This window comes from Lissotriton vulgaris, chromosome 12, assembly GCF_964263255.1.
Source record: "Lissotriton vulgaris chromosome 12, aLisVul1.2, whole genome shotgun sequence".
Taxonomy (NCBI): domain Eukaryota; kingdom Metazoa; phylum Chordata; class Amphibia; order Caudata; family Salamandridae; genus Lissotriton; species Lissotriton vulgaris.
The window spans coordinates 795942538-796014626 of NC_141700.1; the positions used below are offsets into that span (position 1 = coordinate 795942538).

Here is a 72089-nt window from a genome sequence, read left to right on the forward strand (position 1 = left end):
ATTTTCTTTTATGTAACGTATGTGATCCTAAGTCCTTATGTATCTCAACTGGTTCTTATGTAAAGCGCTCTGACACCTATGGGTAATGTTCGTGCTATATAACAACGCATTAAATAAAATAAAATAAAAGTTCAATAAAACATTGCCGTTACTAAATCAAATGTCTTGTTATTTCGGCTTAATTGCCTTCATTTACCACAAAAACATTAGTAAAAAAAAGTATTACACGGTCTAATGTGAACGCTCGCCACATGGCACTCTGCTGAATCCCTAGCCTTTGACACGTCTGGCCCGCAGCTGGGACCGAACCCCGCCCGCTCCGTGACCGCCGAGCTCCGTGTGTGGCGTCACGGGGGTGGCCCCTCGCTTCCCGCCGCCCCCCTCAACGGCTCCTCCTGCTTTAGGACAGTGACTGATGACGCAGAACCCTCAGTAATCAAAACACGTTACATGACGTCACCCGTACAAAGTTTCTGCCGTCAACTGTAGCCGTGAAGGCACGTGCTTCGCTCCGTCCAATCGCTGGGTCTGAGCTGTCGGCCAATCGGCGCGCGGGAAGGAGGGGGCGCTGCTGCTCTTCCGGTGTCCGAGGAGCTGGTGACTGACGCGAGCGATGGCCAACGGCTGGCTGGAGGCGAGTGACAGACAGCCAATGGAGGGCGGGGGCGGGGGACGGGTTGTTGTGTTGCTGTTTCTGTGCCCGGAGCACGGCTGCAGAGAGTGGGAGCCGAGGGACCGGAGCCCGGGCGGCAGGTGCCAGCAGGTACGGGGCGGGCCGGGGCGGGGAGGGGCTGCTAGGCCCGAGCAAGGCCGGTGCCTACGTCACCGACGCGTCAGAATACAATGTAGGCAATTGTTATGCGTCACTGCCAGTGACGTCACGCAGAGTGCTGGCATCACAGCACACCTCGGTGCTGATGACGTAAGGCATGAGTCACGGTCCTCCTTACGTCATACAGATGACACTACCTCTCAGTACTGAAGACTTTCTGATACAGCGCATTTATTACCCAAATGAGTTAGGGGGTTTTACACCAAAACAGATTTACAATCCCCTACAACCTTTGAAGCAAAATCACATTTGACTAGCATTAGAACTTCTATTTAATGCAGGAGACCTGATTGCTAGCAGTCCATCTGGTCACCTGATTGCTTGGGGTAGGGCTTCCATGGGTGATAGGTCACCTGATTGCTTGGGGTAGGGCTTCCATGGGTGACAGGTCACCTGATTGCTTGGGGTAGGGCTCCCATGGGTGATAGGTCACCTTTTTGCTTGGGGTAGGGCTTCCATGGGTGATAGGTCACCTGATTGCTTGGGGTAGGGCTTCCATGGGTGATAGGTCACCTGATTGCTTGGGGTGGGGCTTCCATGGATCATAAGTCACCTGATTGCTTGGGGTAGGGCTTCCATGGGTGATAGGTCACCTGATTGCTTGGAGTAGGGCTTCAATGGACCATAAGTCACCTGATTGCTTGGGGTAGGGCTTCCATGGGTGATAGGTCACCTGATTGCTTGGGGTAGGGCTCCCATGGGTGATAGGTCACCTTTTTGCTTGGGGTAGGGCTTCCATGGGTGATAGGTCACCTGATTGCTTGGGGTAGGGCTTCCATGGGTGATATGTCACCTGGTTGCTTGGGGTAGGGCTCCCATGGGTGGTAGGTCACCTGATTGCTTGGGGTAGGGCTTCCACGGATCATAAGTCACCTGATTGCGTGGGGTAGGGCTCCCATGGGTGATAGGTCACCTGATTGCTTGGGGTAGGGCTTCCATGGGTAATAGGTCACCTGATTGCTTGGAGACAGCAATACTCTCGCACACAAACACAAGGTATAACACTGGTAGTCATGTAATGGTACACATAAAACATATGTGGCCAAAAAGTAGACAGATGCAGTTTTTCGGATATATTCTTAACGTGGGTTGTTTAATTGGGTCCACAGACAGCCGACACGTGTTTCGTCGTGTGGGAATGAATCACAACGACTCTTCAGGGCTTGTGGCACAACCTAAATGCATGTAGGTCTGGAGGATAAAGATTTGCTTTAGGTAGGAATCATTGGTTCTTAATGGTATTCGTACGTATATCAGTTACAGAGTCAAGTATTCCTTAAAAACTCTAAGTGTGGTCGTCTGTCGATTTCGAGCAAACAGGGTAAGCGGTTTCTCTATTAATTGACGCTTAATACGTGTGGGTATTAAGTCGGTTCCGGGAGGGGATCCATCTTCCGTAAGCCTACAGCAGGTATCAATTGAAATCTTGGCGTTTCTTCAGATACGTGGCATCCCTCCTCCTGTAATTCCCGGTCGCCGTTTTCCGAACAACGGTCATGCATGTAAGTTGTGCCACAAGCCCTGAAGAGTCGTTGTGATTCATTCCCACACGACGAAACACGTGTCGGCTGGTTGTGGACCCAATTAAACAACCCACGTTAAGAATATATCCGAAAAACTGCATCTGTCTACTTTTTGGCCACATATGTTTTATGTTTACCATTACATGACTACCAGTGTTATACCTTGTGTTTGTGTGCGAGAGTATTGCTGTCTTTATGTACTGTGAGAGTCCTTGCAGACTTTCCAATTGAACGGTTAAGGGCTCTTCCCGTTCACTCTTACGCACCATACCTTCACCTAACCATTGAGACACTCTCAACGTACATACTAGGTAGAGCGCCCTACTTATCTGAGATTCCCCCCAAAAAACCCCGGCAGCTGCATCCACCTTATTGCTTGGGGTAGGGCTCCCATGGGTGATAGGTCACCTGATTGCTTGGGGTAGGGCTCCCATGGGTGATAGGTCACCTGATTGCTTAGGGTAGGGCTTCCATGGGTGATAGGTCACCTGATTGCTGGGGTAGGGCTTCCATGGGTGATAGGTCACCTGATTGCTGGGGTAGGGCTTCCATGGGTGATAGGTCACCTGATTGCTTTGGGTAGGGCTTCCATGGGTGATAGGTCACCTGATTGCTTAGGGTAGGGCTTCCATGGGTGATAGGTCACCTGATTGCTGGGGTAGGGCTTCCATGGGTGATAGGTCACCTGATTGCTGGGGTAGGGCTTCCATGGGTGATAGGTCACCTGATTGCTTGGGGTAGGGCTTCCATGGGTGATATGTCACCTGGTTGCTTGGGGTAGGGCTCCCATGGGTGGTAGGTCACCTGATTGCTTGGGGTAGGGCTTCCACGGATCATAAGTCACCTGATTGCGTGGGGTAGGGCTCCCATGGGTGATAGGTCACCTGATTGCTTGGGGTAGGGCTTCCATGGGTAATAGGTCACCTGATTGCTTGGAGACAGCAATACTCTCGCACACAAACACAAGGTATAACACTGGTAGTCATGTAATGGTACACATAAAACATATGTGGCCAAAAAGTAGACAGATGAAGTTTTTCGGATATATTCTTAACGTGGGTTGTTTAATTGGGTCCACAGACAGCCGACACGTGTTTCGTCGTGTGGGAATGAATCACAACGACTCTTCAGGGCTTGTGGCACAACCTAAATGCATGTAGGTCCGGAGGATAAAGATTTGCTTTAGGTAGGAATCATTGGTTCTTAATGGTATTCGTACGTATATCAGTTACAGAGTCAAGTATTCCTTAAAAACTCTAAGTGTGGTCGTCTGTCGATTTCGAGCACACAGGGTAAGCGGGTTCTCTATTAATTGACGCTTAATACGTGTGGGTATTAAGTCGGTTCCGGGAGGGGATCCATCTTCCGTAAGCCTACAGCAGGTATCAATTGAAATCTTGGCGTTTCTTCAGATACGTGGCATCCCTCCTCCTGTAATTCCCGGTCGCCGTTTTCCGAACAACGGTCATGCATGTAAGTTGTGCCACAAGCCCTGAAGAGTCGTTGTGATTCATTCCCACACGACGAAACACGTGTCGGCTGGTTGTGGACCCAATTAAACAACCCACGTTAAGAATATATCCGAAAAACTGCATCTGTCTACTTTTTGGCCACATATGTTTTATGTTTACCATTACATGACTACCAGTGTTATACCTTGTGTTTGTGTGCGAGAGTATTGCTGTCTTTATGTACTGTGAGAGTCCTTGCAGACTTTCCAATTGAACGGTTAAGGGCTCTTCCCGTTCACTCTTACGCACCATACCTTCACCTAACCATTGAGACACTCTCAACGTACATACTAGGTAGAGCGCCCTACTTATCTGAGATTCCCCCCAAAAAACCCCGGCAGCTGCATCCACCTTATTGCTTGGGGTAGGGCTCCCATGGGTGATAGGTCACCTGATTGCTTGGGGTAGGGCTCCCATGGGTGATAGGTCACCTGATTGCTTAGGGTAGGGCTTCCATGGGTGATAGGTCACCTGATTGCTGGGGTAGGGCTTCCATGGGTGATAGGTCACCTGATTGCTGGGGTAGGGCTTCCATGGGTGATAGGTCACCTGATTGCTTTGGGTAGGGCTTCCATGGGTGATAGGTCACCTGATTGCTTAGGGTAGGGCTTCCATGGGTGATAGGTCACCTGATTGCTGGGGTAGGGCTTCCATGGGTGATAGGTCACCTGATTGCTGGGGTAGGGCTTCCATGGGTGATAGGTCACCTGATTGCTTGGGGTAGGGCTTCCATGGGTGATATGTCACCTGGTTGCTTGGGGTAGGGCTCCCATGGGTGGTAGGTCACCTGATTGCTTGGGGTAGGGCTTCCACGGATCATAAGTCACCTGATTGCGTGGGGTAGGGCTCCCATGGGTGATAGGTCACCTGATTGCTTGGGGTAGGGCTTCCATGGGTAATAGGTCACCTGATTGCTTGGAGACAGCAATACTCTCGCACACAAACACAAGGTATAACACTGGTAGTCATGTAATGGTACACATAAAACATATGTGGCCAAAAAGTAGACAGATGAAGTTTTTCGGATATATTCTTAACGTGGGTTGTTTAATTGGGTCCACAGACAGCCGACACGTGTTTCGTCGTGTGGGAATGAATCACAACGACTCTTCAGGGCTTGTGGCACAACCTAAATGCATGTAGGTCCGGAGGATAAAGATTTGCTTTAGGTAGGAATCATTGGTTCTTAATGGTATTCGTACGTATATCAGTTACAGAGTCAAGTATTCCTTAAAAACTCTAAGTGTGGTCGTCTGTCGATTTCGAGCACACAGGGTAAGCGGGTTCTCTATTAATTGACGCTTAATACGTGTGGGTATTAAGTCGGTTCCGGGAGGGGATCCATCTTCCGTAAGCCTACAGCAGGTATCAATTGAAATCTTGGCGTTTCTTCAGATACGTGGCATCCCTCCTCCTGTAATTCCCGGTCGCCGTTTTCCGAACAACGGTCATGCATGTAAGTTGTGCCACAAGCCCTGAAGAGTCGTTGTGATTCATTCCCACACGACGAAACACGTGTCGGCTGGTTGTGGACCCAATTAAACAACCCACGTTAAGAATATATCCGAAAAACTGCATCTGTCTACTTTTTGGCCACATATGTTTTATGTTTACCATTACATGACTACCAGTGTTATACCTTGTGTTTGTGTGCGAGAGTATTGCTGTCTTTATGTACTGTGAGAGTCCTTGCAGACTTTCCAATTGAACGGTTAAGGGCTCTTCCCGTTCACTCTTACGCACCATACCTTCACCTAACCATTGAGACACTCTCAACGTACATACTAGGTAGAGCGCCCTACTTATCTGAGATTCCCCCCAAAAAACCCCGGCAGCTGCATCCACCTTATTGCTTGGGGTAGGGCTCCCATGGGTGATAGGTCACCTGATTGCTTAGGGTAGGGCTTCCATGGGTGATAGGTCACCTGATTGCTGGGGTAGGGCTTCCATGGGTGATAGGTCACCTGATTGCTGGGGTAGGGCTTCCATGGGTGATAGGTCACCTGATTGCTTTGGGTAGGGCTTCCATGGGTGATAGGTCACCTGATTGCTTGGGGTAGGGCTCCCATGGGTGATAGGTCACCTGATTGCTTGGGGTAGGGCTTCCATGGGTGATAGGTCACCCGATTGCTTGGGGTAGGGCTTCCATGGGTGATATGTCACCCGATTGCTTGGGGTAGGGCTTCCATGGGTGATATGTCACCTGATTGCTTGGGGTAGGGCTCCCATGGGTGATATGTCACCTGATTGCTTGGGGTAGGGCTCCCATGGGTGGTAGGTCACCTGATTGCTTGGGGTAGGGCTTCCATGGGTAATAGGTCACCTGATTGCTTGGAGACAGCAATACTCTCGCACGCAAACACAAGGTATAACACTGGTAGTCATGTAATGGTACACATAAAACATATGTGGCCAAAAAGTAGACAGATGCAGTTTTCGGATATATTCTTAACGTGGGTTGTTTAATTGGGTCCACAGCCAGCCAGCCGACACGTGTTTCGTCGTGTGGGAATGAATCACAACGACTCTTCAGGGCTTGTGGCACAACCTACATGCATGACCGTTGCGTTTTTGTCGCCGGCGAATGAAAAAGATGGGCGGGCCCTCAATTCCGCCTCTGTAAGCTTCGGAATCCGTATTGATTCCAAGAAGCCCGCACATGGTGAGAGCATCGCAATCACGCTGCTAATGCCAGGCGAGACCTAAAAAAGTACCTGCAGGACTAACTTGATCTGCCAGCCTATCTCAAAACGTAAATCATACACCTACCCCTCCGCTCAATACACTGCTAACTGCTGCTTCCTGTGACACAATAGGTTGTGGCCGCCTCACCCCCTCTGCCCCATGTAACCTATTCACACATCTTGTCTGGACCACACTCCTTGTGGGTGCTCCACCTGACTGCCCACCCCCCTTCACACACACAACATGACTCCCCACACACTTGGTGCAGACTCCTGAGCTTGTTTGCTTTGCTATTACATTAGGACTTGTTGTTTCTGTGTTTGTTATTGACGTTTTCACCAAGGGCACATGTGTGCCACCAGCTACATCGTTCAGCAAGGAGATATCGTGTGTACCACATGATACTGCAATATTATGTCTGAAGCAATATCTGATGCTGTTGTTTAACTGTATGCAACAAATCTAATAAACACATTAAAAAAGGCAGTAAAGGTGCAATTTGGTCGCCCTGCAGGGGGGCTCAGCTGTTATGATGTCTGTAAAATATGAAGCCAATAGGGACATTATATTCAAGTAATTAACTAACTTTTTAACAATGTTAGTGTGAGAAGTTGGCCTGATATGTAGTGCTCACTATTCTAGTGATCACTGTGTATCATTCCAAACGACCCTTATTGATGATTGGTTGTAAGTCAACCTTTCGACCAGCTATCCTAGTAGCATGGACAAGAGCAGTCTTTAGGCTAAACTCTAGAGGGCGTGTTAAGCCAGCTGTTATACCATCACATATACCCCTTGAACACCAAGTGAAAGGACACCACACAAGTTGTTATGAAAATAAAAGGATATTTATTATAACACAACAGCCCTGGACTCTTTATGAGGACAGGGCGCTAAGTACAATACAAAGCTCTTAAAGAAATACTGAAAGTCGCACAATTTACACAAATGCCCGAGGGGCACGAAAAACCATATACTCTAAAAGTGGAATGCGAAATTACTAGCAGGTAAGTACTACTCTAATAGGCTTTAGGATCGCTAGGACTGGACTACTGAACCTTCAGATTACGAGCAGGAGGCCTAGGGAGATCGGGTGCAGAGTGTGCACTCTCACGCGGGATGCGGGACAAAGTCTATGGATGCTAGATTTCGTAAAGTTAGTGTTATCGGACGAATCCGACTAGGTAGAGCTGAAACGAAAAAGGATCTGGACCTTTGGATAGTTAAGCTATGCTGGAGCACCGAAATGCTCAGGTTACCTAGCCCAGGGGCTGCGGCTGCATAGGTCTGGAAAGACGTCGGGAATCCTTGTTTGCAGTCTATGGAGCCTGAAAGAAGAAGTTGCTGGCAGGCGACCAGTGATGAAGTTCGATGGGATCCAAGCCTGGATCGGTGATGGAGGATACCTGTAAGCAGAGGGGACCAAGTTCTGAATCACTAGCCAGTGATTAGATGGGCACCAGGATGGCACCGGACGAAGTCACCTCGACCAGGTGAGTGGGCGACGCTGGGCTCTGCAGTCTCTTGGACCAGGAGGCGTTGTCGGCGACCAGGATGGAGGTGCGAGCTGTCCCACGAAGGTATCTGCTGTCGACGTCGCTGGACCCAGGATTGGGGCAACAAGTCTTGGCAAATGCAAGCCCACGCGGTGGACTTAAAATGGCGTCTGGAGTGGACCAGTAGGGTCCGGGGTGCTCCTCTGTTGGAGGGGAGCAAGGGCCAGTCTGGAGCAACCAGACCAGCGGTGTTGTCGTCGTGGTGCGTTGTCAAGAGGGCTACAAGCCAGCAGGCAAGTAGCCGGACAACGCGGTGAGCAGCAAAGAGCAGAAGGGCCCCACGCAGATCTCGTGGATGCTGGGGGGCTGGACTTCGGTGCTGGAGCTGCTCAGGGTTAGGGCTTCTCAAACCCCAAAGCACTCACTCGAGGATCCCTCGGCGGTCGTGCTGGATAAGCGTCGTGCAGTTCTGAAAATGGGCGGTCCCTCGAGGTCTCGTCACACCCACGGATCTCAGCTGAGCTGACGATGAAGGTAGAGGTCAGAGGTGCCAGGGAAGCCGGGTCTCGTCGTGCTGGTCGGTCGGATTCCTGAGGAAGGACGTGCAGCAAACCGCAGTGTTCTTAGTTGGTGCCCGCAGATGCAGGGTGACTACTCCTTAGCCGCAAGGGAGAAATCTTGAGAAGAAGTCTTGAGTTCCTTCCGTAGAAAGTAGTTTCAGGATTCAAAGATGATCTAATTTGGAAGGGTCCCCGCTCCCACCTTTATACTAAAGAAAGGGGCTGGTACGGGACTAGGTCCTGCCCATGGGTGGGACCAGGAAGGGGGGTGGTTACACCCCTCTCCCATGCCGGACTTTCCCCAGCTCAGGGGATGGTGTGCCCCTGGAACCGGTTCAGACTGGCAGATGCATAGTGAGCACCGGGGTGCCACTTGCAGTCACCTTCCTATTCAGCCCTGCCTACCTAGGATACACAAAACCCTGTCTGGGTCTGTGCTAGCACCGCCCCTGACAGGAAACCCTTTGTCCAAGCTCTCCTCGCTGGAAGGACTCCCAGCAGCAGGAGGTCAGACTTGTGTCTGTGGTGGCAGCATCCATTTTGTGATGCTGAGGCTCGAGTTAACTTTAACCGGGGTTCACAGTTACATACATGTCGTATCCCTCTAGAAGGGTGGAATGCTAACCCCGTCGCCAGAATTGGCGAGGGGTTAGTATTCCAATTCGTATGACACCTTACTCGACACGTTTTGATAAAGCGATACCAAAGATAGCAAATAACCGCGAGGATTATAATGCACTTAAGAGTCTATGGTACGCGTTATCATAGAACAGCTATTAGGACTTGGTTCCGCAAGCTGCAGACGGGCTCAGCTCATGCCAGAGCACCATCTCACATAATTCCAAGCACTCTGCCTTCAGGATTGTTAAGGCCTGCCATAGGAGTGACTGATAGGAATACATGTGTCCATTTTAGGGTTAGATATAGGTATACTATATCTACAGCAACGGGTGATTACACCGCTTTGCCCCAGCTGTCGTGCAGCCAGTTGTGTCAGATTTAGTTGGCCAGCCAGGGGTGGCATAATACATGCTGCAGCCCCTGGTAGGCCCTGGGTACACCTATGCCCTGAGTTACAGGGTCTGATAAGGTGGCCCAGTATCAATTGGTCAATGCACCTAAGGTACACGTGTCAATTTAGTGAGAGAACAGCAAGGCTGTGGGTCTGATTAGCAGGCCCACAGCCAGAGAAGTCGTAAACCAGTGAAGCAAAAAGCAAAAATCTGGGGTGATCATATGATTGCAGACCCTACTCTCCTACAGTTAGTATCTGGTTTATCATTTAAAAAAAGAAGGTCACAGAGGGTACATTGGTTGCACAGATTTAGTATTAAAAATACAGATCTTTCCTGCTTATTTTACCATTTTAGTTAGCGCTCAAAGGAGTAGACAAGCTTTCCTCTGAACATCAGGGGCTTTACTTTCTCCGCCATTGGTCTAGAAACTACCAAGGCACTAGAAGAACTGATTTCATTAAGGAAAGTTAAAGAGCCCATAAAAAGTTCAGCAAATAGGACTCACGCACTGACAGTCCCACTCAGAGACCCACGCACTCACAGACATATATCCACTCACAGATCCACACGCACACTGTTGTACCCACTCACTAATACCCTCAGGCACCAACTCATAGACCGATTCAGAGATTCACACACCCACTAACAGACCCATTCACACTCTTAAGCTCTCCGACACAGTCCACATAGAGAACCATGCACCCACGTTGAGATCTACTGTAATGCTCATGCACCCACTTACAGATGTTCTCAGACTCATGCACCCACTCTGACACAATCAGACTCATGCACCCACTCACCAATGTACTCGGAGACCTGTGCAACCTCTCACAGATGCACCTAGAGAGTCACACACCCACTCACAGACTCAGTCAGATACTCACCCACACTGTCCTAGACCCAATGAAACGTTTGCTTACAATGACAGATCCACTCATGCACTCGCACAGAGACTCAGTCTTATTCTCATGCACTCACTCAAAGATCCATACAGACGCTTGCACACTCACTCACAGATCCATTGGTATTCTGATGTAGTCACTCAGAGACCCACTCAGGCACACTAACACCCACTCAGAGACCCACTGAGAGACTCATGTGTCCAGTCACAGACCATGTCAGAGACTCAGACACCCACTCAGTCAGTGAAGCACCCACCCATAAACGTCCACTCACAGACCCACTAAGAGACTCACACACCCACTCAGATACTTATACACCCATTCACACACCCACTCAGTCATTGACACCACTCACAATCCCATAGCGCCATTCACAGAGTCACTGAAAGACGCATAAAGCCACTCATAAACACTCTTACAGAGAGATACAGTAACTAATACACCCAGTCACGGATCTATACAGCCACTCACACACCCATTCTCAAATTTTACAGGTTATGATTTGTGAAGTTTAAACATTTTTTTTTAATTTGCTGGAAAAAAACAAAGCTTTCAGGGACATTGAGGTAGGAAGCAAAATATTTAAAAAACAAAGAAATTCACTGAAATAGACAAAGGTTACAGGGACATTATAGTTGGCTTCTCATTTCACTCATACAAAAATCAGAGAAATACAGCAGTTATGGCTATGTATGGGGCTATCAGTAATGTAATTTGGGATGTCATCAGTGATGTCACTGACCACGCCATGAGTGATGTAATATGGGAGGTTATAAGCAAGCAGTGGATTGCTGGGCTGTAAGTTACAGTTAGCTGAGGAAACTATAACTGCTGAATTTCTCTGGTTTTGTAAGAGTGAAATGTGAGGCTAATTATAACGCCCCTAAAAACCAAATACAAAATCTTTTTATTCTTAAAGAAGCACATTTGTTTCCTCTATAACACAGTCATCGGCTCTTGGCAAGGATTGTGTTGTTCGTTCTTGGTCCTCCTGTGCTAGACTAATAATGGTGAATTTATTATTTTGTTCTTGTTGATGATGGAAAGTCTGATCCATGCACAGCTCGCATTAAGATACCCAGGGGAGGTGAGCCAGATGTGGGTACCACACCTACCTGCGAGCGCTCGTGCCATCAGGATCACCATCACTTGCTGAATTTAGACCACAAACATCAACTACACCAGGCAGCTGACGAGGTTGAGACGTAGGGCAGAAGACCTGTACCCCCACTGTGATGCACCTTGCAGAGTCAACTGTAAAGGGCTAAGATACTTTGTTGTTCTCTAGACCTCCCTCTTAACCCCCCCCCCCCCCCCTTGCAACAAATCTGTTGTTACAACCCAACAGCACACCATGGACCCCCTCAAAGAAGACCCTCTGGGTGTAAATCCGCACAGCCGCAGTCATGAAATCGATGGGTGCGCACTGTATATAAACAATGAAACATTACACTTACCTGACCGCTTGAGAATCAGAGAAAGAGGATGCAAAGTATATCAAATCTTTCTGCACCAATTTAATGAAACCGCGTTCCCCAATTACATCTGTGCCTGAAAGATGCTTCCACAAAATGTCAAAGCATTTTCCTACAAAACCTCTGGATTTAACTCTTATTCATGGATCTTCTTTACTGATGGGCTTCACATTGTTTTCTTATGAGACATGTGTAGCTGAATTCGGACTGTTGTTTGCTTCAGCATGTCCAGTACCTTTTGATTGACATGGGGAAAGACCTCCTTGTTGTTCCTGGGCCAGATATACAATGGAAAATTGCACGTGTAAACGGGTTTACGACCCTTTTGTGCATGCAAAAATCCTCTGGGTCATGTACTAACACTATTTTGCGAGTCGCAAATAATTTGCGACTCGCAAAATAACATGGTCGTACATCTGCCCCCCTGTGTCATAATTTGTTGCATCTTGGTACTGATTTGCTGTTGGAGATTAACTTTGCCTACCATATCGGATGGCAAGACAAGAATACCAACCTGACCTCTTAATTTTGATTAGCTCAGAACCTTTGAACTCTGTATGGTTAACTCCACATTTGAGGTGTGAAGCATCTGCAGTATCATCTTTCCAAGGACCTACCTTCAAAATAATGATCCTTTCTGGTTGTCCCCGGCAAAGGATCACCGAAACAGGAAGGAAGGCTTGTATTTGTTGATAGACAGTCTAAGGTCCTGAGGTGAAAAACACTCAACCCTTTAAGAAACAGTGAAACAGGAGCGATTTAAAGAGTCCAAACAGACAAGGAGACGAGAACACTGACTCTTGAGAACAGGCTCGGTATTTGTTCCAGCAGAATACTACAAGAAACACAGCCTAGCACTCGGGGGCTGTCAGCGGCATTTCATTAACATCATTTAGAGCCCAATGTAAGTTTTGGCAGATGTAGTATTCTTCGTCAGCCTGGCGGAGGGCTTGATGTACGCCAGGCTGAGGGTACTCTGCCAGCTAAATTTAGAAATGACAGGCAAAGTGGAAGTTATTTAATAAGTATTGGCAGGAATAATCATCACGGTAATTCCTGTCAATGCCTTTTTAAGTTTGACGTCCTGCTCCGTCAATATGTCAGAGATGTATGTCAAACTTTTTTAATTTCAAACCAAAAATCCCAAATTGTTATTTTCCGCTGTGAAAATTAAAAGGAATGCTTGATTAAGGATTGAGCAGTTTTCATTGCCCTTACTGCCAGGGTTTTCCTGGTGGTGACGGGCAGTGAAACTGGCCTGTATATCCTTCCATCTAAATTAGGAGGGCAGACATAGACATCAGCCTCTGGCGGCCCTTATTCCATTGAAGGGGATTAACCATGGCCGAGATAAAGTAGTCTCCACTTTGGATCATCAAAGGTCCGCCGACTTCTAAATCTACCGGGAGACCATTATGTTGGCAGGAAGGATACTCCGTTGCCATGGCACCAGAGTATTCTTATCACCAACATCGAAATCGGGCCCATCGTCCTCCAGACCGTGATGATGCTAATCTAACAGGACCTCGTTCCAGTTTTGTATAAATATTTCCCATGTGGATCACATGGATCCATTTTCAGCTCTCAAGCGAGAAAGACGTGCCAATAAATACAGCCTTGATTATGGCCCTCTGTGTCAAACCATCCTCTGTCGTTAGCCCTTGTGTTGGAGTCCAAACATTCTCCTCCTCCCTCTTCATCTCTCATGCCAAATATTCATTTTCCCTTTGACCATCATAGTGTTTTGATTGAGCATCCTCTGGCTTCCATTTCCAAAATAGAACTGAGGGTGCCGGGCACCAAGAGTTCCTGAGTTGTCTTTTTGAAGTGTGGGTGTAGGGGTTGTAAAGTTCAATCAGTCATGCCTTACAAGCAGATCAAGCAGATAACATTCAGTGCTTTAGCTATTCCTGCTCAGCCTTGCCCAGATACACAGGGTGAAGATATTCACTCATTGCACCTGATTTGAGTGATAGCACTAAACACTCCCAGGTTCACGTATGCAGTGAAAAGATGGACAGTGCCTTTTACTGAATGTTCTTTGGTTTTGTTCCTCTGTTAGGATGGTTCAATTGACTCCTTTCCTGAGCCCATGGGACCAATGATTGCAGATGCTCCCACTGAGTAGAACCAGATGCGCCGTGGGGTTCTCCAGACCCTGGGCAATGAGCACCACCTGGAAAGAGAAGAAGAAGAGCGGCGGAGGAGGCGAGCCGATCCCGGTGGACTCTTGGGTTCACAGACCCCTCTCCCGTCCACCGTCGGGGTGATCCCAGTGTTTGTGTTTCCTGCGGAACTTGCCTTCTTCGCTGATGACCAGAGCAGCCACAAGCAAGTGCTCACCCTCTACAACCCCTTTGTGTCAGTGCTGAAGTTCAAAGGTATAGAGCTAGCAACTGCTGTGCTCCTAAAAAAAGATGTTTTGTACTTGGGGTAAACTTCTTTTAGGTTGTGTGATTGTTTTTCTGTTAGCAAAGCATAACTTCTTAAAGAGTGATCACAGGCTAATCCTGTTAGCATTTCTTTCACCTTCTAGCTAACCTCTGTGCAGTGACAGGGATCCTCCCAGGACTGCAGGCGTGCCTATGTGTTTGTGGGTTTGTGTACTGAAATTCATACTCAGATTGGTTTATTTGGGATGCCTGTTGCTTGGCCCTAGCCAGCAGCAAGAATTCTGCATTGATGGAAAGAGATCCCAGTGACGGAGGGTTGCTGACACCTAGGCCAGTGTAGATTTCCGACTGAGAATGCTAGCAACATATCAGCCTCGGGCATCCTGTTCTCTGCTCTGCTGGTTGGAATTAGCGAGGGCTGAGGTGGAAATGTCCTGCTCCACAACCATTGCTGTGTTACCCTCATGTTAAGTTTCTTTCCTTTTTCTCCTTATGTTACCCCCTCCCTGCTCCAAGCCACACTGATGTAGACCCTGTAAAAATAGATGTACAAGCTCTATGTCTGCTCCTCTGCTGCATAGATGTAGGCCTGCCTGGCTGCTGGCACAGCACGAGCTTCAGAATGTTCCAGGCTGGCTGCTTTTAGAGGGTGTACTGACCAATCAAAAGTCTTTGTTTGCTGGTGTGTCTGATAAATGGCCCACATCCCAACAATTACTTGTAGTGATGTCCTAGGATGACCATTCTTGTTAGCTTCTCTTAATTTAAAAAAAAAGTTACACAGGCACTGCTCAAAAAATATGGCACAATATTTTATTTGGTCTTCTAACCATTATTGTTGGGTAACAATTGACTCATGCACCAAGCCGTGATGACCTGCATCAAATACACAGCATTTTGTAACTTCATCACCAAGGGCTGCGGAGATGGCTTTCGCACTCCCAGGGTTTCCATTTGCATCCATGTCCATTATTTTCAACAATCTCAAAAGCGGTTACAACTAAAGTGCACAGCGCGGGCCAGTAATTGTATCACCCCCATTTGTAAGGGAGTACCAAGCTTTGTGAACACATTTTCTCGGCTCAGAGTGCTTATTCTAGAAATAATTGTGGGTCCACCAAAGGCATTGTCTAACCTAAGACCTTATTCTTCTCTCAGTCCTTTCCACAGCTCCTTCCAGATACACCGTGGTGGATGCAGAGGGCCATGTGAAGCCTCAGTCGTGCATAGATATGTAAGTCTGTACTCATTCGAGCATTAGGGGACAGCTGCAGTCTGACATAACTTTGCGAGGAAGTGACTTGTGACCCTGCATGTTCTGTCCTTGCCTCTGACCTCCATTTCTTGTCATTTCCTGTGATGCTCCTGTTCTTATCTTGCCTGTGCACTTAATTTCTTGTCATTTCCCGTGATGCTCCTGTTCTTGTCTTGCCTGTGACCTCCATTTCTTATTTCCTGTGAGCCTCCAGTTCTTATACTGCCTGTGACCCTCACGTTCTGACATTGGCTGTAACCCGCGTGTGATTACAACTAGAGAGGTGGCCCCACTGCCAAAGGGAACAGGGCACTACTAAACAGTAAAGGAAATAACATTTCCCCATGGTAATCAGTTTGTACAGGTTAATTTGACTCACTTTCCTACCAATCACACAGATTATGTAATACAATACTCAAAACATGATTATTTACTCTTCCTATGTAGATTTAGACTACAGGCAGTCTCAACCTTCATGCAGATGGCAGCACCAAGACGCCTATGGGCATACACAGCACTTTACAAAATGTAAAATCAAATCAAAATCAATGTTTGACAATCTCATATAAGTTTATCCACTGGGTCTCCATATAGTTGTTTTGCCTCCTCGATTTCTTTGTGTTCGCTCTTGCAGACGGATCTACCAATTCATTTTTATAAATGAGACCAAATTATTTGAAAGCGCTTCATCAGCGCGGGGGTGAACAGCGTTCATATTAATTGGTGTTTTATGTTTGAATATTTTTAATAAGTCTGCTCTTACTATCGTCAGTAATTAACATGTTCAATATTGCTGCTAAAGGCAGGCTTATCAAGTTCCTGGTGCAAACTCTAAAATGATCATTTCTATGGACTACAACCACTATTTGAAGTGTGCAGAAACTTATACCAGGTTAGTACGTTGGTGATTTTAATCCCCTCTAACTCTCGCCGCCTCCTTTTTGGGGCACGTGTCCATAAGGCTTTCCCACTTGAAATATTGAGGATAAAGGATCGCTTTACACAGTCCCAAAAATAATAATGTGAGGGAAACGGTGGAAATGAGCCCTGGAAACAAAAGCGAAGATTTCCCCAAAAGACCTGTGGGTGAATTTAAAAGGCATCTCACCCATTGGTGAACAAACCGAGATTTTCACTTTGTAGATAGCTTAGAAATTCCACAACCAAAGTGCTGAAGTTCTACATGGGTAGTAACACTGAAACATAAAAGTTATGGGTAAAGTGCTTGCCAAAGTCTCCGGGACGGACAGTCCCATGGGCTGCATTTTAGTGAATCATTCTTCACTCGTGACACTCCAGGGCAAGACATTCCAGTTGGTTCTGCCCCAAAATGAAGAGTCCAGCCTGAACTGCCTAGCCAGGTCCCCCCTGAAAGGGAACAAGTCACACCAGACACTTTCAGCCCTGTTGAGCCTCCTCTCTGATCAGTAGCTTGGATCCTGTGGCACAGTGAGCACGAGACCCACATCTGGGCATAGCCTCCACTGTTAGGGTGTCTCATTCAAACCCAAATAGGACTGCGGGAATGTTTGCAAAAGTTTCAGCCATTGGCAAATACACAGGCCACGTTCCAGGAGAAGACAACTATTGTAATGATCAATATGTTTACAATGACCCTCTTGAGAATTGGTAAAGGAATACACTGGTTTTATGTTATATTGAGAAATTCAGTGTTCCAGTGTCCCCAGATAAGGTTAACATATCCTTACTAAAAATATCCTGTGGGGAGCCGATTCTGTTCACCTCTAGGCGTATATAGCGGAGGACTTAATTTGGGGCGTTGTGGTGGCTCCGGAGATAATCTGTCCGAGATTAACTAGCTGTTGATGTCTGTATGTGCATTAGATACATTCATTGTAGGCTTGGAGATGCACAAAGTGTGCAATATGTTAACACTGACTGAACAGACTACCTCTCTTGTCTCCCACAGTGTTGTGCGGCACAAGGACATTAGTGCCCGCTACTATGGCACTCCGGACAAGTTTCGAATAGAAGTATCTGAAGAAGGAAGTCGAAGGAACGTGGGCCGGAAGGAGATCATCGCAGTTCTTTACCCGACAAAGAGGGAGCAGAGTCCCACCGTTCAGGGAAGGCATCTAAGAGACAGTATACCATGGCATCCACCGCACATTCTCCCTGTGCAGCAAAGTAAGTAAAGCCAGTGGGAGTGTGGGAGCAGCGCTGCCGGCACCGATACACGCTGCTGAATGTGTGAGAAGCATAGCCGGCAGCCAACCAGCGAGCACAATGCATGATGCGTACAGCCTACAGTCATTCAGACAACTGGGGGTGTGATAAGCAGAGTTGGCAGCTAGTCAGGGAGCGGAGTGTGGGAACAGCACTGCCTGCACCCATACATGGTACTGAATGTGTGTGAAGTATACAGGCGCTGAGGTTGGTGAGTGAGGGTGCCGTGTAGAGCGGGAGGGTGTTCCAGGATTTTGGTTGCTAGGTGGGAGCAAGATCTTCCTCTGGTGCGGCAAATGCGGGGGATCTCTGCTAGGGCAAGGTGTGCAGAGCAGAGTTTCCTGGGTGATCGGTGCAAGTGTAGGCAGTGGTTCATGTTGGTGGGTCCTTGGTCGTAGAGGGCTTTGTTGGCATGGGTCAGGAGCTTGAAGTGGCATCACTTCAGAAATGTAAGCCGGTGGAGGTCCTTCAGGTGCTGGGTGATGTGGGTTCTCTTGGGCAGTCTGAGGATCAGTCTGGCCGCTGTGTTCGATTGAAGTCTGTGCATGAGGTTGTAGGTGGTCCCTGCATAGAGTGTGTTGCCATAGTCTAGTTGGCTGGTTATGAGGGCCTGCATTTCCCTCTTCCTGGTGTTGATGGGAAGCCACTTGAAAATCTTGTGGAGCATGCAGAGCGTGTGTAAGCAGGCTGAGGAGATGGCGTTAACTTGGCGTTTCATAGATAGTTTCCTGTCGAGGACGATGCCAAGGTTGCAGGTGTGGTCTTCTGGCATGGGAGTGCGTCAGAGTTCTGAAGGTCACCAGGAGTCATCCCAGCGGGCAGTGTGTTTGCCGAAGATGAGGACTTCCATCTTGTCGGTGTTGAGCTTGAGGCTGTTTTCCTTCTTCCAGGCTGATAAGCTTTTCATGCAGTTGTGGAAGTTAACCTTCAACGTGATGGGGTCGGCTGAGAGTGATAGAATTAGCCGGGTGTCGTTGGTGTGGGAGATTATGTTGTGCGATCTGACGATGTCTGCAAGTGATGACATGTTGATGTTGAAGAGCGGTGGGCTAAGGGATGAGCCTTGGGGAATGCCGCATATGCTGTGCTTGGCTTGCGATGTGAAAGAGGTAGTCGGACTTTGTAGGCGAGTCCCATGAGGAAGGATGGCATTCATCTGAGCATGCCGTCTTTGATGCCGGCCTGGTGTAACCGTTTCAGTGTGTGGTGGGAGAGCGTGTCAAAGGCTACGGAGAGGTCAAGTTGGATCAGGGCGGCTTTTTCTTCTCTGTCCAGTAATGTGGGGATGGCGTCTGATGCGGCAGTCAGGGCTGAGTTGGTTGGTTCTGAACCCTGATTGTGAGGGGTCCAGTATTTGCAAGTGTTATTTTGCATAATTTGGTAAGGAATTAATTTTATATAATGCGGCCTGCCCGACTAACTCGCTGCAGTCATTCAGATGTTCTGGAGTTTATACATCCGTGGGGTGTGGAACCCTCAGCTTTGGGTAGCAGCCCACACATGGGACGCACAGGGGATTGGTGGGCGGGATTGTTTACTACTACACTCCTTGATGTCATCCCAGGATCAAGATTGGGGGTTTTGTTTATTTTGTTTATTGGGAGCTAGCAGCGTTTTGCTTGGGGTGTGTGTTTCTCAGGGCAAGAAACCAACCGTGTCAGTAAAGTTCCCTCTTTCTCTCTGAAAAGAGAAATTAGGTTGTAAGTTGCACCAACTTTCCCAGTTGCATGACATCACGTCAACCCCTGGTTATACTTAGTATGGGGATGGGGATTGTTTTTCAATCTTTTGTGTCCATCTGCCCTGGATTTGAAAAAAAGGCTCAAGCATTCCTCTTTCCGATGCAGTGAGGGATACTTGTGCGGCCCAGCACTGTCAGGGGCGGGGCAATGTTATTACCCTGTTGGTAAGTACTTAACTCAGTACTTTACGCTGCCCAGCCCCTGACAGCATGGAAGCATCTCCCTAGCAAGGGCCTCTTGTATGGCACCTGCTTTGTAGAGTGCCATGAGGACCCCAATGCTTCTCTTGCACACAGACTTCCTTGCTGGAGCTCATTCTGGTGCTTGTGTGAATTCATTACCTTCATGGACTTATCATTAAGGTAATTGCACTGCACAGCCCCTCACAGCGCGCCTAAAAACAACTGTGTTGGGCATTGAGCATAGCCTTTGTATGAGCAAAGTAAGTCCTGTCCTGCTGTTCAGACAGGAAAAGACTCATGTCCCCCTCCCCCCCCCCCCCCAGCAAACTCCCTCCACCACTACCATCCGTTCACTGGGTGCTGCCTCCCAGCCAGAGCTCCAGAAATGTGGGTTTGAAAAAATGCCTTTCAGTCAGGATGTTATTGTGTTTTGACTCACTTTAGTATAGGCCAAAGGTAGACACATCACATCATTTTCAAACAATAGCAATTATGTTTTGAATCACAGCTTAAAATATGGCAGGAAGGAGACATGAAGTACACAAAATGTATAGTTAAAAACTGGCTGTGTCAGGTGTGTAAAGTCTGAATTAATTTAGTTAAAATTCTCTGTTGCCCCTCTCTCCCACATAAGACCTGTTACTGAACTCCTGTTTCATTGGAGCATTTAATCAGCGGGTATCATATGGTGTGGTTAATGTTTCCATCTCAAAAGGCACATATATTTATTCTTGTTGCAGCAGTAGGATGTTTTCTTGGAAGTATCACATTGTGTGTGATTTAGTAAAAGTCTTTGTGGTGAATGCTTCTGTTGTTCTGTTGCAGGATTAAGCCCCTGACACTCTCTCATTTCTTTCTGCACAGCATCCGCCCGTCCTCTGTCGCCAGCCCTCTTCACTCTCTACATATTGGTGGGGATGGCCTGCATGGCCTTTCTGATGCTGCCCCTCCAGGGTGAGATGAGTACCCTGGTGCCAGAAAACTTCCATGTCACCGTTACACAGAAGCTGGTGTCTGCCTACGTGTTGGGTAAGAATCCATGGTCCCTGTGGGAGAGGGAAGATCCATAGGCTCCCTGGATATATAGGGGTTCTCACTGTAAGCCAGCTTTCTTGTATGGCCGATGGGCATGCCATGAGGGCTTGGGCACAAGGGACATTGTACATGTCCCTAGACCGCCTTGAGAGGAAAGGATATGCAGATGGAGTGACTGGGTTCTTCGTGAAGTGAGCTGTAATGATTATTTTGGAAAGTGTACCCCTTGAATGAGGGCTGAATATGAGTCATGAACCCCAGCAGTGTGTAGCTGGTATCCTTCAATGAATGCAAACAATTACAGTTCTGTAAAAAGTAAAATTGGACTTACATTAGACTGTCAGAACATTGTGGACACATCCCACAGGGTACTCTTTTAAGGATTGCAGCAGAATAATAAGTTACTTACCTTTGCTAACCTTCTGTTCGAGGCATATGAGCTGCAGATCGTACTCTTAGCATTAGATCGCCACCTGGTGTTGGGCTCGGATGATTGCAGGTTGTTGTCTTCTTGGAGAAGTCTTTGTAGTCACGATATAGGTGACTCCTCCCTTGGATAATACTGCGCATGGGCATCGGCTCCATCCTTAGATTGTTTTTTTCCGCCACTGGGTTCGAATGAAAGTTTCTCCGCTCCTGCTAGAAAAACTTTTCCAGCAACTTCGTAGCGGAAAACTTCCACAAACTTAAAAAAACTACCTTCGACATCGAAGACAAGGCTTTTCGACGTCATTACTTCCATTCCTGTCATCGAAATTTTACGCAATATGTCACATTGGCTGTATTACAATTTTCTGAATGTTTGTGTCACTGATTCGCCAGCCCTTAGATGGGTGATAATGTTGCCCATGATTACATTATTGTAATGTATACAATTTTGACATTTCTTTGCGCCTTTCATACTTGTGTACCGAGATCTGGTATTTGGTGACAAGCATCACTTCGTCCTCTTCAGGTTGAGTTTCATGTCACAGTTTGGTTTGTGTTGTTAATTACTCGTCAGACTGTTGTTCATATCACTGGAGCATGTGTACTGTTAACGGTAGTTCAAGTTCAGCTTCATGTTGGTCAAGCTGCTGTTCATGTCAAAGTTGAGTGAGTGTGTGCTCTGTTGATGGCTGTTTAAGCTGCGATTCATATCTGATCGAGACTTCTAGCTGCAGATTTCCTACCTTAGAATTATCCCTAGGCATCAGCCTACATTTAGAAACCTTTTTGTGAGCAGTACCCCTGCATGCCAGCAGGTGGCGTCATTCGGCTCCGCGTGGCATTATCGGTTGAGCTGGGAGTGACATGTGCAATGCCTATTAGGGTTTCAAGATATTGTGTGATTTTATTGAACTAACAATAAATACCATGCACATATTCTACCCAGTTTGCAAGAAGAAGAGAGCTGTCATAAGGCAAAGCGAAAAAACCCCACAAAAGTACAAAGAAAATAATTTCAGACACTCACTCCTTATGGTCCACCTCGAAGGGCGAACCATAAGGAGTTCAGCTCATCCTTTATCTTGGTTAAGGCTGAAAAACCACTGAGCAGATTGGAGGGAGTACAGTGTTCATTTTATGCAAAAGATTCACAACATAACTTGAAAATTACTTTTTCTTCTCCATACAGAGTTCTATTTATAAGATAAGTGCAAATGTAATCGACAGGACAGCTTCATAAATACGTTCTGGCTCTACTTTACTCCTCATGGCCAGGCGTTGAAGTGCTTCAGCCCTCATTCTGCCTGGCATTTCTACCATGTTGTTTCTGCTCAGGCCCTCGTTACAATCGGTGTATATGCCTGGTAGTATCTGCTCAGTCTTTATACTATGTAAAATGTGCTCAGGTCTTCATTCTGCCTGGTGTTTACACCATGTAGGTAGGATATGCTTGGGCCGTCATTCTGCCTGGTGTTTCTACTATGAAATATCTGTTTGGGCCTTGATTCCGCCTGGTGTTTATACTATGTAGTATCTGCTCGGGCCCTCATTCTTTCTGCTGTTCATAGTGTATGCTCGGGCCCTCATTCTGCCTGGGGATTATACTATGTGGTATCTGCTCATTCCCTCATTTCGCGTGGTGTGTATAGCGGGAAGTATCTGCTTGAGCCCTCGTTATACCTGGCGTAGATATGTTATTGTATCAGCTTGGGCTCTCAATCTGCCTGGTGTGTATACCATGTAGTATCTGCTCGGCCCCTCATTCTTCCTGCTGTTTATAGTATCTGCTCGGGCCCTCATTCTTCCTGCTGTTTATAGTATATGCTCGGGCCCTCATTCTTCCTGCTGTTTATAGTATCTGCTCGGGCCCTCATTCTTCCTGCTGTTTATAGTATATGCTCGGGCCCTCATTCTTCCTGCTGTTTATAGTATCTGCTCGGGCCCTCATTCTTCCTGCTGTTTATAGTATATGCTCGGGCCCTCATTCTTCCTGCTGTTTATAGTATATGCTCGGGCCCTCATTCTGCCTGGGGATTATACTATGTGGTATCTGCTCATTCCCTCATTTCGCGTGGTGTGTATAGTGTGAAGTATCTGCTCGAGCCCTCGTTCTACCTGGCGTAGATATGTTATTGTATCAGCTTGGGCTCTCAATCTGCCTGGTGTGTATACTATGTAGTATCTGCTCGGGCCCTCATTCTATCTGGTGTTTATACCATGTTGGGTTTGCTCAGGCCAAAGAAAACACAAGGAGATGACGGATTGAGCTTTGAAACGTTTAAGACACTCACCCCTAGTCACTATTAGATCTGGGTTGAATCCATCATCGTTCTTTAGCTCACTTCGCCACCCCAGTTCAGACCCAGCCATATGCAAATCAGTCTTGACCCTGTTACTCATGGGAACAGTGCAGCCCGAACTGGACCGGAAACAAGCATCCTGGGACCGGTTTCGGGGTAACACCCTTCATCAGCCAGGCTAGCTTGAATCCAGTGTCAAATTGAGCAAGGGACCCACGTCTGGACATACCCTGCCAACTTGTGGTGAACAAAGCGAACACAAGGAGATGATGGACAAAGCGCTGAAACTTTTCAGACACTCACCCCCAGACACAGATATGGGTTGAATCCATTATTGTTTTTTAGCTCACTTCGCCACCCCATTTCAGACCCAGCTATATGAAAATCCGTCTTGACCCTGTACCTCATGGACACAGCCCAGCCCAAACTGCCAAGCCAGGTCTTCCCTGGACCAAAAGGAAGCCCCCTGGGACCGGTTTCGGGGTAACACCTTTCATCAGCCAGGCTAGCTTGAATCCAGGGGCAAAGTGAGCAAGAGACATACCCTGCAAACTAAGGGCGAACACAGCGACAGATCGCTGAAACTTTTCAGACAGTCACTATTAGATCTGGGTGGAATATAATTCCGCTCATTCCACCTTGTGTTTATACGATGTTCTGCTTGGTCCCAGATTCAGCCTGGTGTTTATTCTACGTAGTATCTGCTCTGGACCTCATCCTGCCAGGTGTGTATACCATCTCGTATCTGCTCGGGCTCTCATTCCGCCCGGTGTTTATGCCATGTAGTACCTTCTGGCTCTGTGATGAATAAGAGGAAACAGTTGGAAGAACAAGAGGCAGCACTTTTAATATTTGAATCTTACGCTTTGGAATGAGAAACTGACCATTCAAATCATGTTCTTAGTTCAAACAGTGATTGTAAAACTACAATTTTCATTATCAACACATTCTTGTTTATTTTATTTATTTATTTATTTATTTATTTATAGTGTTTTGTATAGCGCGGACAAGACCCGTGGGTATCAGAGCGCTTAACAAGGAAAGAATTACATATAGACAATTATAAAAGCAGTACTAACAACAAGAGAATAATGAGGTAGAAGGCAATATACTGTATGGACGAGATTAAATATATATATTCATAATGACTGTGCAATTAGCATTATAGGGCGAGCAAGGCTTGGCTTGTATCATGGTAACAAACCATGCTCGTTGAGGTAGGGTTAAGAGGCGTTCCAGTGCATGTCAAGGATAATAAGTATAAATAAATCCAGTGCGGTAGAAGTTATATAGTAAGATTGTGACATATAGTTAAAGGTTCCACATATATGGATAAATAAATCAACTGAGATAGAAGTTATATAGTATGACTGTGAGATATAGTTAAAGTTCACACATAAATGAGGTAGCAGTAATGTGTCAAGTCTCGGCTTGCGCACGGCATCAGTTCATTATCCGATGATGATCTTCCAATTTTCCATGAAGAGGGCGTCCCTCAGTTAGCGTAAGTGATCATCCCAGTGATCCGTAGGTTTCACTAAGTAGGGTATTTACTCATCAAGTGGCTCTTCAGTTCTCGTTTGAATGTAACTGTATTTTGAATCTTCCTGATGTTTGGAGGGAGAGAGTTCCAGATTCTGGGGGCAGCTCCGGAGAATGCTCGGTTGTAGGTCTTTCTCTTGTGGAAAAAGGCTGGTCGTAATAGCAAATCTTTTGCGCTTCTAGTTGTTCTGTTACCTCCTGAGAGCTTAAGTTTCTTGGCTAGGTATCTAGGCGTGTTGTAGTGAACCGCTTTATGCGTAATACAGGCCATCTTCATTTGAATTCTAGCCTCGTAAGGTAGCCAGTTTAGTGCTTTCAGGTGAGGAGATATGTGATCGAATTTCTTCGTTCCCGTAATGAGTCTCGCCGCTGCGTTGAGGCAGGCTTTTAGTGGTGCTGTGGATGTTTTTGGCAGGCCCGCTAATGTGGTGCAGCCGTATTCGATCCTCGAGATGACTAGTGATTGGATAGCCAGTTTTAGATCTGTCTCAGAGATAAAGGGTTTCAGTTTTCTTAAGTAATTCAAGTGGAAGCGGGCGCTCTTGGCCATTGAGTTAATATGGTTTTTCATGTCGAGGTTCTTATCCAGTGTAATTCCTAGTGATTTGGCTGAGTTAACTAGGGTCGGGGTGCAGTTTAGCGCTGTCACCAATTTAGTCCACTCTTTAACTTCAGATTGGCTCCTTGTCGGTGAGATTAGCAGGAATTCTGTTTTCTGGGCGTTTAGTTTCAGATGGTTCATTGTTAACCAACGCAAAGCTCTCTTTAGTGTCTTGTTCATTAAGTCAATGTCCTCAAGAGAGGCGATCTTCATGTATAATTGCGTGTCGTCTGCATACATATGATAGGATACCTGTGATTTTTGAAGGATCTCCGTGAGAGGTTCTACATATAAGTTGAATAGATCTGGGGATAGCGTTGAGCCTTGTGGGACCCCGATTGCGTTGGGGCTCGGGGAAGAGATTGCTTGGTTAACCAGGAATCGCTGAGTCCTGTTCTGTAGGAAAGAATTGAACCATTTCAGCACGTTTCCAGACAAACCCATCCTGTCTTGCAGTCTGGTCATTAGCACTTCGTGCTTTACCGTATCAAATGCTGATGATAGGTCTAAGAGGATCAGTAGGCAAGATTGATTTGCGGTCTAGGGCTTGTAGGGCGTCATCGACAATGTGCAGGATCGCAGTTTCAGTACTGTGCCCTGTTCTGAAACCTGATTGGCAATCATCCAGTAGCGAGAATTTAGCGATGTGTTGACTTAGTTGGCCCTGCACGCATTTCTCAATGAGTTTGGCCAGTAGAGGGATGTTGGTCACTGGTCGATAGTTGTTCGGGTCTGTAGCATCAGCTGTCGGTTTTTTGAGGATGGGCATCACCTGCCCTGTTTTTAGGCAGTCAGGGAGGGTTCCTTGTGCAAGTGAGGCGTTTATTATCTCGGTCCAGATCGGAATTAGAGTGTGGCTGATTTCTCTTACACACTTTCCTGGTAAAGGGTCTTGATAGTGGTTGTTCGGTCTAAGTTCCGCCAGCGTTCTGGCGATCTTTTCCTGGTCGTATAGTTCAAATGTGTCCCATTTTGCCTTATTTTTAGTTTGTAGACTCTCTGGTGAGATATTGGCCTCGTTACTGGGTGGAGGCAGTGTCTTAAGGTTAGTTACTGCAATTGTGAGTTCATCTTCAAGCAATTTAGATTTTTCCGTGAAAAATGTGGAGAATTCCTCGCAGTTTATGGGAGTTTTTGTATTCTCTAGAACCGTTTCGGCTAGTTTATTTGACTGTTGTTTTAAAATCTCGAAGAGTTTTCGTGGTCTGTTTCTGGCACTGTCCAATTCAGCTCTGATAAATTCTTTTTTGGAGTTGATTATTTTTTTGTTGTATTCTTTTCTTGTTTTTCTGAGTGCTTTCAGCTCAGGGGAGGAGGGATGTTGTCTCCACCTCCTTTCGGCCATTCTCAGTTTGCGCCGGTCCTCATTCAATGATTCATTAAACCAAGGATTTTTTGGTTTCTCTGATACCTTTTTCAGTTTTTGGGGCATGGTGTCATTGACGATATTACCGATCGAGGTTATGTAGTGATCCGTCAACTCATTGACATTTCGCTTATTGTTGGGTGGCTTCAGGTCTTTCTCACACCTTTCAACCAGTAGTTCAGTATTAGCCTCTTTTGTGTCTCGGATCAGTTTCTTGAGCTTGCGTGGTTGCACGGCCCTGCCCTTTGTCATTGTAGGTATCGTGAATGTTATGATGTGATGGTCAGACCAGTCACATGGGTCTATAGCAAGGATAGATGTCTCATCCTTTCTTGAGATAATCCAGTCTAAGGTCGCTCCTTGTGAGTGAGTAGGTTGGTTGCAAGCTTGTACAAGTTTTAGCTCACTGAGGAAGTCTTTAAGCGAGTTGACCAGTTTATCACCGCCGTCATTCCAATGGAGGTTAAAGTCACCTTGGAATATGTTATTGGCGTCCGAGTTAGAGTTGGTCGTTATGATCTCCATCAGTTGTTCTGTGAACTTTGCGTTCTCTCCTGGTGGGTGGTAGAATGTATGCAGTTTGCAGCTTTGATTCTTTGGTGTTCTCACATTAATACCAAGGTATTCACAGGATTCTAAGGGGTCAGATTGGAAATGACAGACCTCGATCTCCGACCGGTGAATGCAAGCTATGCCTCCTCCCACATTCCTTGGTCTATCTAGCCTGACGATGTTATATTGTGGCGGTATTAAGAGATCCATGGTAGGAGATGATGATTCATTGAGCCATGTTTCCGTGAGGATGGCCAGGTCGATTTCCTTATTGATGATGAGGGCGGCTATGTCTGCTGCATGTTTAGTTGCCGAACGACAATTAAGTAGAAGCCAGTTCAGGGGTTTCTGTGATTTAACGAGTTTTCCATTATCCGATTCGGATGCAATAAGCTGAATATGTTGTAGATTTTGGTGAATTGCTTTCCTGTCATTCTTTCTGGCCGTTCTACTAGAGTCAATAGGTACTGTTTTGATATTCTCCTCCTTACTACGGGCAGGTTGTTCATAAGACCTGAGTAAGGCCAGAGTGTCTTCATTCGACAAGGGCTTGGTCCTGTTAGGTCTGTTGTGTCTAAGTACCAGATTCTGGATGTGTGAGACCTTGGTGTGCGTGCTTATCGTCATCTCCCAAATTTTTCCAATTGTCTGTGAGACTTTCATCGAATTTTGCGCCAGGTTACCAACGAGTTTCTGGAGCTCCTTGATTTCTTTCTGTGTTCGGGATGAAAAAAACCTATCATGAGTATAGTAGATACTCTCTTAACCTCATCCATGCGGTGCAGATTTACCCCCGATGATGGGCCCTAATGAAAATGGGTGTGGTCATGACGGAACGGTTCCGTCATGAGCACAGCTCGACCAATGCTCATGACGGAACCGTTCCGTCATTAGCATTGAAAGGGTTAAAAAATACCATCACCCAGCCACGCCGATTTCACGAAGTGCAACCCAAAACACAGGGGGCAAAGAGGACCACAGAGGTACAGCAGGGATGAGGGGTTTGATGTGGGAGGCATGCCGGAAAAGTAACTTATCCTCTGGTAACACCGTATCTGGTAGTGACATGACCTAGCCGCAGATTCCTTACCTTTGAATTTCCCAGGCATCAGACTAGATCCTGAAATGTTTTCTTCGAGCAGTGCCCTTGCTCACCAGTAGGTGGCATCGTCAACCCCACGTGACTGTCTCCGCCACTGTGACGTCCGCGTCACTTATATAGGTACCACCTTGGTGTGCTGAGGTCAGTTACTTTTCACTCCAGAAGCGCGGACCCATGAAGTACACTGGCATTAGTTTGTTTTTAAACAACTACGGCCCTGCAAGGGGGTCAGCGCTGACCCTAGAAACTGTACGCAGTGAGGGGAGGATGAGCTGGTCGGTAAGGAATTTGCAACAAGATCAGGTCTCTACCAGATAAGGTGGTACTGAAGGTAAGTAACTTGTCCATCTGATAGAGACATCTAGCCGCAGATTCCTTGCCTTTGAATATATATATATATATATATATATATATATATATATATATATATATATATATATATATATATATATATATATATATATATATATATATATATATATATATATATATACCCAAGCAATACCATCTCCGGAGGGGGGACTGTGGACAAGTTTAGACCAGGACAGATCGGCCAATCAGGCCATTCCTTCGGACTTGACTGTCCAGGCAGTAGTGCTTGGTATATGTGTGCAGGGATGCCCACGTTGCTGCCTCACAAATGTCAAGGACTGGAATTCCACCTTGCAAAGCCATGGTAGGAGCCTTCGCTGTGGTGGAATGAGCCCTTAAGCCTTCAGGAGGCTGCTTTTTGGCAGGACTGTGGCACATTTTGATGCTGAGGATGACCCATTGCGTGATAGTCCTCCTCTGCACCGCACAACCTTTCATTGATCTAATGTCTCCCACAAAGAGTTTGTTGTTCACCCAGAACTCTTTAGTGCTGTCAAGGTAGAACAACAGTTTTTTTGGGTCCAGACGGTGGAGTCGCTTTTCCTCTTTAGATGGGTGCGGAGGAGCATAGAAAGTGGGCAAGGTGACAGATTGCCCCACGTGGACTGGTGATACCACTTTCGGTAAGAAAGAGGGCTTAGTGCGAACCACCAACTTATCTGGCAAGATGGTCAGGTAAGGTGGGTTGGATGACCGAGCCTACAATTGGCTCACCCTCCTGGCAGAAATTATTGCCACTAAAAGCCAGAAGTTCTCAACTAAGCATGGCGTCAGACAGCCGCCATTAATGAAATTGCTCTGCCCAGTGAGTCGGTCAAGTCAGGACCACGACGAGTGGCAAACTTTGCCGAATCTCCTTTGTCTGATACCGCTTGGGAGAGTATGCCCTGGGCTCCCTCCTGGACCTGTGGCAGCACTAGCGCAACCGTTTCCGAAAGGGAGTGGGAGTAACGAGCCAATAGGCATACAGTGATCGCCAACTGCACTGCAATGCAAGTCTGGCTGAAGAAAATCTTTTCTTACCCCAACAATCCAGCCTCTTGGATTCCCTGTCTGGGGGTGTGGAAGGGAACGTGGCCTGTGACATAAAGGCTTGGACCACCAAGCTCTCGGCTGTAGGGTGGTTGGTGAGGCAATTTGGGTGGCTCAGTGCAGGGCGACGGTGGTGGCTGTTTGTCTTATTCACAGGAGCCCCTCTGCTGGGCTTGGACCAGGTTCCCAGTAAGATATCAGTCAAGGCCTCGATGAAGGGCAGTAGGGGTTCCGAGGAGGAGACACCTGGCTGCAGGGCCTCTCTCAAGATGTTAGTCTTGACTGCCACAGAAGGTAGCTGAAGGTCCAGGATCTCAGCTGCCCTTCTCACAACCATATCATATGAAGCACCCCCTCCTGCATAACCACTGCAGGAACAGAAAGCAGGCCCGAATCTGGAGAGGTAACCATTCTACTGGCCTCACCCAATTCCTCATACCAGTCCATTTCGTGCTCAGGCTGGTCTTGTAAAGTGTCCAGCGACCCCTCCCATTCTTCCTCCATTCCTGTCCCTTCAGAATAAGGCTGAGGAACCGACCTAACACCCAAGGGTTCTGTCGGCCCCTGAGTTGGCATCGGTAGGTGTCGATTCAGCTCCTGGTCTGGGAGAAGGATGGGGCTGGTGTCGGGTGTTTCCGCAGCACTGCTGGCGAAGGTCGCAGTGGCACGACCAGTGTTGGTCCGGATCCATCACTGGATCCATGGGAGGGGGGTGAATGATGCTGGTGATGGAGCCGCCATCGTGGAACTCGATAGAGCCCCATCTGAGCCTCCGGGGCCCGAAGGTAGGGTCAGGCTCCCAGATAGCCAGGGAAGCATGGACCCAACCGGGGTGCAGATTCCGCGGAACGAGGCCTAGAGCGGTGGGACTCCATCGCGTCAGCTGTTGGACAAGGAGAAGTTGTGTTTTTTGTACTTCTTACATTTTATTTTATTTTTATTTTAAGCATTTTATAGATCGCACAACTACCCGAGGGTGTCTCGACGCTACAGGACTGATGGAAAGATAGGTAGACACGATGAATCATTGTTTCCTAAAAGTGAGCAGGGTAGGGCTGGTCTTGATGTGGGAGGGAAGCCTATTCCAGAGTTTGGTGGTGGCACACAGAAAAGATCTGTCGCCCCAGGACGCTTTTTATGTGCGGGTAACAATAAGAAGATTGGCATTGGAGGAACGCAATTGTCTGGGGGAATTGTAGGGACGAAGGGATTGCTTGAGGAAATCAGGACCAGTGGTGTGCATGGCCTTATAAGCGATGCAGAGAGCCTTAAACGTGGATCTGCTTCCGATTGATAACCAATGGAGTTGGCGAACTACTTTGGAGATGGGCTTAAATTTGCGAGTTCCTGTCAGAAGTCTGGCTGCTGCATTTTGTATCAGCTGGAGTTTATTGAGAACTTTTTCTTGCGCATTGATGAATAGTCCGTGGCAGTAATCCACTTTGGACATAACAAGTGGGCTGATCAGTGTTTTGGCAGCTGTGGATGGGAGGAATGGGAGAAGTTTCTTTATGATTTTGATGGCGTGGAAGGCTGATGATACTACAGAGTTTGCATGGTGCATGAAAGACAGTTTAGTGTTGAAGATGACTCCGAGGTTTCTAACTTTTGTAACTGGAGCCGGGGATGTTCCTAATTCTGCTGGCCACCAAAGAGATGACCAGGACGGTGAGAGATTACAGAAGATCATAACTTCTGTCTTATTGGAGTTCAATCTTAGGGAGTTGTCTGCCATCCAGGAGCTTATGGCAAGCATTCCCTTCTGGAAGTTGGCTGCGACCATAGCGCCATCGTTATATATTGCTAACACTAGTTCGGTATCGTCAGCATATGAGGTGAGGTCCAGGTTGTAGGTTTTGATGACCCTCGCCAAGTCCGACACGTAGATGTTAAACAGTGTAAGGCTTAGCGAGGATCCCTGGGGCACCCCGCATGGAAAAGAGAATGGGGGGGGGGATGTGAAAGCGCCAAGCGTGACTGATTGTGAACGATTAGCCAAAAATGATGCGAGAAGGGCCCTGGCCCTGTGACAGATACCTAGTGCAGTGACAGAGTCGATCATAGTTGCGTGATCGACCGTGTCAAATGCTGCAGAGAGATCCAGCAGGACGGGAACAACAGCTTCTCCAGGATCCATGATTTTTTATCTCATCCGATGCTTTGATGAGGGCGGTTTCCGTGCTGTGTTCCTTTCTGAAGCCATACTGGGTGTCCTCTAATAAATTATGTTGCTCGATGAAATGTGCCAATTGGGTGGTCATTACTTTCTCTGCAATTTTTGCTGGTAAAGGCAGAGATGCAATGGGTCTATAACTGGCTGTGTCTGCTGGGTCTAGGTTGGTCTTTTCAATGAGGGACTTAATGACCGTCTTTTTGCAGATGGAGGAGTATATGCCAATTTTGAACATCGAGTTAAGTATATTAGCCAGATTAGATCCTATGATGTTAGGGTTAAGTTTAAGGGTGGCAGGAGGGCATGGATCTTCAGGGGATCCTGATTTCATAGAAGAGATGAAATGAGGTCAGGAGAGACTTTGTTGAATTCTTCAAAGGTAGGGGCTTGGAGAGTGTGTATGATAGTTTGTTCTAGGATAACCGGGGAGCCTATGGATATGCTGGGATCATTGGAGTCTGTTAGGGGTGTGGTCGAGCAATTATTAAGTGCAAAGTTGTTGCAGGTGATGCAAACTTTCTCTTGGAAATATGTGGCTAATGAGTTACAGAGTATCTGATTAGCGGTGATAGGGGGTGTTGATCCCTGCCCGCGAGTTTAGATACCATTTGGAACAGTTGTTTGGCAGAGTTTTTTGCAGTCAATTTGGTTACAGTAAAAATTAATTTTGACTGCAATCAGGAGGTGTTTGTAGTTACCAAGGGATTGTTTGTAGAGGGCTTTCTTGGAGGGATCATAGTGTAAGCACCAACTGCGTTCTAGATGTCAACATTTTTGTTTTTCGCACCTTAGGGTCTCAGTGAACCAAGGTGCAGAGACCGTGTTTCGCTTACTAGACCTGCGTTTGATGGGTACCGCTTTATTAACCGCATCATTAATCCATCGCGTGTATAGAATAGCGGCTGAGTCAGGGTCAGTAGAGGGGAGGTCTGGCTGATTTGTGAGTAAGGAAGAATTAAATTCAAGGGGATCAATGTTACTCCAAGCTTTGAACTGTCTAGGGAGTGAGGGTTTTAAGAGGGGGAAAAGATTATTATTATATTGAATGTCAAAGAGGACTGCATAGTGGTCAGTCCAAGGTAGCGGTAGAACATTTCCTAGGTCAAGGCGTTGGTGATAAGAGAAGATTCCATCTAAAGTGTGTCCAAAAAATGGGTGGGGGAGGTGACAATTTGTGTGCGGCCTACCGCATCTAGTTAGGCCAGTAGTGCTATGGTGTCTTGGTCGTCCTGTGACTCCAAGTGAAAGTTAAAGTCTCCTAAAATGGAGAAGTTATTTTCACCTGCAACTAACTCTAGTAGGTCGCCTAAAGACAAGAATTCTGAGCGGGATCCTGGGGGGCGATGTAGAAGAATACCTTTGAAAGGCGGGAATCGTGGGATTATAATGGAGAAGTAGCAAGCTATGCAGATATTGGTGGGGGCTAGTTCAGATTTGATGAAATAGTTTTACCAGTAAATAATTGCGAGTCCTCCACCTTTTTTATTTTGTCTGTCAAATCTGCAGACCGTATATCCTTCTGGTGTGGCTGTGAGCAAATCAGGCCCAGCAGCCGGATCACCCCAGGTTTCGGTTATCATCAGGATGTCCAATTTGTGATTCTCAATGAAATTCTGAATTTCATATTGTGTTTTGGGAGGGAGCGGGCGTTTATCAAAGCCAAGTGAATGTTTGTGAATGAGGAGGTGGTGCTGGGTGAATGATGGGATGACTGGTGAATGTCCAAGGAAAAGCGGCAGTTAGGACAGCATGGCGGGTATTGATAGACAGGTTTTCCAATTTCAAAACTAGGGCAATTGGAAGGATAGTTGCAGGAGGATTGTATGGTGTTAAGTTGTTTGGGCGTGTACACTAGTTGCTTATCGCAGATTGTTCGGCTGGGCGGACCAGGGGGCGGGGTGGCCCTGGGCCCGGTCCAGGCGCGGATGGGCGCAGACGGTCTTGCGCTGGCGGCGCACCAAAGGCGCCCGCTGCGCCAAAAGGAAAGGCATCGCTTTTTATAGCTTGGCCGGGTTCAGAGCAACTAGCCTGTTCACCTGCGCGCCGCAAGAGAGGAGGAAGTAGTAATAATTTCCGGGTCGTGTTACAAGTCCGTCTTCCCTCCACAACAAACTGAATGAATCAGCGGTGGACCGGGGAAGGGGGTGAAAATGAGGTGAGAGCAGGCGTGAATTAAAACAATGTAGTTTTTAAAAAAACAGTGAGCAATAATCACATTTACCAAAATTCTAATAAAGTCTGTGGGAGCCCTTTGCCAGGCGCTCCAGCGTACAGCGCTCAATCGTGGTTTACCTTGCTTGGCGAGTCCATGGTCGACTCGCGCACTCCGAGTGGGAGCAGGAACACTTTGGGCTCCCGGAGCGGTGCCCGGACCTGCCTCTCGACCGGAACTGTGAATGAGTCCTCCAGGGCAAATGATGCAGTGCCGAGCACCAGGCCACAAGCAGCTTTAGGGACCACTCTCTCAAAGCTTTCAGAACCATGGCCGGCAGTCAGAGCACGACTTCAAGTCGTGGTCGAGCTCCTGGCACCAAAGACAAGCCAAGTGTGGATCCGTCTCTGACATGGCGCTGTGGCGTACGCCGTACGGTTTGAATACAGAAGTCTTCTTGGACAGGTCAGGAAAACCTCCACACCAAAAAATGTAGATAAACACTTGTAAAAAAGTTTCTGATGGATATTTATTTATTTATTTTGAAAGTTTTATATAGCGCGGACAAGATCCTTGCGGATATCAGAGCGCTTTACAAGAGAAGTACATGGGGGAGCATAGTCAGACAGGTAGAACAATAGGTCACATAGCATAAATGGTACAAATAAGTGGCTACAAAGCCAACCTGTGTATGAAATAGCGCAGGGAAAAGGCTACAAAGTCCAACATGTGAATAATCAGGCAATTAATAACAGTAATGAAAGGTTGAGTGAGAGAGTTCGGGCGGGGAGGTGTAGTTGAGTGAGGTGTTGCAAGGGCGACAAGGGGGGCATATGCTGCGTCTAAGAGTGGGGATTGGCGCTAGGCTTGTGCTGCCCATGGTGTTGCCCATCGTGGGGTAGATGGTGGAGGTGGGGGCGGCCGACCGAGGAGAATGGCTGACCAGGGAGTTCGTTTGCCGGTGGGAGAGTGGGCTGGTGTTCGAGGAGGTGTGCGCTGTATTGATGTACGGGAAGGTGATAGGATACATCTGCCAGTGGATTCCTCGCCTTGTGAATATCTCCTGCGCCAGCAGCCATTTGAATTTTTTTTTGTAGCTTTCCACGCCGACGAGGGGGTGCACAACGTCACAGAGGGTACGACTCCGCCCTAGATCCATAACAGAGCCTCGTCGGCGTGATGACGTCAGTTCCCTTTTTTCCTCGACGCCAACGGTTTTTGGGACTCTCCATAGTTTTTATTTTTTGTATTATTATATTTATTGGCATTTCAACAGCACACTATCAAGGAGCACAGCATTGGCACTCGTAAGACAATAATACCGCAATAACTCTTTGTCATGGACACATTAATCATAAATTATAGCGTTATCCCCCACCTGGACAGTATTGTCATCACATATACCATACACTTTCCCATCCCAGGCTTCGTCAGTACTCCCCGGATCCAACCCGTATTCAGCAGCAATAGACTCACTCAGAGTTCACTAAACCAGGGTCTCCACGTCAGTGTGTTGTGATGAGTCCTCCCACGCACTCTCCGACTCCAAATCTAAATGAGTCCCTCCCTGGTCACCATTACCTTGTACCGTCCTCCTCTCCAGGTACAGCGCCTGGAGAGTAGTTTTTAGGGCGGTTACGTGGCGGAAGCAGCTCACTATACTGTTCCGTTTGTGTGCAGCAATATAACATGTCATTAGACCACCCAGCAAGCGTTGGGGTCGGCCCTCGCATCCAGGTAAGCGCGACGCTTCGTTTGGCAACTAAAAAGGCCATATCCACAAACCGTCTTTCCGGCGCTATCTCCTTAGAATACCCCAGTAATGCCAACAATGGAGATGGGGTCAATGACAGTTCGGTGACTCTATTCACCTCGTCATATACCGCACGCCAGAAGTCTGCAACCTTCGGGCACAGCCAGGCAAGATGCAAAAAATCAGCTGACTGTGCCCTACACCTCTCTCAACCGGGGCTTTCTCGTAAGCCATATCGGAACAGGCGCTCAGGGGTGTAATAAACCCTATTAAGGAATTTAAAGTGCAGTAGTCGGTGGCGGCCGTTAAGGGACACTCTCTTAACATTAGCACAGCAGTATCTCCATTTTTCCTCAGGGAGGTCAGTGGCTAAATCAGTCTGCCATGCTAGACGTGGCTTAGCATAATTCGCTGTCCGCTCTGATAGTGTGATACGGTAGAGGTTCGTGATTAATTTAGCCGGTGTCTTAGCTGTGACTACAAAGTCATACGCCAAAACCGTTTGTGGCTCTGTCATATCCTCTCCTAGCAGCCCTTTCAAGGCATGCCGCACCCTATGAAATTGAAAGCGTGGGAGAAGCAGGGTTCCAGTGTCGTCCTCCTGGCTCAAATCTTCCCTGGTGCAAACCCTATTGTTCGTGAAGAGGTCTCCCATTTTGTTTATGTTTAAGGCAGCCAGGGCTGACAGCACACCTTCATCCCTACAGGGACTAAGCCACAAACACCAGGCCAATTGCGCTCCCGGGGCATACAGCAGCGAGCAAGCCTGAGCGTCCATAAGGTGATGCCAGGCATGCGTCACTACGTTCATAGAGTCTAGGATGCCCGTCCGGCGATCTCTGGGTCGGGACAGCAGCGCCGGCAACGGAGTCGGAGCGGCCACTATTGTTTCAGTTCAGATTCTAAAGTTGTCTGTGCCTACTCCACCTCACCTATGCGTCGCTCCAACATGTCTATGCGTTCGGCGTGTTCGTCGAGCCGCTCCGCCATCCGGTCCATGCGATATGTGAGGGTGTCCATCTTGGTCCCTAAGGAGGTGATGCCGCCCTGTAAATTCTTTTTCATGGCGAGCAGTATGCTGCGAATGTCCGGCTCCGTTGCATCTCCATCCGCCGCGTTCCCCGCTCCAACTTGCTCCACTCGCTGCTGGTGTTCAGCGGGTGTGGTCTTTGTGTTATCGAATGTCAATTTAGGCTGCGATCGGTCAGGGTGTCCCATGACGGCTCTACTGTCCGCTGTCTCAGCCAAGTCCGGACCACCAAGGCGACAAGTGTCCCCCAAAACCGAAAACAGGGCGATCCCAGCAGTAGGAGACTGCTCAACTCAGGTAGTAGAATGAGCACCAAAGGCTTCTAGCGACCCAATCCAGGCCCGCAAAGCTGTAACCCCTATCACTTGAGGCCTGCGTAGAGCAACACCCTCCGGGGTCACACTCCTTCAATTTCCGGGTAACAGGGCCCACACTGTACCCCGATGCACCTGGGGAGGATGTCTGAATGAGATCCCAATCCTCACAGCAAGAGGCCCAGTCCCGAACCTGCGTGCGGCCGACTCCGCCAAGCGCAGCTACCTCTCCTCACCCTGGCAGGCGACCGCTCCGGGCCCCTAGGTCCAACGCAGCCGAGGGTATACCTCTTTGCCAGGCTCTGCTTTCTTAACAGGCCCAGCACATCGGGGCGATGATGGGAGGGGAACGCCAATCATTCCCAAACAAGGGACGCTGTACTACGCTCTTGTGGCCACCCCCGGTGCCAGTTCCAGGCTCTCACCTTAGTGCCAGCGGAGAGGTGAGGGGGGCCTCTGGTCAATGCCGCCGCCCCGACGATGCCAGTCGTGGAGAGCGGGCGCAGCCCCCTCGATGGCTCAGGGAGTGTCAGGAAGGCTCCAGGCGTTTCGCAACGCGCTCCCTCTCTGGTCCCGCTCGCCAACCAACACCCCGGGTGGCAGCAGGCCCAGAGGCCCAGCAAAGCCGGGCGCTCGATTAGGCTGCTGCAGCTGTGTCAGAGCGCCCCAGGTGGCCCGGCTCACCCAGAGCGGTCCCCTCCGCTCACCGCCTCTCTCGGGTCCGGGTTTCTGCAACTCTCTCCGCGGCCTCAGTTCCGGACCGCCGTCTTGTTGGCGAAGCAGGTCCCTTCCAGCATAAGGACTCGCCAGGGACAGTGGCGACTCTAGTGGCAGCTCCCAGGAGGCCGCACCTCTGCTCCTCGTGTCACCAGGCCAGGCAGTTCAAAGCAGCGCTCAGCGCCAGCGTCTGCGCCGCAGCCGTGTCAGAGCGCCCCAGGCGGCCCGGCTCACCCAGCACGGTCCCCTCCGCTCACCGCCTCTCTCGGGTCCGGGTTTCTGCAACTCTCTCCGCGCGGCCTCAGTTCCGGACCACAGTCTTGTTGGCGAAGCAGGTCCCTACCAGCATAAGGACTTGCCAGGGACAGTGGCGACTCTAGTGGCAGCTCCCAGGAGGCTGCACCTCTGCTCCTCGCGTCACTTGCCGGCTAGCTAGTGGCCTCCTAGACGACGAACTTTGAAATCTACACCGCTGGTCTGGTTGCTCCAGACTGGCCCTTGCTTCCTTCCAAAAGAGACGCACTCCGGAACCTTCCTGGTCTGCACCAGACGCCATCTTCAGAAGTGTGGCTCAGGGGTTAGAGGCGGCAGACCCGGAAGCTGAGATCGTCCCTGGACCAGGGTTCAATTCCCCGCCTCGGCGGGTCTTGGGCTAAAAATTCCACAGACTCGATAATTCTCGCTCCGGTGCCTTCTCGACTCACGGGTTCACACTCTGCGACTCTGGGCAATAGCTTGCTTAATCTCCACAACGGCCCCTCGCGGCGGGATGCCTGGCTTTCACCTTGTGGATACCCTGACGGGGCTATCTCACAGGGGAATACCAGGACGGGTTCCCTAAGCAAGCGCCGGGACACCCACTGCGGGTAGCTGTGCGCTATATAAGCTCAAATACATTTACATTTACTTGCCGCGTGGGTTGCCTTTGCCAAGGCCTGTTGACTCCGATCCTGGAACAGACACCGCCGACAGCGAGAGCCTGCGTGGGACAGCTCGTGCCTCCATCCTGGTCGTCGAAGACACCTCCTGGTACACGTGGCTGCAGAGTCAAGCGTCACCTCTTCACCTGATCGCGACAACATCATCTGGTTCCTTCCTGGTTCCACTCCGGTCACTGGCTAGTGACTGTGAACATTGTCCCCTCTGCTTTCAGGTCTCCATCTTCCTCGATCCGCCCTTGGATCACTCTGGACATCTTCCTCTTGGTCGCCTGCAGCATCTTTCTCCAAGGCTCCCTTGACTTCAACGCGGAAACCCAACACTTCACACCTATGCACCCGCAGCCCGTGGGTGAGGTAACAAGATCATTTTGGTGCTCATAGGTAGATTGACTCTCCTAGTGTCCAGGTATCCTGTAGTTTCAGTCTCAGCCAGTTGGAACTGTCTTTACTTACCTATTTTGTGAATTGTTCGTGGCCATTGACTTTGCATTGAAACCCGCGTGTGTGTTCGAACACTGCACCGCGTCCCATGGGCCTCCTGCTCCTTACCTAAGGTTAGTGTAGTGTAGCCCCAGCGATTCTACAGCCTCTGGGCATCCTCATTTCTTCTATCGTTCTACTTATACCATTTACTGAGTATATGGTTTGCCGTGCCCCTAGGGCACCATTGTAATTTGTGCGACTTATTGTATTTTTCTGAAGATTATTGTTATGTGCTTAGCCCTCTGATCTCATAAAGAGTTCAGAGGTGTTTGTTAGTAATAAATATATTGTTTATTTTCATAACAACCTGTGTGGTGTCCTTTCATCTGATATTCAAGAGGTTATATGTGGTAAAACAGCTGGCTTCATATGCCAAAAGAGTTAAGCCTAAGACAGCTTTGTCCATGCTACCATTAGGATAGCAGGTCTATAAGGTTGACTTCCAACCAATCACCATAAGGGTTGTTTGGACTGGTGCAAGGTACTCACTAGAACTAGTGAGCATCATATATCAGGCCAACTTCTCACAGTAATTAAAAAGGCAGCTGATTTATTGGACATTCAACTTCCTACTACTGAGTTTAAATCTAACCTGTTTACGGAAGTTCTCCATTCACCTTCCTCAGTTGTTGAGCCTCTTTTGACATTCAATGAGGCAATCCTTGAGCCTGTGCTGGAGGTCTGGCCAAAACCCCATTCTGCGCCTGCAGTTTCCAGAATTATTGCTAGAATATATAGGGTGGCTCCTGGGGATCCAGAGTTTTTATCGACGCATCCTTCGCCAGAGAGCTTAGTAGTTCAGGCTGCATGTTCTAAAAGAACTTTGGTGCATTCCCTCAAGTGCCTGCTGATCAAGAGACTTGATCAAGCTGCTAAGAAAGTGTTCTCTTCTGCAAGAATGTGTTGGCATTGAAATCAACAAATGCTACCTGTCGTATGGGTAGATATATCCATGCTTTGATGGATTCAGCTAAACAATTGGCTCCTAAATTGTCTGACGAGGATATAAGGAATTTTGAGGAGGTGTTACACGATACCCAGGCTGATGCACGCCAAGTAATTCAAAGTGGATTAGATACAGCTGACTCGGTAGCAAGAATCATGGGTTCTTCTGTGGCTACCAGGAGAGGTGCTTGGTTAAAGTCTACGGATTTTTCAACAGATGTTCAGGCTACTCTGTTGGATTTACCCTTTGATGGTTCAGGACTCTTCGGAAAGAAGGCTGATGCTGTCTTAGAAAGATTTAAGGAAAGTAAGGCAACAGCTAAATCTCTTGGCTTACAGTCTCAATCTAGAGGTTCAACTTTCAGGAGATTCAAAGGGTATGGAAGGTCGTCCTTTCGTTCATATGGTCAACCTCGTCAGCAGCAGTAGCAACAACAACAGAATACTCTAATGTAATGTAATAATGTAATGTAATATGCTGTTTTGTAGCGCGCTCAATTACTACCGGAGTATCCTGGCGCGGAAGACCGCTGGGGAACCCGTCCTGGCTTTCCCTGTGAGATGGTCCCTTGCTGGGTATCTCCAAGGTGAAACCAGGCATCCCCGGCGTCTGTGGGGGGCCGTTGTAGAGATGAGGCAAGCTTAATGCCCAGAGTTACCGAGTGTGATCCCTGCCCAGAGTAGGCACCGAGGCGAGAATTATCAGTCCGCTGACCCTGGTCCACGACCCTGGCGCGTCGGGAATTGAACCCTGGTCCCGGGCCGTTCTCTGCCTCCGGGTCTGCCGCCTCTAACCAGTGAGCCACACCTCTCTACAAGTCCTATAGAGGAAAAAGCAGGGGTTGTCCCCGAGGCCGTCAACCCTCCTCCTCCTCTACCTCCCCTCCTATTACCGCAGCAAAGCACCCCTAGATTCCCCATTCCGGATCATGTTGGTCCTGTAGGGGGCAGCTTACTCATTTTCTGCAGGATTGGGAATCGGTCACTACAGACCCATGGGTTCTCAATCTTGTAGAAAATGGGTATGCTCTTCCCTTTCAGCAATTCCCTCCAAATTACCCTCCTTGCCAAAGTGTTTGCTCGGAAGAACATCTCCTTCTCCTGCAGGAGGAAATTCTGACTTTGCTGAAAAAAGGTGCGGTAGAGGTGGTTCCATAGCAGGAAAGGGGTCAGGGATGCTACTCCCGGTATTTCCCAATACCCAAGAAGGATGGCAGGTTACGTCCAATCCTGGATCTCAGGATCTTGAATCTTTATCTGAAGCAAGAGGAGTTCAAGATGCTTACCCTTGCGCTAGTTCTTTAGGCGCTGCTGGAAGAAGACTGGATGGTGTTGATCGACTTGCAGGATGCGTATTTCTACATCCCCATCCTGAAGTCGCACAGGAAGTATCTGCGTTTCACGGTGGGATCGCAACATTACCAGTTTGCGGTCCTTCCGTTTGGTCTTACTACTGCTCCTCGAGTCTTCACCAAGGTGATGGCAGTGGTGGCAGCCCATCTCAGAAGAACAGGGATTCCAGTTTTCCCCTATCTGGACGACTGGCTTCTCAAAGCAGAGTCTCCAGAGAAGGTGCTTCATCATTTGCAAGTGACAACCCAACTGTTGTACAAATTGGGGTTTTTGATAAATGTACCCAAATCTCACCTGGTGCCCTCACATCGCAACCTGTTTATAGGGGAGGTACTGGACACTACTGTCTGTCGAGCATTCCCTCCACCTCAAAGGATTCTCGACATTCAGGAAATGATTCCCTTGTTTTACAATGGAGCGGTTGCTCCAGTCCTGAAGGTCCTTCGCCTGCTCGGTCTGTTTTCTTCCTGCATTCTGTTGGTCAACAATGCGCGCTGGCACATGAGGGCGCTCCAGTGGTGCCTCTGCAGGCAGTGGTATCAGCACAACGGAGATCTCAGGGAGTCAGTCAGGATCTCCAGAGAAACTGCAGCGGATCTGTCTTGGTGGAGCGTGGAGGGCAATCTGTCTCAAGGAAAGCCCTTCAATCTGCCTCCATCGGTTGCCACTGTGATTATGGATGCATCCACTCTAGGGTGGGGTGCTCCTCTGGGGCATCTGGAGATCAAAGGTCTTTGGTCTCCAAAGGAAAGGTTGCTTCACATCAACCGTCTAGAGTTGCGGGCAATACGTTTAGCGCTCAAGGCCTTCCTCCCTTCCCTTCGCGGACAGTCGGTTCGAGTCCTGATGGACAACACTACCGCGATGTGGTATGTCAACAAGCAGGGAGGAGTGAGGTCGCATTGTCTCTGCAGAGAGGCTCTGTGTCTCTGGTCCTGGGTTCAGGACCATCAGATTTGTCTGATGGCAAATCATCTGGCCGGGGTTCTGAACGTGCGTGCAGACAGTCTCAGTCGGCAGTTCTCTGACAACCACGAGTGGAGTCTTCATCCAGAGATGGTTCGTTATGTCTTTCGTACGTGGGGAACTCCTCGGGTGGACCTGTTCGCCACTCAGGAGAACGCTCACTGCCCGTCATTCTGCAGTCTCCAGTTTCCGTTGCAGGGAGCTTTGGGGGACGCTTTTCAGTTGAGCTGGGGCTCACAGCTCCTTTAAGCGTTTCCTCCCATACCCTTGATTCCTCGAGTTCTGAGGAAGATACGCCAAGACCGGGCCCAAGTCATATTGATCGCCCCAGATTGGCCAAGAAGGGTGTGGTACACAGATCTTCTCTACCTCGCCTCGTGCCCGTCGTACGTTTCCCTCTCAGGGCAGACCTCCTCTCTCCGATGGAGGGGCAGGTTCTACACCCCCACCTCCAGAGCTTACACCTTCATGCCTGGAGATTGAACGGGGCAACCTGATTTCTTTTTCTCTCCCGCCTGACGTGGCGGATGTTATTCTTTCAGCCAGGCGGCTTTCCACCAAATCAATTTATTCTTATAGGTGGTCCAAATTTGTTTTTTGGTGTGGAGAGAAATTTATTGACCCCTTAAGGGCTTGTTTATCCAACATACTTCAGTTTGCTCTTTCTCTGGCTCAGCAGGGTTTTGCTGTGGCAACTGTAAAAGGTTATTTATCGGCCTTGTCTGCATTCCTTTGCTTGCCGGACCAGCCGTCTTTGTTTAAGTCAACTATTGTATTACGTTTCATTAAGGGTCTTACCAACAAATTCCCTCCTACTCCATTTATTGTGCCTCAATGGGACTTAAATCTTGTCTTAACCTACTTGATGGGTTCACCCTTTGAACCTTTGCACAAGTGTCCCATGAGACTGCTGTCTTTCAAGACTGTTTTTCTTGTTGCAATTACCTGAGCAAGGAGGGTAAGTGAGCATCAAGCTCTAAGTTCGAAACCCCCATTTTTGACCATTCATGCTGAAAGAATGGTTCTTAGGACAGGACTGCTTTTCTTCCTAAGGTGGTAACTCCCTTCCATCTGGGGCAGTCCATTACCCTTCCTACCTTCTATCCTCCCCCTTCCAAGGAGGAGGAGCGGCTTCATCGTCTGGACCCTAAGAGGGCAGTGAGCTTTTATCTTGATAGGAATAAAGACTATCGTGTGGACGACCAGCTCTTAGTGGGATTTGCTGGTTGCAGAAAAGGAAGAGTGGTGCACAAGCGCACACTTTCCAGATGGATTATCTTGTGCATCAAGATTTGCTACGCCCTGGCTGGTAAGGAACCTCCAGAGGGTATAAGAGCTCATTCTACTAGAGCAAAGTCTTCTACATCTGCTTTGTCTAGGGGTGTTCCTGTGGAAGACATTTGCAGAGCGGCAACTTGGGCCTCCCTCCACACTTTCGCGAAGCATTACTGCTTGGATTCCGAAGTGAGCAGGGACGGTCACTTTGCGCGTTCTGTTCTACAGGACTTTTTGGTATAGAAGAGTGGACTCCCTCCTCCGGGAGTGGGGACTGCTGAGGGATTCTATTCACAAGGTGAGGAATCCACTGGCAGATGCATCCATCAGAAGAACAAGTTACTTACCTTCGGTAACGCTTTTTCTGGTGGATACAGTATCTGCCTGTGGATTCCTCACTGACCCACCCACCTTACCGTTGTCCACTCTTCTATACCTCCAAGTTTTATATATTTTTTTTCTAATGGAAATGAGTAATTATCTTTACCTTTTGAATTGTCTTCACACTATGTGTGTTGGTTAAAAAACTGTGTACTGTGTATACTGTACCTGTTCATGTCGGTCCGTCCGTGTGCCTCGGGGGCATAGACAAAAGGGGCGGAACTGACGCCATCACACCCACGAGGCTCTGTTATGGATCCAGTAACATCAGCGGGGTCGCGAGCGGAGTCGTACCCTCTGAGGTCGTCCACGTCGGCATGGAGAGCTACAAAAAAAAAATTCAGCACGGCTGCTGGCGCAGGGGATATTCACAAGGTGAGGAATCCACAGGCAGATCCTGTATCCACCAGAAAAAGCGTTACCGAAGTTAAGTAACTTGTTCGACAGGGGCTAGCTCTCTTCACAGATCTGCGCTGACTGGCGCGGAAAGAAAAGAACTGATGTCTGCTCGCCAAGGTGGTGTCTATATAGGGACTGAAGATGTCACAACTGCGTAGAAGACCACTCTGAGGTCACACAAAGCCTTCCGACACCACCTATTGGCGCACAAGAATGTTGTGTGAATAAAAATCTTGCGGATCCAGCCTGATGCCTCGGAAATTCAAAGGGAAGGAATCTGCGGCTGGACGTCTCTATCAGACAGGGTGGAATAGAAAAGGACAGCCAGGGTTAGAGATGGGGAATGGGTAGATTGGGAGCTGGGCAGGGATGTGCACACTACACAAGCAGGGCACAGGCGTTAAGAGGCCTTTGGGGGAGGCTGAAGCAGAGAGTGGCACAGTGAGGCTGCCAAAATGGTGCATGCAACTGGCTGCTACAAGGCGTGTGTCTAGTCCAGAGTCAGGCAGGATGATGGCAGCTGACCACAACCTCATGACATTTATCAATAAAAAAATGATGACACTCTGAGGACATGTAACATCCCTCCCCAGAACTGGTCGAAACACTTTATGTCCCTTTATGCTCCTGTAGAAGGCCCCTTAAATAACCCAGCCCCCGCCCCCGTCTTGTTAGGGGAAGTCACTTTTGATCTGTTTACAGGTAGGGAGGTAGAGGAGGTTATAAAGTGGGTGGCACCACGGAAAGCAGCAGGACCGGATGGGCTTCCGGGTGACCTCCTGCGTGCATATCCATCTGACTGGGGCATAGTAATTGCTGCCCTCCTAAACGACATCTTGAAGGGTGGCCCTGTACCGGATTCATGGAGAGGGGCGGTGGTTGTCCCCATTTATAACAAGCATTTACAATGCAACGGTCTCGGCATTATTAAAGGTAGAGCTATAGGCATTGCTCATGACATTTTTTTTTTTTAAAACATTTTTTTAAACATAAATAAATGGCATTGTTATTTACAATGGCAATAGGTCAGCATTAGAGAGTAGTAGAGAGTATTCGAGCACACAGAGCCACACACACATAGACAGAGCAGCGCACACACACAGACAGAGCTGCGCACACACACACACAGACAGAGCCGCGCACACACACACACACACAGAGACAGAGCCGTGCACACACACATAGACAGAGCCACGCACACACACATAGACAGAGACACACACACAGACAGAGCCACCCGCGCACACACAGACAGAGCCACCCGGGCACACACAGACAGAGCCACCCGCGCACACACAGACAGAGCCACTCACGCAGTCATTCAGACAGAGCCACCCACACAGTCATTCACATAGAGCCACCCACACACACAGCCACCTACAAAAAAAGCTACAGACACGCACACAGCCCCCCCCCCCACACACACACACACACACACACACACACACACAGGAGATCCACCATCCAAGCTTTCTACTGTGCCATTGTTTCCAGGCTCCATGCTGATCCCCTGCACCCCCTCACAGTTGCCATCAAGCAAAGCTTTCCTGGTGCCGGAAGTTCTGCCCATGAGATATTTACAACAGGAGATCCAGGTTTGCAGCAGGCAGGGCACAGTGTTTTCCCTTAGGATGATGCCGGATAACTTAAGCTGGTGCAGTTGAAATGAATTTTCCAACTTTGCCCAATGTTGCTGGCAAACATTTTCCCTACATGCCCCCTCCCTATTCACGTGCCGAAGTGAGTGCAGCTTGCACTCAACTCGCGATAAGCAATAGCAGCAACATGGCATGTAGTGGGATTGATTCTTGTGATATTTTAATTTCTGGTACAAGAATGGTGATGGAATATGTAATGGCTCAGGAAAAGTGCTGGCCATTATTTCCTAGTACTGTATGAAAATGTGACGTGATTTTCAGTGGGCATTTGCAGGTGGTGCACACTGCATCAGATTAGCAGTGCTTCTCGTTTTGCACACACATTTGCCTGCTGTGCCCCCAGCGTTTTGGACTGAGAAATCAGTCTTCTAAAAGGTGCATACATGATCTGCTGTCATGGAGAAAAATTGCTCCCGCATCCTTTGCTAAACCTTAAACTAATGTTCTTTAGTTCACATTTGGGAATACTGATGAGAACCATTTATAACCAGCTTTGTAAAGCAAATATTTGGAAAATTGCTGTGAAATGCACCATTTAAACCCAATGTATCCAGCATTCCCTGCTATTGAAGCTTTAGTGTGCTAAGTGCAATCCGAAGCTGCTATGACGTCTCTCAGGGCTGCTCTGGATTGTTGTTCTCGCCCTGCCAACTAAAGATCTGCAACGTCCTAGAGCACATTGTCAAAATGATCATCAAGCACTTACAACCCTGTGAAGTTGACTTCATGTGCATTTATCACTCCTGGACGTTAATATATTGCACCTCATGTAATATGTATACACATGTTTACCAAAGCTTGTCCACCTCCCTAAGCCAGAACCAGTTGTAGGATTGTCTTTGTTGCACACAAAATAGCAATTTGTTGTTGCAGCAATCATTGTCACTTAATAAAAAAGCAGTGTTGATCTTGTGATTTAGCGCTGTCTGGTGTAGCACCCTACATCTGCTTCCTTACCTTGCTTTATGGAAATGCCGGCCCTGCCTTACATACTAGTTTTGTTATCATCTACTGCTAAATTCCCCCATACTTTTCACATAAACCCTAACTGAGCCATTCCGATTCGCATGCCCAGCAAAATACAAAAAGACAAATAAAAGGCTTTGGCTTTCGTTAGTACCTTTGGTGAAGAGTTAGAATAGATTAACAGGTATCGCCTGCTCTGAGCTGGCGGAAACGCTGAAAAGATGGCAAACACCTGCTTCTCACAAACCCAATGTGTGCATTTTTAGATTATAAATTGTTCACATTATAAAGGGTGGTCTGCTCTTAGGTTCATAACAACAGCTCTGCAAAGAGTCTCCACAGCACGAGCACCTCGAAAGTTTGGAAGTCCGAACCCCAAAACAATATGGTCTGCAGTGCAGAATGCATTAGGCTCTACACAACAGCAATAAGCTATGTATTTTTTTTTTTAAAACTACAGAAACATTGTCATGGAAAACAGCATTGGCAAAGCAATATGTTGCGCCGATGAGGCGATGTGTCGGTGACTCTAGTGCAGGTCTCTTTGCTGGGAGCTCCAGGAGTTGGGAACGAAACTGACCAATACGGGGCTGTTCCGATGACCTCTCCGACCGATATGTTAGGCGAGTCGGTGTCACAACAAGTCCTGAGGAGAAGGCACGGTTCACCCATGGGCAATCGGCATATTAGCAGAACTCTCAAGTCTTCCAGGGCAATGCCAGTCAAGTTTAATATATAATATAGCTTTCTACTACTAATATATGTATATCCTCGTGTTCGTAGCTTTGAGTTTATCGTGGGAGAAAGAGAACAACTACAAGCTCCATAGTCCACCGCGAATATCCCGAAAGGATTATATACTTACTTATGGATCAGGGAACACTTTAGAGCTCTGTGTCAGTGAAACTCTTCCTTGCCTGATATCGTCTTTGCCATTCAGAACTTTGAAATGCGTGTGCGTTCACGTTATCAGCAGACAGACGAGCTGCATGCGAAACCTATCGTGGGGCGGGACTGACAAAACGAAACCTATCGTGGGGCGGGACTTCCGTTTTGTGAAGCCCGCGCCCACGGAGTGCCTGGAGGAGCACCGAGGGAGAGCCCCGCGGTCGGAGGCTGCACAAGTCCGAAGGGCCTTTGACCGGTGAGCGGAGCGGGGCGGGGGGGGGGGAGAGAATGCCTGTATGTCTGCGTGTCCGGAGGGCCTTTGACCGGTGAGCGGGGGGGGGGGGAGAGAATGCCTGTATGTCTGCGTGTGTGTGTGCGACGGCGGAGGGGTGGGGGGCGGGGTGCGACAGCGGAGGGGAGGGGTGGGGGGGTGCGACAACGGAGGGGTGGGGGGGATGCTCGGTGCACGTGTGTGTGTGTGTATGCATGCGACGGCGGGGGTGGGTTCGCTGTATGTGTGGGTGCGTGCATGAGCGCTCGTGTGTGTGTCTGTCGCTGTTTCTGCGCATGCGCGTGTGGTGTTGCTGCTTCCCAGGAGACAGCAGCTGAGCGCGTTCGCGAGCGCGTGGCCAGCGGAAATCACCTCCTTGAAGAGGCAATGCGCGTGCCAGAGGCTGTCTCCTGGGAAGCACAGTCCCTGACAAAAGATCTCCGGCGGAGACGCGCTTCCGCGCGTTGACGCCGAGACCTAAAAAGGGCTGTAGAAATAGCCCAGGGAACTATAGGCCAATAAGCCTGATCGATTCCACGCAAAAGGTGGCAGGAAAGGTAATTTTGGGAAGGATCCTCAACTGGGTGGCGGAAAATAGAGTGCTATCTGACTTCCAGGCGGGGTTCCGCTCAGGAACGGGGACCATTGAGCAGGTCTTCAGATTAGCACTCCTAAATTGGAAAATCGTGGAACTAGGCAAGGGCAGTCTTTACCTGGCCTTCATTGACCTGAAGACTGCCTTTGACCTGGTCCCTAGGGATGAACTTTGGAGGGTGCTTCAGGGATTGGGGCTGCCCCCATACATTCTATCCCTTCTTATTAAACTCCACACCAGTAATTACGCCCAGGTCCGATGGGGGAATAATGGGGAATTAACGGACAGGATACCGGTCTGTAGGGGAGTCAGACAGGGTTGCGTGCTAGCTCCTACACTCTTTTCGTTGTACGTTAATGGTGTGGTTGAGCATCTCCAGCAAGAACCAGCGGACGCACCCTGTCTGGGGGGAGTAAAGATCCCTACTCTGCTGTTCGCAGATGATACTTTGCTTATTTCAAAAACTCCCCAGGGCCTACAGAAGCTATTGACTCGCTTCCAGGACTTTTGTGTATCCAGAGGTCTGGTTATCAACGTGGACAAAACCAAATATTTGATTTTGCACCCCCCAAGGAAATTAGGAAGCCCCCCTGTTTTGAACACCGTCCCCTTGGAGAAAGTCTCCGAATTTGACTACCTAGGGCTTCGCATAACGGACAACATGAACTGGTCTGCCCATATTGATAAAATGGTATGTAACCACAAAAAGGTAGGAGGTGCTCTGCTTAGGGAATTTCGAGCATCACCGAGGCAAGTGGTGAGTCCTGCAATTGAGATCTCAGTTTCAGTTTTTAACGTCTTTATTGCGAATTGTTATTCATAAAAGACACACATACAAAACAAACAGTACAAATTGAATTAACAGAATCATAAAATATCAAAGCAATACTAACAAACAAATAAAGAGTAACAGTAATTAATTAGATAAAAATTCCCAATTAAACATACATATATAGACGTCAAAAAGGAAAAATTACTAAAAGTATAAAAAAAAACTTACAAATATGCATTTGTATATGAAAGAAAAACTGGACATCAATTCTGATCAGACCATAGTATAATGCAAAAGCATACTATTCAAAATTATTCAAGACGATAAGTTTCGAACTGACTTGATCCTAATTAGCCAAGCCCATCCAAGAAATTTAGCCATTCCATTGGATAGCCATTCAGCAGTATTTGAGATCTATAAGGCCAGAGGCGTAACATCAGCTTTGTATGGGGCAGAGTTGTGGGGCCACTGCAACCTGGAGTCCCTATCTAAGGCTGAAAATAAATTTTTGAAAGATCTCCTAGGCCTTCCCTCGAGTACCCCGACAATCCATGTGCTCCTGGACATTGGCTGTAAGAGTATCAAAGACCAGGCTCGCCTTCGACCACTGCTTCTTTGGTCCCGTATATGGAGGGTCCCGGAGCTAAAGTCCTATGCCGACGGCCTGACAGAGGTAATGAACATGGGAGGTTGGGCCAAGATCAAGTGGCTGAAGGACACTAAAAATCTTTTGGGGGAGTTGGGCCTGGGGGACTGCTGGTCTTCAAAATCTGCTCCACCAAAGGCGGTCCTCAAAAAACTCTATTGGGACTGGGTCTCTGGCAAACTCATCAGGAACCAACACCATTGTAATCTGACCGCATCATTTTTGGAATTAAAGGATGTGGCTGTTTTTGAACCCTTCCTGGACTTAATCACCTTGCCAGCCGATAGGGCCCTGTATTTTAAACTCAGGGTAGGCACGCTTCCGATCGGGGCCTTTGTATCAAAATGGAATGGTGCTCATCGATCCCCCTTCTGTGCCTTTTGTCCATCTAGGCCAGAAACACTAGCACATATATTTTTTGAGTGCCCGGACTATACTAAACCTTGGAGGCATTGGCTTAAACCTCTTTTTAAACGCCTGGGAACACGTAGGCACTTGGTTGCACTACGTATCTTATTGACTGATACCGCCCCTTTAATAGTCTGTGGTGTTTCTAAATTTTTAAAACATTCATGATTGATTCGCTGCAAGAGACTGTCAGTTTCAATTTAATCCACATTTAGTTAATTTATTGGGTCATTCCCATTTTTATCGGTCTTAGTACTTAAATGTTGACATGCATATTACTGTTTTAAAAATGTATTACTTGTATGTATGCTTTCAAGATATCTTGCATATCGAATAAAAGCTTTCAACCAACCAATAAAAAAACATGCTGAACTGTTGCCAAGGTGTTGCATGTGGACAGTTCAGTTGTTGATGATGAGCCTGTAGAATTCTTTCTTAGCAAACAAACTGAAAGTGCACATGACCGGCCCAACCTAAAGTGCCCGATTGAAGGCACTATGTAGATCCAGATGTGTGTGACTCGCTAGAGAATTCTTACCAAACAGGTGAAGCTGACCTCAACACTGTCTCTTTTTGTTTTTATTTGTAGGGCTGTTGACCATGGTTTTTCTTCAAGGGTGACATCAAATGGACGACTGGTCAGTTCTATGACCGCATGGAATCCTTGAATAGGAACTGCCTGAAAGAAATAAACTGAAGCCCATGTCCAGTTGTGCTTGTGTGACCTTTTCGATGAACACCGTGTCTGGGATAGTCCTCTAGGTCACTGAAGATTCCAACTAAGTCTTACTCTTTAACTCTAGGTGCTACGAGTTAGGATCACCTGCTGTTTGGATGGAAGAGGAAAAGCTTTCGCTATGAACAATGAGACATGGAGGCAATAATCGTGGACCTGCTGCATGGATGTAGTTGTACTTCCTGCTGTACCTGAGCCATCTGTTTTCGACTCCCATTTCATTCTTGACTCCATGATCTCTGGTGCATGTCTGAATGAGGGTCTCAAAAACACCTGTTCTGAGGAAGCTCTTGGGCGTTGGTGGCAGCTGCCATCGGGCTACATGTACACGCGTATTGTGGAGGGTGGCCCTGGGCACAGCTGTTGAATCCTGCCAGCCACAACCTCGCCACATCCGAATCCAAGAACCAGCTGTTACATGAACCGCCCCAGGGTAGAGGCCAGACCCTGTAATAAGAGTCGACATTTATTGGAAGGTTTGTATGGTCCTTGCCTCCAACTGAGGTATACAAAAGCATGTCCTCTGCAAAAGGCTCTTTTTTAAAAGTTAAAGTTTACAAGCCAGCGACATCCTACTGAGGTCCATCACTCATTTCAGCAGCTGGATCTGGGGCCACATTAAATGGTCAGCTTTGTTTATTTCCACTCCATCGAGTCTGCTTCGAGCCACACAGTAAACATTTAGATGAATTTTGCCTGATTTCAGGATTCTCTACAGGACTTGGGAAAGGAAACACTTGTAGCATGATCTCTTAACTGAATCAAAGCCTCGATAATTGAATTGAGCATGTAGAAGGTTGGAGAAGGGGGGGGCGTTTGAGTCAAAAGCCAGATCTGGCTTCCGGCAGGGGGAGGGGGCTCCTGCACACATGCGTGACATCACTGGAAGGGAGGTTCTCTTGATTGGGAGTTTTGATAAGCTTATTTGCTCGTGTGTCCTCAACATTTCCTTTGGGTTCCCAGAAGAGACTGGGCTTTAGGGAGAAGGTTTGATCATATTTGGAAGGTGTAAAGCGAGGCAACAAACTCAAGAGTAATTCTGTTACCCTCTCTCTGTAACTCTACTCCTACCTCCTGTTCTCGAAAGACAACAGCTTTGGAGACTCAGAAGAAGCCATCTTTGGTCTAGGTAAGAGGGATGGACTGCAAAGAATTGTTGTATTACTTTGATGCTGAAGTCACTGTGGTGCTAACTGGTATAAACATTCAGAGATATTCCTTACTGAAGGCATCGCCACTGAAAGACTGAACATACCTGTGATTTCAGACCCCTCTGACAGTCCCTACCCTGGCTGCTGAAGGCTGTACTGCTTTTGACCATAGCAGAGTGAATGTGATAACTTCAGCGAGGAGTCCGTTTACACTTCCATTCTAGACATCTTTAGGATGTTCTCAAGGGCAGTGGATAACATGAGGTGGCGGGTCTTTAAATAGGGACATTAGTCACCCTACAGGTGTAATAAGGGTATACACAAAGGGTGGGGTGCAAGTAAACATCAGTCTTTCACTATAGGTGCCATAACATGTGAAACATATCGAGGGGACTTGATCAAATATTTCACAGACAGAATGTGTGCCTCTTCTCCATAGATCTGATATTTTGTTAATACGCCAGTGTTTCTTAAGTTACCTTTTAAGATGCAGAGTTGAGGGGCGGGGGGGTCAAGCTGCGCTCCACTGGGACATCCTACAGGTTTGATATAATGCCATTCTCTTCCAACCCGTGTGTACATATTTGAGAAGGTTTTGTGATCTGTGCATCTGTGACTCCAAAAAACAGAAAAAAATCTAGTAGAGTTTCCAAGGGGACAGGGCGATTGCTACCCACAGGTGCTCACACCTCTCATTTCAAGTGCCATGCTGGAGGAAAGGATCTTTGACATCACTGGCCAGCTGAATACAGGCCTTCATTGGGGCAGGCATTAAGTGCGTCTTCAGATAACCCATGGGTTCACATTCAGCACATGCAAACTGCAAACGATTGTTCTCATCAAATAAAGTCTGCACATGAAATGAACTTTTCATCTCTCTACAGCCAGCAATGACGACAGATTGTACAGAAGAGGGGAAAGGATGAAGAAAATGCAGAAAATTTTGCATCGTGTTAACACACCATCTTTTGTGTTAATTAGCAACTCATTTCAGACTTTTCGTGATCATTGCACCTGAGTGCCGGCCAGAGGAGCAAACTTACTATGAGGTTAGCAGGGTGGTGTAGAAGTTACCATTGGTAGCGGGAGGCCGTGTGTATTTGGAGACCCGTGTCCCAGTGCGGCCATTCCACACCCAGTCAATACTTGAGAATTCATGCTCCTTATAGGAATCATTGCAGAACCACAGGAATGATCCACCCTTCTGACTGTCTCCATGGAGACCATTCTACTGGTAGAACTGATCCCACGGTGATCGACTCTTCAGGTTCAACAGACATTACAGGGATCACTTCTACAGGACGAGCTCACCCCATGGGAATCCACGTTACAAGGTCATCAAACCACGCAGAGATCATCTCTAGAGGTTCAAGAGATCCTACGGAGATTCATCGGACCTCAAAAAGATCTGCTATAGGTTCAGAGGATCCCAGGGAGATACATTCTACAGGTTGAATAGTCCCTACAAACCTCCATTCTACAGGTTGGACGGAAACCATGGATCTCCACTGGGCATGTTCAGCTGAACCCAAGTAGACCCTCTGCACTGGCTTCATGAGGACAATCATGCGAGTGGGCAGTGGACGCCATCTCACTCTCCAGAAGAAAGAGGCCGGTATGCGACTACCTAAAGAATGCCATATTTTAGGTTTTCGGAGCAGGTGGGAACCACAGCGGCAGCACTTGTAGAGCTGCTACAGAGAGGAGTGCCGGTGGTCTTGTACGCTACAGCTGAAAATTAAGTATTGCAGATTCACTTTTTTCAGATTCTAATGAACATTCCATCATAATCATCTCGTCATCTGTTAAATAAACATGCATTTCTATGTTAAGCATTTCATCCGTGCTCCTACCTGGCTATGGGGTGGCTTATTAAATAAACAGATACATTGCTGATAGTGGTTTTATCTTCTTATTCCAGGTCAAGCAAGCCAAGAAAGGCACTCTAGTACCTCTAATTAGCATATGTCATCTCCCAGGAGTTGTGCCACTTAATTGATTCATTGGTCCCAGAGAGACCCTGCTACAGAATGTGCAACCTATTGAAGTCCTGCAACAGCAGATGTAAACAGTTTTCTTTCGTTCGTAGGGTTCCATAATGCAGGACCACAGACTTATTGCCTAAGCTTATGCGACAGAAAAGGGCAAGGTTAGACGTTGATCTTTCATATTTAGCAGTCCCTCATCATTGAAGGTTCAGATACCTGCAGCACAGGCCTCGTGGCTCTTCCTTCAATACACCTTTCTATAAATCTCTCCTCATCTTCCATTCTCCTGATACCTTCTTATTCAGTCTCTGCCTGTCTTGCTTTTTCTTTTCTCCTCTTTGTGCTTGTGGTTACTCATTGTTGCAATCCTCCTCCCATCTTTCTTACCTTCCCATTTCTTTTCTCCCCCTGCTCCCTCATTCCTCCCTCCCCTCTATTCTCTTCTCACTCTCTATCAGGCATCACTCTAGCATGTCACCTTCTGACCGCTCACTGGCAGATGAATGCCTGAAAGTGCAGAATGCTTGTATGATCGCTGTGCATCCATGAAAGTATGCTGTGTGATGTATCTATGTGCATTTGTAAAGCGTAAACCTAGGTTGGGAGCAGACATACTTAATATAGTCCGGAGCCCCTGGCTATTATTCCAAAGTGTTTAAAAGGGATGAATTCTGTTGTGTACCGATGTAGTGCACTCCAAAGCGGTGAGAGCTGGGGGTGGTTTTTATGTTGATGAAGAAGAGGAGAGTCTTCAGAGCTTTTCTCAATGGCTGGAGGGCAACTGATGGCGGGGAAGAGGTAAGTGTTCAGAGCTTTTCTCAGTTGGGGAGGGCAGGGGCATTTCTTATGGTGGGGAAGAGGAGAGTCTTCAGAGCTTTTCTCAATTGCTGGAGTGGTTCTGATGTTGATGGAGTTGCCTTTACAGATCCTGGTGACAGATCAAGGGCCGGCTTCTGGATTTCTGTATTTTGCAGTTTGTGTCCAATCTGTGAATATTCTGCCTCCTCCATGCCACATTCTCTTACCCCTTTTCATGTACTCCTCTAACTGTTATATGCTGTAACATTTGATTCATCAACTTTAAAATACACTGAATGTGGAAAGCTGAGCCCATTAAGCTTCAGGGAGATACATTTCCGCAGGACTCTTGTGCCCGCTCCACTGGTGGGAATGTGGCGGCTGACGGTGAGGTGGGCTAGAGCATTGGAAAACACACTTCTATAGGTCAGAAAATGAAGCAAATGGCTGGAGTGGCTGTAGAAGACACAGGGGAAACCCCGTGGTAGCCAGGCGATTGAAATCCGTTCCAGTGCTGGGTGAGCTGAGAAATTGTCTGTCCAGGTAGCACAATTTTCTTTCAAGTGCATACATGATTTGCCATTACAGATCAGGAGTATGTATATTTTCCTGTAAGCATCTGTTTGTTGAATGTAGTGCTGTAGATTCACATGCTCTGCATACTCCTGCAACCTAGTGTTGAGCTCAGATGTTGCAAGTGTTTGTTCAAACAGGTTTTCAACTGTCAAGGTCTTGGGGATTCGTCCTCTGGATATAAAGGTGTATGATCATCAGCTCCATTGTTAGTTTGTTTTTTGCCTAACTGGTGAGAGTAAGTATGGAGTAGTGTGTACAGGAAGGATTGTGACAATGCAAATAGTGTGTACAGGAAGGCTTTTAACCATGCAAATGGAAAGAACCGTCGTAAAGAACAAGATATCTGCAACAACCACTGGCTTCCGTTGAGGAGGATGGCATGTGTGGCTGTAGATGCACATGCTCTGCATAAATTGAAAAGCAATACTCCCCTGAGCAGAGGCTAGCCAGTCGCTGGTGCAGTGGTCTGAAACTTTGACCTGTTCTCTTGATAGGACATCCAGACAATAATGTTTTGTAAAAGTGTGTGGAGTGCCCCAAACGAATAAGTTACTTTCCTTCGGTAATGCCTTTTCTGATGGATACATCTGCGTGCGAATTCCTCTCCTTATGAATGACCCCTTGCGCAGCATTCCACTGAAACTTTTCTCCATAGCTGTCCGACTTCGAAGAGGATGTAACAATGGAACGGCTCCCTGCACAACGCCATTGGAACCATAAGAAGACCTCATTGGCGTACGGAGGTCAGTTCACTTTTTTCACACTGTTGATGCAAAACAGTTTTGCCAGGGCTCTCCTTTTCTGAGTGTTTCATTATTACAGATTCTCCTGAAATTGTAGCAGTGCAATGGCTGCTCAGAAGAAATCTGGTTTCAAGCCTTGTAGGGAATGCGGGGTTCATATGTCCAGCACGGACACCCATGATGATTGTCTTTTGTGTCACTGACACATGAATCCGAAGGCCCTCAAAGATTGGGAGGACTAGTTTTTCATGGCCAGGGCGAAGAAGCAGATGAGGGGCAGAAGAAGGACAAGACTGAAATCCAAGTCACCGACTCCCCACACCTCAAATTCATAAAGGAAGCACCAGAAGTGGCGGCGTCATGGTTCCAGACGTCTTTCTTCTAAGGATAAGTCGCTGATGTTGGGGTCCTCAACACCCCGGCGTCATAGAAAGGATGAAGTCTCACCTTCCTCTTCACCTCAGGTGAATCCGGCACACACTCCAGCTCTGAGATGCTCTACGCCGCCCCTGGAAGCAACGCCTTTGCCTCCGGCCCCAGTGTCTCTGGCGCCGCAGCCAGAGCCAGTCTTCCAGCCTCGAGCATTTTCTGAACAGGCGGTATCAGATCCGTACCCACTCTTTCCAAGCTCCAGGTACAGATCCTTCGCATTTCTTGAATGTGATGTATGGTATGTTCGAGGGGGGCGTGGTCTCGCCAGCGGCAAGATGGCTGCACGCCTAGCAAGCTCTGCCGGCCGAGCCTGGGAAATCCGTTACCATCCACCATCAGAGGGAGGCAACCGACCTGTAATCATTGCACCTGATATCGCCTACCCTCACTGCAGCTCTGGGGGATTGTAAAAGGCTTGCAGCTGGGACATTGCTGAAAGAGGGCCTGGCCAGCAGAGCCCCTCCCGCGGTTGCGGCTGAGGACTCCACCCTGTTGTGTCCCCATGCCTGACCTGGAGCGTGTTCCCTGGGAGCGGGCTCGCGTCTACGGCGCCTCTTCCCCCTGGTGATTGCGGTCTGCTGGCAGTGTGGACACCGCGGTCACTGGGCGGAGCAAAGACCTTGGTTTCTCCGGTGCTTGCCCGGTCTCGGATCCTGCTGCTCCTGCGGCTGCAGGGAGACGTCCTGTGGACAAGATGGCTGCACGCCTAGCAAGCTCTGCCGGCCGAGCCTGGGAAATCCGTTACCATCCACCATCAGAGGGCGGCAACCGACCTGTAATCATTGCACCTGATATCGCCTACCCTCACTGCAGCTCTGGGGGATTGTAAAAGGCTTGCAGCTGGGACATTGCTGAAAGAGGGCCTGGCAGGCAGAGCCCCTCCCGCGGTTGCTGCTGAGGACTCCACCCTGTTGTGTCCCCATGCCTGACCTGGAGCGTGTTCCCTGGGAGCGGGCTCGCGTCTACGGCGCCTCTTCCCCCCGGTGATTGCGGTCTGCTGGCAGTGTGGACACCGCGGCCACTGGGCGGAGCAAAGACCTTGGTTTCTCCGGTGCTTGGCCCGGTCTCGGATCCTGCTGCTCCCGAGGCTGCAGGGAGACGTCCTGTGCAACGACAATGTCGGGCCCCAGACACAAGGAACCACAAGTAAGGCCGCAGCACGACCCTGACGCCATCTCTGCGTCTGCCCGGCCAGCTCTCCTGCCTTGTCACTGCGCGGATAGAGGCGGACACGGTGTTCCGGCCTCAGTGGTTTGCGCCCTCTGGTCAGTGCTCGAGGCTAAAGCTGCATGTTGCTGGAACTGGCGGCTCTCACGGCCTTTCTAGCAGCAACCGGTGTTCTGGGCTGGTCGCTCGAATCAAAGATCTCGGACGCGGAGGACACTGGAGCCGAGGGCGCGCAGAAACACCTCAAAATGGACAAGATCCTCGAAGCCATACATGCCAAGAAAGAGGACTTAGAAGCGCATTCCCAATGGAATAACATTGGTGTCATTGGCCTTCCGGAGTACACCACCACTGCAAGAATGGAAGATTACCGCGAGTCCCTGCTTCTCAACTTCTTTGGCCCAATCCTGTCCGAGCATTTTATCATTGAACGGGCACACAGGTCCCTTGGTCCGCGACCCCAGATAGGGACCCTTGCAAGGCCCTTCTTCGCCCGCTTTCTAAAGTACAGTGACTGCAACTACATTCTCCGCAGGACCCGGAAGCTGTGGGAGATCAACCATCAGGGCAAAGTTCTATCCGGACTTCACCCTGTTCGTCCAGGCAGCCCGCAGAGATTTTCTTCCCGCCAAGTGTATTTTACAGCAGCTCCACATCCTTTATGCCATGTTGTACCCTTCAAAACTCCGCATTGACTTTCCAGAGGAGCCGAAATCTTTCACTGATCCGAAGGTTGCCCTCACCTTTGCTAAGCAGCTAGAGAAGTCCCCCCGCGAAACCACCTTACTATCTCTGAAGGCGGTTGTATAAGTGACAATGATTGAATTTTGCATGCCCAGCTTCATTTTAAAGTAATATTGGACGCACTGTGCACACCCTGTTCATCTTGTTTGCTGTAATGATTATATGCATGTTATGTATGTACTTTTCTGCTGTCGCTTCCTCCGAGACTTCCAATAATGATTGAATTTTGCATGCCCAGCTTTGTTTTACATGAATATTGGACACTCTGTGCACTCCCCATTCAGTTTAATGGCTGCACTGATGTATGCATATTGCTGTATGTATTTTTCTGTTGTCGCTTCCCTCTGAAACCTCCAACGTCCGGCCATCCTTCCTTCATGGTTAGAGGGTAAATGGCTGAGCCCTCGCACCCAGAAGGGATTATTCCCACAACCGCTCTAAGTTCTCCAAGTTCGTGCTCCCTGGGTGGGGGTTGTTCAGATGCTCAACCTACTTGGGCGGTTGGAGTGGTCGGGGGAGGTCACAGGTTTTTAACTCGGGTCCACACCTGGCACCCTGTTGCATGTGTTTTGTTTTGCTGTTACTCTTGTATTGTTATTGGCATGTCACAGACTCCATACATTCCACAACTTTTCACCTTTCACGAAACTCGTCTCTTCTGCCTGACCACTGACGCTACACCACTAACTTCTCCTGGCCACTACATGGATGACTACATGGATGACACCACCTTTCTGACATGGAACATAAGGGGTTTGAACGACTATCGAAAGGCACGCCTCATGCACGCATATCTTATTAGACATAAGTGGATGTGTGTTTCCTCCAAGAGACACACCTCCTTCCCGCCACCTCGTTCAGACTATGTTCCTGTCACTGGATTACTCTGCATTCTCTTCCAACTATGCGCGTGGCGTCACCATCCTCTTTAGGATGGGTCTCCCCTGGAATGGCACCCAATCCTTCATAGATACTGAGGGTTGCTACGTGATCCTTGCCGGCTCACTTTATAACCAGCCATTAATACTCACAGCACTCTATGGCCCCAACATAGACGACCCAAGCTTTTTCACCCAAGTTTGGCAAATCATATCCTCTCTAAGGCCCCATTCTTAGATATGCATTGCTCCCTCGCTGGCACTAGACCACTCGGGGTTTCGCCTCAAACACCCACAGGCCACAGCCATACTACTCTCAATACTAGAGAACAACTCCCTACTAGATGCCTGGCGCCACACACACCCAGACATGCACGAAGTATCTTGCGTATCTGGCTCGCACGGATCTTGGTCCAGCATCGACTTATGGCTTATTACCCGCAGCGTCACCTCCTGGGCCTCCTCTGTGGATCACCTGGCCCGTACACTATCAGATCACGCCCTGGTGAACCTGTGTCTGTGATATCCGCTCACCTTTCACTGCATGTTCACATGGCGCCTTGCCCCGCAACTTGCTTTGTGATGCTGCTTTTTGCATGGAGATTTGGAGTGCCATCATAGATTATTTTGAGTGGGATTCCGGCTCAGTAGAATCACCCTTGACACTCTGGGAGGCCTTCAAGGCCGTGATCCGCATTTTGTAAAGAATATGAGTCTCTCCTCGTTCCCAATCTGGCTGAGATGTACAATGAATCCCTTACCTTGGGCAGATTTCTTCTTTTTGCAAGGCCATGATCACTCTCCTTCTTAAACCCGATAAATCCCCCAAGACTTGCGATTCCTACTGCCCCATATCACTGATCAATACCGATAACAAAATGTATGCCAAACTGTTAGGTAATAGTCTCCTCCCACTCATGCCACTAATAGCCCGTCCCGATCTATCAGGGTTTATCCCCAGCCGTGCCACTTCGCACAATCTGCGCACCATTTTCTCTGTTATTCACCAGATTAACCCCGCCTTGCCTGCAGTGACCGCCCTGCTGAATGCCACTAAGGCTTTTGACATGCTGGGATGGCCCTTCCTTTTCTATCTTCTTCCTCAACTAGGCTTTAGTCTGAGCTTCATTCAAAAGATCCAAATCTCTACACACTCCCGCCATTGCACATCAGGATTAACGGGCAGGTCACCAACCCCATAGCCATCACGAGGGGCACCTAGCAGGGCTGCCCCTTGTCCACTATGTTATTCACCATTGCTATGGAACCTTTGGCGGCACGGCTACACCAGCACCACACCCAACGGGGCATTGGCTTCTCGTTCTGTGCCCTAGTGACCTTGATGTACGCAGACGATGTCACAATATACATTCGGGAATCGCAGGAGAACCTAGCTCCAATGACAAGGGAAGTGATCCGTTTCGGCTGCTACTCTGGGGTACAGGTTAACTGGAGCAACTCCATCCTCTTCCCCCCTCACAGATGCGACCAAGTCATTTCCAACAGACTACCTGTTCATTTGGGCGACTGGTCCCACCAGATACCTTGGCATCTGGCTGAGGAGAGATATGAACGAGCTGTGGAAGTCCAATTTCAGCAAAGCTATGGATTCTAAGCTCTTCCACCTCAGCTGAGGCAAATCTCTAACCTCTTTTCCTTTAGGAAAAAACTAAAAACTCACCTGTTCGCACAAGAATAATTTGGCCATTCTCTCTGTCATCCCCCTCACTACAATTTGCCAACTCATGCAGAAGCTACGCGCAGAGATACCCCTTCGGGGCTGATTCTGGCGCGCTACAAGACTATAAATAAATAAATAAAATTGGCTCGAAAACAAAATGCACTCTTGGGAAAAACTTCCCTTCTCATTAGCTGGTCGTATCGCAAGTGCTAAAATGGTTATGCTCGCCAAATTTCTATACTTATTTTTTAAATTATCCCATTCCACTACATCACAATTTTTTAAAAGACTACATTCAAATATAATAACATTGATCTGGGCCGGATGCCAGCCCCGTATTGCCTACGACGTTTTAGAACTGCCTTTAGCCAGTGGCGGAATGGGAGGCCCTGATCTCAGACTCTACACGCTGTGCGCCCAAGCTAGCTGTCTTCATTTTTGGATCCACCCAAAGCCTTTCCAGCCACGTGACGGTCGAGATGGATCTTGCCTCCCCCTCAGTCTGGAGGCGATCCAGAGGACCCAGCTGGTGTCAAGGGTGAACACGCTGACAGTAACCCAGCAGGGGCATGTCCCAGCTCCGTTAGGCCCAAAAGTGTGCCAGAGGGAGTTGGTGGCCCAGAGATGGCATGCATGGTATCCTATAATTCCTTAGGTTGGGCTGGTGTCGCTCCGGTGCCAGGAAACTCATGCTAGCGTGGAGCGGGCCCTGACGCTGGCTCCATAGATGGAGTGTGAGGTTGAGAAGGTGAAGCCGACAAATGCTTCAACTTCTTCTTGTGCTTCTTTGATGAGGTTTTGGAGCAGGAAGACTATCGTCCATGAGAACAGCTCCGGGATCTTCCACAGGAACGGCACATAGCCTTCTCTTGCAGAGCCGCCATGAGCTTCATCACCTACAGAGCCTTTGAATGCATAGATTTGTATTCAGCGCAGGCCTTGTGGTTGTGTCCCGACCACAGGTAGACCATGTGGGAAATCAGACACAGACATCTGCCTGTGACAATCCCCGCAAGGTTTTGCAGAGGACACTTCCCTAGCACACTGGGAGCGAAAGCTACAAAATGTAGAAAAAAAGTTAATTTTTCTTTTTTAAAGTTGGTCAAAAAATGACCGATGCAGCTCTCCAGATCCACGCTGTTGACGCCAAAAGAAAGGAACTCATGTCAGCAAGCCAGGGTGGCCCCTATTCTGGCGCTGCCACATCACTTCTCACATGCAGAGGTACTGCTCCAGATTTTCTGGATACAGTCTGAAGCCTGGGGAATATGCGAAGGTGAGGAATCTGTGGTAAGAAGTCTCTATCAGTAAACACGGACAGTGCTCGTAATCTGCCCTGGTTCAATTATGTAAGCTCTTGGCTTCATTCCCTAGGATTGAGTGACATATGGGATGATTCTATTTCTAGATGAAATAACAACTAAATATTGGTTGTTTGTGATAGAATAGTGACAACAATTTAAGATGTGGAAGTCTGATTGAAATTTAGTTCTTAAAAATGTTTTAAAGTTGGAGTCTTGTTTAGGTCTCAGGCCTAGCGTACACTGCGCATGCAGTGTCGCACAGCGCGAGCCTATTCTGGGCGAATTGAAAATGGACCTTGCATTCCACAACGCTCATGCCGTTGTGAAATCCAAGGTCCAATTTCATTGGCCTTCGGGTGCGTGCTGTTTTGAAACAGAACACGCAATAGGCCATAGGCGGTCGCGTAGCTCGGCCCATGGCCTATTGGTGTCTATTACGCACACCAGAGGCCGTACGTTTTGAATTATCGCGGCTTGACAGCCACGATATTTCAAAAAATATGCTGGCAGTGGCGCGCGCACCACTCACCATTATTTTTATTTTTATTTTTTTACAAAGCGATCACGCTGCTTGTATATTCTTTTCCTGTAGGGGGTTTCATGAATGAACGTGTATTCTGACCGCTGTGTACCACGAACCTCACATATTTGTCATGAGTATTGGAATTATAGCGTCTATATTTACAAGTTCTGATTAGAACTCACGTTTATTATGCATGCTCTTTTTGGTACCATTTTGATTTGTTTCGCGTGTTATACTTTTTTTTCCGCACAGCTGTGTATCCAAGGTTCCGTAAAAGCGCTCTAGCACAGCCGCAAGCACATGTTGGCGCTATAAACCCTTGCCATGTCCATCACGCAGCAGCAGCTTGTATGTTATTTTTAGCGTGTGACATACAGCAGCCCGTCTGCGTCGTTGCACCGGTGCCGGGCGCCCTGAAGCTGTCTCGACCACAGACTGGCGCGATCTGATACTCCGCTCAGCCGCCCGTGTAAAGGCGGCGGGGGCAGCGGTGCGCGCGCATGAATTAATCAGGCGGGTTAAAGGGAAGGTCACGTGAGGGTGATGCACCTTCCTGTCACCATTTAAGTGTAATGGAGCCTGGGAGCACATCTCTGTCCCCTGGCGCTCAGCCAGGCCCGCTGGTCCCCAGGGGGCGCTGAAGAGACAAGAGCAGAGGCTGCTGAGAGAGCTGTCAGCCCCAGGCACCTGTCTTAAAATCCAAACCTGTGCGCGCACATCACGTGCTCACTTGCTCCACAGTGTAATCTCTCCAGAGTCTACGGTTACTGGCAAAGGGGGCATCCCACGTTGGCGGGAATCCGCGCTATTCATGATGCTACAATTTGACCGAAGTGGAAAACAAGCATTGCCAAAGCCACTCTACAGTAGCGTTAAGGTGCTGTAACATGCACTTTCCGCTGTGGTTTCTATTTCCAAGGACACATTCAAAGTCGGAAGAGGATGTGGCTTAACGGATAGATCGTTCGACTTTAAAGCCGGGGAACCAGGTTCGATTCTGGGCAAGTCACTTTATCTCCCCGTGCCCTAAATGAATGTGTCCCTTTGTAATGCAACTGGCGCACATGTAAAGCGTTCTGATACTATCGGGCCAATCCGTGCTGTATACATCTGCAAAAAGTAATAATAATAATAATAATATTCAGGCTTGCCAAAATTATGGTTACCCACAGGAGGAATATTTATTTGGTACTCCTACAGTTCTTGGAAGGGGAAAAGGTCTGCTGTGGAGACCTGCTCTGTGGTTTAACCTAGGATCGCAGCATCTGCGTCAAGTACCCGAGTTTGCGCCATGAATTATTATTTTAGTTATTTGTAGCTTTGTGCCCATCTGTTTGGACTTGGGCACACATTGCTTCCTATTAAAGATGGCAGTGAATGCACTGATTTTTAGCTATCTGTGAAAAGGACACCGAAGTCTGCAAAAACCTGCACTTATTGCTGAGTGCTACGTCCGAGCGCGTTTCCTGGGTTTTCATATTTTTGAAGTGGTTTTCTATTCACTGAAACCATGTCTGGTCCAGGAGGGATTGCTAATTTGCGAGTTTACAGGGCACCTTCCTGTCCCTGGGAGAGCTGATGTCAGACGCACAACCATACAAACACCGCACAGCTTTATCCCTGCCAACTCTTCTCTGTAAAACAAGAAACTGAAAAGAAAGTGTTTCCTGCCTGACACCATCTTTACTGGCCCAGCGGGAGTGTTTCGCTTCTCTTCCTAAGACCCAGTCCCCTTTTTTTTTTTGTAAATTCCATGAGCTTGCTGAAAAAGGATTCCGCTCCATAATAGAAATGCTTCTAGTTTTGATGCACAAGTTACTTACCTTCGGTAACGTTATATATCTGTAAGAAACAGTAGTTAGTATTAGATTCCTTACCTTAGAATATCCCCAGGCATCAGACTGGATCCGGAAACTTTTTGTAGCAGTACCCTTGCGCGTCGGTAGGCGTCGTCTGCGGCTCTGCGTCGGTCGTTGGCGCCGTGATGACGTCGTCGGAGTACCTAGACGCCACCCTCGCGCGCGGACGTCAGTTCTTATACACAGTTTTTCCGCACCAGAAACGCAGAGCCATGATAAAAACCAACACTGGTGCCATGAAACTAGGGCCCTGAAAGGGGATGACCTTAACCCTAGACTTCGGTTCACAGAACGGGGAGGATGGGTGAGACTGTAAGGAATCGAATACTAACTACTGTTTCCTACAGATATATTGTTACCGAAGGTAAGTAACTTGTGCATCTGAAAGAAAGAGGTTAGTATTAGATTCCTTACCTTCGAATAGATACCCCAGCAATACCAACCCCAGTGGTGGGTCTGAGAACCAATATTCACACCAGAAAGTCTTGGAGGACGGAACGGCTAAAGAAGCCATCCCTCCGGACTTGGCTGTCCAGAACGTAGTGCTTTGCGAACGGGTGCAGCGAGGCCCACGTAGCTGCCTGACAGATGTTCTGCAAGGAGACTCCCCAGCCCAGGGCAGTAGTAGCCGCCGTGGCCTGAGTGGAATGGGCCCTCAGCCCAACAGGAGGCTCCTTCTTAGCCAAAGAGTAGCATGCCTTGATGCACAAGATGACCCACCGAGAGATGGTCCGTTTATGCACCGCCCGTCCCTTCTTAGCACCCACGTAACCAACAAAGAGTTGGTCATCCACCCGGAACTGGCGTGTGCGATCCAGATCGAATGAGAGCGCACGTTTTGGGTCCAGACGGTGGAGCCGCTCTTCCTCGTTAGAGGGATGCAGAGGTGGAAAGAAGGTGGGCAAAGTGATGGACTGCCCGATGTGGAAGGCTGTGACTACCTTCGGCAGGAAAGAGGGTCTTGTCAGCAACACAACCTTGTCTGGATGGACAGAAAGGAAAGGAGGTTTAGAGGAAATAACCTGGAGCTCACTCACTCTCCTGGCAGAGGTGATGGCAACCAGGAAAGCAGTCTTAAGCGTAAGAAGACAGAGAGGACAGTTATGAAGCGGCTCAAAGGGAGCGCACATCAGGTAACTGAGAACCAGGTTCAAGTCCCACTGGGGCATCACGAAAGGAACAGGGGGAAACATATGAGTAATACCCTTCAAGAATCTATTTACAATCGGGGACTTGAACAAAGAAGGCTGATCAGGTAGCCTTAAGATGGCGGAAAGGGCAGAAAGGTAGCCCCTGATAGTGCCCAGAGCAGAGTCCTGCTGGGCAAGAGAAAGAAGGACAGGAGAACCTCAGAAAGAGGGGCAGAGAGTGGATCCACAGCCTTTGCTGTGCACCATGCCACAAATCTGTTTCACCTGCAGGCGTACACCGACTTTGTGGAGGGACGCCGGGCTGCCAGAATCACATTACAAACTTCAGGAGGCAAGTCAAATGGCCTCAACTGTTGTCGCTCAATCTCCAAGCATGGAGGTGGAGACTGGACAGGTTTGGGTGGAGGACCGTCCCCTGCTGCTGGGACAGAAGGTTCTCCTGAAGAGGCAGACGAATCGGGGGAATCGACTGACATGCTGAGTAGCTCTGAATACCAGTACCTTCGTGCCCAGTCCGGAGCCACAAGGATGACTTGGGCCTGGTCGCGCCTGATCTTCTTCAGCACTCTGGGCAGAAGTTGTATAGGCGGAAAGGCGTACAACAGACCGCAGCTCCACTCGCGACGAAAAGCGTCTCCGAGCAAGTGCCGCCTTGGAAATTCTAATGTGCAGAACTGATGACATTGCGCGTTCTCTTCTGTGGCGAATAGATCTAACCAAGGCTCTCCCCACTGCTGAAAGAGGCCTTGCGCCATGTCCAAGTTCAGACGCCATTCTTGATCCATCATGCACCGACGGCTGAGTTCGTCCGCCCTGGCGTTCAGGGAACCTGCCAGGTGTTGAACCACCAGGGTCACGGCCTGATGTTCCAGCCACTGCCAGAGGCGCAGAGCCTCCTGGCATAGAGTCCACGACCCCACCCCACCCTGTTTGTTGGAGTACCACATGGCGGAGGTGTTGTCCGTGAACACCTGCACTACACTTCCCCGGACAGAGGGGAGGAATGCCTTCAGTGCAAGCCGGATCTCCCGCAGCTCCAGAAGGTTGATATGGAGCTGGGACTCCGCCGGAGACCAGAGGCCTCTGATCTCCGCCTCTCCCATGTGGCCCCCCCAGCCCTGGAGGGACGAGTTCGTCACAACTACGTGCTCCGGTTGGGGTAGGGAGAGGGATCTGCCGCTGACCCAATCGCGGTCCGTGAGCCACCACTGCAACTGTCTTGCAGTGCCCTCCGAAATCAAGACATGGTCGGACAAGTTGCCCTGATGCTGGGTCCACTGAAACTTCAGGTCCCACTGCAGAGCCCGCATCCGTCACCTGGCGTGATGCACCAGTAGGATGCAGGAGGCCATCAGCCCCAAAAGCTGAAACGTCAACTTGACCAAGACTCGGGATAACGGCTGAAAGATCGGAATCAGAGCCTGAATATCCCAAACCCGCTGTACCGGAGGATAAACCCAAAACTGCGCAGAGTCTAGAACCGCTCCGATGAAGAGGAGCTTCTGAGAGGGACACAGGTGTGACTTCGGCACATTGATGGAGAACCCCAGCAGGTGCAGGAGGTCTGCCGTAGTCTGGAGGTGGCTGACGACGTTGAGATAGGGGAAGACTGAAATCCCTAACCTGCACAGATGAGCTGCGAGCACCGCCATCACTTTCGTGAACACCCGTGGGGCGCTGGTAAGGCCAAAGGGGAGCACGGTAAACTGAAAGGGTTCGTGGCCTACTGTGAACTGCAGGTAACGCCGGTGGGCCGGCAGGACGGGAATGTGGAAATAAGCGTCCTGCAAGTCCAACGCTACTATCCGGTCTCCCGGGTCCAGGGCAGCTAAGACCTGAGCCAAAGTCAGCATCTTGAACTTCTCCTTCCGGAGGAAGCCGTTGACGTTCCGCTGGTCCAAGATAGGGCGTAGGCCCCCTTTGCCCTTCTTGGGTACCAGAAAGTAGTGGGAGTAACAACCACACCCTACTTCTGGCCCAGAAACGCGCTCGATGGCCCCCTAGGCCAAGAGGGCCGTAACTTCCTCTTGTAGAAGTTTCAAGTGATCCCCAGACACACGGTGGTACTGCGGTGGCATGGCTGGAGGGGTCGCCTCGAAGGGGAGGTAGTAGCCCCTTCGGACGATTTGCAGCACCCACCTGTCCAATGTGACAGTGCGCTAGTGGTGGTGGTGATGGCGAACCCTGCCCCCCCACTGGCGTCACATGGGCCTGAAAGCTCAGAGTAGGATTGTTTCAAGGCGGATGCTGCAGGGGCAGGTGTGGACTGGCCTCGCCGTTGTTCCCGACCGCCGCCACGGCGGTTTCCACGTCCGCCACCACGCTGGATGGTAGTTTGCGGCCCATGGCTGGCAGGATGTGTGGGGGGGGGCGCCCCTTCCTTGGCCACGAAAGGAGCGAAAGGCTTGCTAGTGCGGGGCCGAGAGGCCCAAGGACTTGACTGTAGCCCTGGAGTCCTTAAAGTGCTCAAGCGCATGGTCTGCCTTGTCGCCAAAGAGGCGACGGCCATCAAACGGCATGTCCAGAAGAGTATTCTGGACATCTGCCGAAAAAAGTTGGCGGACCTAAACCAGGTGTGGCGTCGAATCGCCACAGTCGTTGCCATCGCTCTACCCAGTGAGTCAGTGGAATCCAGCCATCACCAGATGGAATACCGCGCTTCATCTTGACCCTCCGCAAGGGCTTGGGCGAGTTTAGTCCGGACCCCCTCTGGACATTGTTGCAGCACGTCCGCGACCGTGTCTCACAAAGAGTGGGTGTAACGGCCCAAGAGGCACGCGGTGTTGACTGACCGCAACCCCAAACTAATTGAGGAGAACATCTTTTTACCATACTGTTCGTACCTCTTGGATTCCCGATCGGGGGGAGCCGACAGGAATGCGGTCTGGGAGTTGGAGGCCTGGATGACCAGGGTGGGGTGGGTGGACAGGAAGCAAGGGTTGCCCGGAGCCGGGCGGTGGCGCCTGGCCACGTTCCTATCTACAGGCGAACCTGTAGCGGGCTTGGACCAAGTGCCCAGAAGAACGTCCGACAAGGCCTCATTAAACGGCATCACAGGCTCAGCCGAGCTTGCCTACGGTTTAAGGACCTCAGTGAGGAGGTTAGTCCTCACGGCTGCGACAGGGAGTTCAAGGCCCAAGGCCTTGGCAGCCCACGTCAGAACCACATTATAGGCAGCCCCCTCCTCCGTAGCCACAGTAGGAGAGGAGACAAAACCAGTGTTGGGCGAAGCGTCCAGACCACTGGCATCCCCAAGCTCACCTGCCCAGTCCTGAGAAGACTGGCACTCACGTGCCAGAGGGTCCTCGGACCCCTCCCAATCCTCCTTGTCACCCATCACCTGGTACTCAGGTGTAAAGGATGGGGCCGGGTCATAGAAATAAAAATCTCCAAGCGGCATCAAATTCGGCGCCGCTCTGACGTCGGACTCGAAGCAAGGGTGGGATCGGGGACGGCGTCGTCCTGGGACGGCGCCGGAGGCGACACCATGGGGGCCGGCGAGGTCGTAAGGTCGACCGGCGACGAGCCGGATCCAGTGGGACCCTGCGGGTTTGGGACCGAAGGCGCCGAAGCACTCGACGGCGCCGGGGCCGAAGCACCCGGCCCGTGTGGTGACCCAGTTGGGGCCGCTAGGCTTGAAGGCGCAGCGGAACCCGACAGAGGAGTGAGTGACCTCATGGCCGTGAGGAACGCCTCGATCTCCTACGGCGCCGCGTTCTGCTTAGGGACCGGCGGGTATGGAGCAGACCGTGACGCCTGCGGCTCCAGCGGAGCCGTGGTGGCGCCCGAACCCCCGGCCTCCCTCGACCTCCTCACGGACCGGGACCTCGAGCGGCTCGGGCCGACTGCCGGAGCTCGAGTCGCTTGCTGGACTTCTTCCATCTAGTTTTGGACGTCAGGGCCCGGCAGTCGGAGTAGGACTTGTCATCGTGGTCGGGGCCCCAGACAGTGAAGTCACCGGCGATGGGGGTCGGTAACCGACATCGGTCGGTTGCAGTCGACGCAGGGTTTAAACCCGGGCATCCTTACCGGCACCGTCGAGTCGATAGACTTCGAGAAAAATAATCAAAAAGGATCGAAAAAGTTAGTCAAAAATTGACTAAGGGTACTACTTTTTCCGGATCGGCGCTTGCTGGCGCAGAAAAAAGAACTGACGTCAGAGCGCAAGGGCGGCGTCTAGGTACTCCGACGACATCTCGGCACCGACGACAGACGCGGAGCCGCAGACGACGCACCAGGGTACTGCTACGCAAAAGTTTCCGATCCAGTCTGACGCCTGGGGATATTCTACGGTAAGAAATCTAATACTAACCTGTTTCTTTCAGATATTTTTTGTCACATCTTTTTTTTACGGAATTGAAAAATGCGTTTCCACCTTCACTGAAGGTTTGCTTCAAATACTTTCAGGAGGGTTGGAGAGCAAAGAACGCGGATCCCTTCCTGTGGAGTGATTTTGTTTAAAACACATGATTTCTTTCAGAAGGCACAGTCTGTAGATTATTCAGTTCATCACTGACTCTGGTGCCTTGCTTATTTTTTCCTGCTCTTCAATTGTTCGAATCCTTTTTCCAGTGGCTCTTTTTGGTTTTGTGAAGTGCTGCCCTTTCCTCCTTCTGCTCAGTTGGGGTTCCACATGGTGCTGTGTGGGTCTTCTTAGAGAGCTGGGCCCACCTAGACTACCTATTTTTCTACCTACGTCTTCTAGCGCCGGCAGATACAACTTGGTCTCTAACATTGCCTTGGCTTTCCACAAACTTTCATTCAACTGAATGTGTCTCGGGCTTCTTGAAACGTTGGTAGTAGCCCATCACTCCTTTTGGAAGGCTGTTTTACGTATTGAGCACCAGAGTGCACTATTTTTTAACACGTGTGTTTACCCTCCTCTTACCGAGATATTGATGGTAATGTGCGGCCGCCGCTGTTCCTTTGAGCCCTCTTCGTGCCTTGAACTGCTATGCGAGCCTTTAGCTGGATGCTGCTCTGAACCTTAACTTTCAGCCAACTCACCAGGCTTCAGATGCCAGAGCTCCAAAAAATGGGGAGACCTCAGTGGTACCCCTTTCAAATTGTTGAATGGCATATTTGTATGTTTGATACAGAAACAGATGATATTCCAGCAAATGTTTTAACTCTGACCCTTTTTGCTAATTTTCTGTTCTGCCTGGGATGAAGCTCATGTCAC

General features: G+C 48.8%; 1 protein-coding gene across 1 annotated transcript; it reads left to right on the forward strand.

Annotated features, from left to right (window-relative positions):
• The first annotated feature begins 665 nt into the window (after positions 1–665).
• On the forward strand, positions 666–54957 carry MOSPD3 (motile sperm domain containing 3). Its single transcript, XM_086946203.1, has 6 exons — positions 666–763; positions 14063–14381; positions 15552–15627; positions 17579–17796; positions 20624–20788; positions 51766–54957. The coding sequence occupies exons 2-6, from the start codon at positions 14135–14137 to the stop codon at positions 51795–51797; spliced, it is 738 nt and encodes a 245-aa protein (XP_086802329.1). The 5' UTR covers positions 666–763; positions 14063–14134; the 3' UTR covers positions 51798–54957.
• Positions 54958–72089: the final 17132 nt, after the last annotated feature.

Coding starts and splice junctions, on each gene's coding strand:
- MOSPD3 (XM_086946203.1), top strand. CDS start 14,135: ATGCGCCGTGGGGTTCTCCAGACCCTGGGCAATGAGCACCACCTGGAA. Junction 15,628..17,578: donor CCTCAGTCGTGCATAGATAT/GTAAGTCTGTAC, acceptor TGTCTCCCACAG/TGTTGTGCGGCACAAGGACA. Junction 17,797..20,623: donor CATTCTCCCTGTGCAGCAAA/GTAAGTAAAGCC, acceptor CTTTCTGCACAG/CATCCGCCCGTCCTCTGTCG.